Source organism: Mesocricetus auratus, unplaced genomic scaffold (genome assembly GCF_017639785.1).
Source record: "Mesocricetus auratus isolate SY011 unplaced genomic scaffold, BCM_Maur_2.0 Super-Scaffold_100041, whole genome shotgun sequence".
In the NCBI taxonomy this organism is placed as follows: Eukaryota; Metazoa; Chordata; class Mammalia; order Rodentia; family Cricetidae; genus Mesocricetus; species Mesocricetus auratus.
This window is the reverse complement of record NW_024429218.1, coordinates 5616464-5688234: the sequence shown is the minus strand read 5'-3', so window position 1 is coordinate 5688234 and position 71771 is coordinate 5616464. Positions and strand designations below refer to the sequence as shown.

Genomic DNA, 71771 nt, shown 5'->3' with positions numbered 1-71771 from the left:
CTCTCTGCACTGCCTCCTTCCGCCCATCTACCCCACCACCTTATCCAGGCACCCCACCTGCCTCCAGTCTCCCCTCTCCCAGGGAGATCCCTGCATTCCCCCCTAGAGCCCTCCTCTTTACCTAACCTCTGTGGGTCTACAGATTGTAGCTTGGTTGTCATTTACTTAACAGCTAATATCCCCTTATAAGTGAGTATACACCACATTGGTCATTCTGGGTCTGGGCTACCTCACTCAGGATGATTTTTTTTTGTTCCATCCATTTGCCAGTTTGGACAAATTTCACGATGTCATTTTTTAAAAACAGCTGAATTGTGTAAATGTGCCATATTTTCTTTATCCATTCTTCTGTGCAGGGGCATCTTGGTTGTTTCCAGTTTCTGGCTGTTATGAATAAAGCTGCTATGAACATAGCTGAGCAAGTGTCCTTGTGGTGGGATGGAGTGTCCTTTGGGTATGTGCCTAAGAATGGTATGGCTTGATCTCGAGGTAGATTGAGTCCCAGTTTTCTGAGAAACCACCATATTGATCTCCAGCCACTTCGCTGAAGGCATTTATCAGCTGTAGGAGTTCACTGGTAGAGTTTTTAGGGTCACTTATGCAAACTATACTATCATCTGCAAATAGTGAAAGTTTGACTTCTTCCTTTCCAATTTGTATCCTCTTGATTTCAAGTACAATATTGAAGAGATGTGGAGAGAGTGGACAGCCTTGTCTTGTTCCTGGCTTTAGTGGAATTGCTTTGAGTTTCTCTCCATTTAAGTTGATGTTGGCTATAGGTTTGTTGTAAATTGCCTTTATTATGTGGAGCTATGTTCCCCTGTATCCCTAATATCTCCAGGACTTTTATTATGTAGGAGTGTTTGGATTTTGTTGAAGGCCTTCTCTATATCTAGTGAGATGATCATGTGGGGTTTTTTCTTCCAGTCTGTTTATATGGTGGATTACATTGAATGATTTTCATTTATTGAACCATCCCTCCATCTCTGAGATGCGCCTATTTGATCATTGTGAATCATCTTTTTGATGTGTTCTTGGATTCGGTTTATATTTTCTTGAGTATGTTTGCATCTATGTTCTTCAGGGAAATTGTTTAATAATTCATTTTCTTTGTTGAGTCTTTATGTGGTTTTAGTATCAGGGTAACTGTGACCTCATAAAATGAAGTGAGTAATGTCCCTTCTGTTTCTATTTTGTGGAATAATTTGAGGAGTGTTGGCATTAACTCTCCTTTGAAATTCTGTTCTAATTCTGTGCCAAAACTGCTGGCCCAGGGAATTTTTGGTTTGGAAACTTTGGCTGTCTGGAACTCACTTTGTAGACCTCGGCAGCCTCAAACTCACAGAGACTCACCTGCCTCTGCCTCCCAAGTGCTGGGATTAAAGGCATGCACCACCAATGTACAGCTGATTGAGAAACTTTTAATGACTGCTTCTGTTTCATTAGACATTATAGGTCTACTTAAATTGCTTATCTGATCTTGATTTAACTTTGGTATGTGGTATCTTTTGAGAAAATGATGCATTTTTAAAATATCCTTACGATTTGATGGAATACAGGTTTTTAAAGTATGTCCTTATAATTCTATAGATTTCCTCAGTGTCTGTTGTTATGTGCTCATTTTCATTTCTGATTTTGTTAAGTTGGATATTCTCTCTCTGCCTTTTAGTTAGTTTAGATAAGGATTTGTCTATCTTGTTGATTTTCTCAAAGAACCAACTCTTTGTTTCATTAACACTTGGTTTCTATTTTACTGATTTAAGCCATCAGTTTGATTATTTCTTGCCATCTGCTCCTCTTGGGTGTGTTCACTTATTTTTGTTCTAGAGCCTTCAGATGTGCTGTTAAGTTGCTAGTATTAGATCTCCCCAGCTTACAGTTTAGAGGTTCAGTCCGTTATCATGGAGAGTAGTGCAGGCAGACATAGTATTGTAGAAGGAGCCGAGAATGCTACATCTCGATGGGCAAGAAGCAGAAGGAGTCTGTGTCCCACACTGGGCATAGCCTGAGCAAAGGAGGCCCCAAAGCCACTCCCACAGTGACACACTTCCTCCAAAAGGTCACACCTGCTCCAAGAAAGCCACACCTCCTAATAGTGCCCCTCCCTATGGAGGCCATTTTCTTTCAAGCCACCACAGGGAGTTTGTGAGCTTTCTGTTGTCGCTGTTGTTGATATCCATCCTTAATCTGTGATGGTCTGATAGGATGTAGGGGTTATTTCAATTTTCTTATATCTGTTGAGACTTGCTTTATGTATGCGTATGTGGCTGATTTTGGAAAAGGTTATATGAAATGCAGAGAAGAGAGTATATTTTGTGTTTGGGTGAAACTTTCTGTAAATATGCTAGGTCCATTTGGTTTATAAGTCTGTTAGCTCTACTATTTCTCTCTTGCTTTTTGTCTGGATGCCATGGCCATTAGCAAGAGTGGGGTACTGAAGTCTCCTACCATCAGTGTGTGAAGGTCAGTATATGATCTAAGCTATAGTAGTTTCCTTTACAAACGTGGATGCTCTTGTTTGGGAGCATAAATGTTAAGAATTAAAATGTTATCTTGGTTATCTTTTGATTCATTTAGGCTTTAAGTCTATTTTGTTAGATATTAAAATGGATATACTAGCTTGCTTCTTAGGTCCATTTGCTTGGAATATCTCTTTCCAACCCTTTACTCTGTGGTAACATCTATCTTTGATGTTGAGGTGTGTTTCTTGAATGCAGCATAAGGATGGATCCTGTTTTCACATCCATTCTGTTATTCTGTGTCTTTTTATTAGTGAGTGGAGTTCATTGATATTAAGAGATATCAATGACCAATGATTGTTGATTCCTGTTATTTTGTTGATGGTGGTGGTGGTAGTGTGTATGTGTGTTTACTTTCTTTTGATTTTGCTGATGTGAGATTATTTATTCCATGTGTTTTCATATGTGTATTAGCCTCCTTAGATTGGAGTTTTACTTTTAGCACCTTCTGTAGGACTGGATTTGTAGATAGATATTGTTTAAATTTGACTTTATTATGGAATATCTTATTTTATCCTTCTATGGTGATTGAAAGTTTTTCTTGGTGCAGTAGTCTGGGCTAGTATCTGGTGTCTCTCCTTTTTTTCACCTTTTTTTAAATTTTCACCTTTTTATTTAATTTATTTTTTACATTCCAATCCCAGTTCCCCCTCCCTCCTCTCTTCCAACTCCCTCCACTCCCATCTGTTCCATGGAGAGGTTAAGACCTACCCTACAAAGTCTACTAAGTCTGTCCCATCATCTCATTGAGGCAGGACCAAGGCACCTCTCCACCCCCACACCGCTGTGTCTAGGCTGAGCAAGGTGTCTCTCCATATAGAATGGGCTCCACTAAGTCAGTTTGTGCATTAGTGTTAGATCTTGGACCCACTGCCAGTGGCCTCATATATTGTCCCAGTCGCACCATTGTCACCTATATTAAGGGAGTCTAGTTCGCTCTTATGCACGTTCCCCATTTGTCAGACCTGAGTCAGTGATCTCTCACTAGCTCAGGTCAGCTGATTCTGTGCATTTCCCCATCATGGTCTTGACTCCTTTGTTCATATTATCGCTCCTCCCTCACTTCGATTGTACTCCAGGAGCATGGTCCATTGGTTACTTATGGATTTCTGCATCTGCTTCCGTCTATTTCTGGAAGAGGGTTCAAGCTTCTCTGGGTTATGGATTGTAGACTGGGTATCTTTTGCTTTATGTCTGGTATCCACTTATGAGTGAGTACATACTGTATTTGTCTTTCTGGTTTAGGGTTACCTCACTTAGGATTTTTTTTTCTAGTTCTGCCCATTTGCCTGAGAAGTTTAGGATGTCATTGTTTAGTACTGAATAGTACTCCATTGTGTAAATATGCTACATTTTCTTTATCCATTCTTCAGTTGAGGGGCATCTAGGTTATTTCCAGGATCTGGCTATTACAAATAATATTGTGATGAACATAGTTGAGCAAATGTCCTTGTGGTGTGAATGTGCCTCCTTCAGGTATATGCCCAACAGTGGTATTGCAGGGTCTTGAGGTAGATTGATCCCTAATTTTCTGAGAAACCAGCATACTGATTTCTACAGTGGCTGTATAGTGGCTGTACATTGGCTGTACCACCAGCAATGGAGGAGTGTTCCCCTTTCTCCACATCCTCTCCAGCATAAGTTGTCATCGGTGCTTTTTATCTTAGCCATTCTAATCAGTATAAGTTGGGATCTCGGAGTTGTTTTGATTTGCATTTCCCTGATGATTAAGGATGTTGAGCATTTCCTTAAGCGTCTTTCTGCCATTTGAGATTGTTCTGTTGAGAATTCTCTATTTAGATCTGTACCCTATTTTTTAATTGGATTAATTTGGTAGTTTGAGTTCCAGTTTCTTGAGTTCTTTTTATATTTTGGAGATCAGATGATGGGGGATATCCTTCTGTATATATATGTTTCTCCTATTGGTTGATGAATAAAACACTCTGTTGGTCAATAAGGCAGGAATATAGGCAGGACTAGGAGAAGAGGAGAATTCTGGGAAAGGTAGGCAGACAGAGTCATGGTGCTGCCAAAGGAGTAACAACATGCTAAGGCATTACTGGATAAGCCACAGGCTCGTGGCAATACGTAGATTGGTAGAAATGAATTAATAATTAAGACAGAGCTAGCCAAAAAGAATCCCTAGTCATCAGCCAACAATTTTATAATTACTATAAGTCTCTGTGTGTTCATTTGGGGCAGCTGCAGGAACAGGATTGTGGGAAAGAACCTACTGCAACAATCAGCCCTCTGTCACATGTGGTCTCCTAAGAGTCTGCAGTACATCTATACAGGCCTTTCTGGCTTCTAGAGTCTTGTTGGGGAATATTATTTTTCTTTTCTTTTTTCTTTCTTTCTTTCTGTTTTTTTTTTTTTGTTTGTTTGTTTGTTTTTTTGTTTTTTGAGACAGGGTGTCTCTATTGTTTTGGAAGCTGTCCTGGAACTCACCTTGTAGATCAGGTTGGCCTTGAACTCACAGAGATCCACCTGCCTCTGCCTCCCGAGTGCTGGGATTAAAGGCGTGTGCCACCAATGCCCGGAGGGGAATATTATTTTAAGGTGTGTTACTTTTGTTTATGTTGTTTAACTCTGTGAGGCTGTGTTACTGTGCCTGTCTAAAATACCTGATGGTCTAATAAAGAGCTGATCAGCCAATAGTGAGGCTGGAAAGAGAAATAGGTGGGACTGACAGGCAGAGAGGATAAATATGAGGAGAAATCTGGGAGAGAAAAAGGCTCAGGGAATGATAGAAGAAGGAGGAGGACTTAAGGGACCAGCCACTCAGCTACCCCCCAAGATATGGAGTAAGGAGGAAAGGAAAGGAATCAGGAACAGAGAAAGATAAAATCCCTGAGGCAAAAGGTAGATGGAGATAATTTAAGAAAAGCTGGCAAGAAAGAAGCCAAGCTAAGGCCTGGCATTCATAAGACCAAGACCCTGTGTGTATTATTGATTTGGGAGCTGGGTGGCAGCCCCCCCCCCCCAAATAGCAAAAAAGGCAAAAGAGTAAAGAGTAAAAAACACCAGCACCAGAATCTCCATTGAGAAGTCAGGTGTAGTGCGGATAGGTCTGCCACTATATTGACTTGATCTTTTTCCCTTGCAGCTTTTAATATTATTTCCTTGTTCTCTGTGTTTAGTGTTTTGATTATTATGTGGAGAGGGACTTTGTTTTCTGGTCCAATCTATTTGATGTTCTGTAAGCATCTTGTACCTTCATAGGCATGTCCTTCTTTAGGCTAGGAAACTTTTCTTCTATGATTTTGTTGAAAACGTTTTCTGGCCTTTGAGCTGAGATTCTTCTTCCTCTATCCCATATCTTAGGTTGGGTGCTTTCATAGTGTCCCAGATCTACTGGATGTTTTATGTCAGTTTTTTATATGTAACGTTTTCTATGACCAATGTATCCATTTCTTTTATCTATTTCCATTTCCAGGTCTTGAACAGTTTTATTAGTTTCCATCAACTGTTTTTTTCTTGGCTTTACCTTTAGGGGATGTAGTCATTCCTCCAATTGTTTGTTTGTGTTTTCCTGGGTTCCTTTAAGGTATTTATTCATTTCCTCTTTAAGGACCTCATTCATCTTCATATAGATGGTAGTCAGGTATTTTCTTGTGCTTCAATAATGTTGGAATGTTGGGATATTCAGGGCCTGCTGTGGTAAGGTAGCTGGACTCTAGTGAAGACATATTCATTGCCCTGGCTATTATTGATTATGTTTTTATGCTGGTGTTTAGGCATCTGGGTTTGGGATAATTATAGTTCTGGGTGCTGATTTCTGGATTTGTGTTTTTGGATGGGAGTTTTTGTTCCTTGGTTTCTGTTTCCTCTTGTGTTTCAGAGAGTGTAATGGCTGTGTGTTGCCTAGTGAGTTGGTGTGTTATCAGGGACTACCTACTGGTGTTGAAGGCTGGGATAGTGGGATGAGTTAGGGGAAGGAAGGTTGGGGGAGAAGGTCTTTGTGATCCATTGGGGATGGGGTCAGAGCACAGCAGGTTTCCTGCTACAGAGCTGGGATGAGATGGGGGCTGCATCTCAGGAGCAGAAGGAGAGGTGTGGATCTGCCTTCAGCCTTGCTGCCCTGCGAGGATCTTGGGGTAGTGGGGGTGCCTGTTGGGGTTGGGGTCTGGTCATAGCGATAAGTGGGATAAGGGAGGCTGGGAAGGGGTGGTGTGTGGGATCCACAGGAGCCGTGGACAGGGGTGAGGGAAGGCTGCAGCTGGTGTTCTGTTTCAGTGCTAGATATGAGTCTGGGGGCTTGGGTCTGGGGGAACAGAGTGAGGTCTGTGGAAAGCTTTACCTGGTTTTTGGGCAGGTGTGGCCTGTGTTGAAAAAATATTTTGAAAGAAAAAAATGTACAAGTATGACACAGGACTTTGACATTTGGGATTTTGGTATTCCCCATAAGATGAGGGGTGAGCCCATTTATTTCTTACCAATTTCCCTCCCCTTTTCTCTTCTTCCATTTCTTTCTTTCCTTCTCTGTTAGAGAGATTAGATCCAGGGTCTCATATGCGCCAAGCACTCACTGTACCCTGGCCCTATCCCAGCCCTGGACTACTTCTTTGTGCTGTGACTGCCATTGTTTTGGATGATAAATGAAAGTAGAGGGTGATATTTAGACTCTCAAACATAAGTGCTGTCTTAACGTTAACAAAGAGACAGCAAAGATATTCTCACCACTTAAAAGTGTTCTCTGAGAAAATTACCCTTGGGCAAAGGAAGGGAAAACACTAACAATGTCCAATACCACAAGGACTTGGGAAGTGAAGTCATGTGTTAATGGGTTTTGCCTATACAAACTGGGAGCAAATGCCCCGTGGTCAGGTTGGTCGTAGGCTTATCGGTTTAGAACGCCAGGTCTGCAGTGAGAGAAAGGTCCAGGTTTTCTCCAGACCTTTGCCATGGTTAGAGAAACAGGAAACTGAACTCATGTCTTTAACCAGCCCTCAAGAATCACCACACCCTATTTTTCTTGACCACACAATGACTGTTTGAACTATCCACAGGTTAGAGGGATAGCCCAGAGCTGTTCTGCAGGGGCCTGGACCTCAGCTCCTGATTAACCCCGTGATGTCCACAAGTCAAGCTTTCTGTTCCTCAGTTTCCTCATCAGGACATTTTATAGGGTAGTGCTGGCTGTGTGAGTCCATGAAAGTCAGGGACTTCTGAATAGAGAAATGCCTGCAGTTAAATTATTATTGCGTGCGAGGCATATGTGCATGAGGGCACGTACCTGTGCCTGCATAGAATGCAAAGCATGCCAGGAGTCTCCTTTCTAATTCCCTTGAGACGGGGCTCTCACCGAATGTGGGCCATCAGCCAGCAAGGCCCAGTGACCCATCCCCACCCTCTACAGCTCTGCATGCTGCAAACCCCCGGCTTTTACATGGGCGCTGGGGTTCTAAACTGGGTCCTCATTCCTGTGTAGCAAGTGCTCTTCTCCATTCTGTCATCTGCACCGCCCGCTGCTAAATTATTCAACATGTGATTTACAGCGCTTGGTACCACCCTATGGTAACTCATGCCCTGGGACTGAGATGGTCCCTGCTCACCAGGGTCTTACAGCTGGGTTTCCCCGAAAAGACAGCATACGAGAGCTGCAGTCAGGGCAGTGGTAGACCAGGTTCCTACAGGAGGGTCTAGTGCACACACAGCAATGATACACGCTCACACAGCAGACAGAGAGGTTCGCCAGAGCCCCTCGGCAGTGCCACTGAGCGCTTTGCAAAGGGAACAGGAAGTTGTCTCCGCACCCCAGGACCTTCTCTCTGTATGGGCACGTGGTCACATATCTCCTGGAGGTTATCTCGTTGTGTGTAATTTTCTACTGCTGCTCGACCTCCATTGCCAACTCTGGAGGGACAGAGAGGGCCGCCACTCATCTCTCTAGCCCTCAGCAGGTGGCCTGGTCTTGGCATTTAGAAAAGGCTGGCTGGAGAATGAAGACTCGGACCACATTTCCACCGTTTGTAACACTGGCTGCCACCAAGGCATCCCTTTCAGGTACTGCATCGATTGCATTATTCTCCAAACGTTCTAAACGCCAGTCACTTCTGACACCTCTTTAACAAGCAGTTTCCAACGGTGTGGATTCTTCCTTTTACTCGAGTTTCCTCTATTAGCAGCTCAGTTGAGGGGATGGGGTGTGCCATTTTATTATGTCTGGATCGTGGCAACAACCTGCCGACCCCACCCGCCATTGCAACCTCCTCCCTGCTCCCCTCTGCTAGTCTATCCACCCCTCCCCATTGACCCAAGCTCCAAGACTTGGCCAACTTCCCTTGCTTTTTTAATTGGGTTGTTCTGGCATCCCAGACCCTTGTAAGCTGATATTTATCTTTCTTCAGACAACAGCATCTAATCACACTACAGCGCCTAGTCTTCACTACATCCGTGTGAGGAAGGGAATTCTTACCCTGTTTTACAGGTGGGGAAACTGGGGCTCTTCCCAATGAACTTACCCAAGGTCGTACAGGTGACTTCAGAGTTCTGTGTGTGTGTGTGTAGAGAGAGAGAGAGAGAGAGAGAGAGAGAGAGAGAGAGAGAGAGAGAGAGAGAGAGAGAGAGAGAGAGAGAGAGGATTTCACTGTCCTCCGTACTCACCTTGGAACCTTGGACTCACTCATGTAACCTGGTCTGGCCTTTGACTGTCCAGCGTCAGCACCCTGCCTCAGCCTCCTGAGAGAGTGCTCGGATGATACATATGTGCCCATACCTCACCTTCTAGAGAAGCCCTGTTGATAGTTTCTTATTACCAACAGTGTAGATCCATGATGCTTTTCCATTAGTAGCCATTCAGATGGGAATGGTAGACAGGGAATACCACTTAGTGGTAGAGTGTTTGTCTAGTACGCACAGGCCTGGGGTTCTGTCCTCAGCACCCCAAAGAAAAGAAAGGGAGGAAAGGAGAGATGGAGGGAGGGGTAAGGGAGGGAGGGAGGAGGGAAGAAGGGAAGGAAGGAAGAAAAAAGAAAGAAAAGAAAAAGAAGCAAAAGACCCTCATGTTAGTGTAAACACTGTATATCTGCATCGTTTTACAAAGAGAGTGAAAGATAGGATAAGTGAACAGACTAGCACTAAACTATTTTAGGTTTTTTTTTCTGTTCTGGCTTTTAATGGTAGAAAGTATAAGATTTTTGCCTAGAAAATAGGCAGAATTAAGGTCGAGCTTGAAAAGAAATGTGGAAATTTCTTTCTTAGTGACAATCTGAGCAGTACAGAAATCTGTAGGAATTTTTATTTACTTCCATTTTAATCTATGAAAACATTAAAATGTTTATTATAATAAAGGAACCGAAATCAGTAATGTCCATATAAAAACACTGATTGGCTTCGGTGGAAGCCGATGACCTCAGGATGAAGAGAAAGCATGTCCCTGCAGGGGTGCATCCCTGGGACTATGAGAAACAGGTCCAGAGCCAGCCTGGAACCATGAACCCAACAGCACCATGCTCTCAAACCAGGAGTGATGTGGAAGATGTGATGATCATGGACCAGACCTGAGCCCATGTCGTAAGGACAGCTCATTCTTCCATTTTTGTGTCTAAATAAAGCCTTAAGCACATATATAGTTCTCTTACCGGGAGAAATCTAAGAGATCGTTCCTCTCATACATTTTATACCCAGGGCAGCCCAGAGAAGGTAAATGATTTGCCAAAGAACACAAAATGTCTGATTTACAACCACAGAACTCACCACAAGACTTTCCTGTGTGTGGCATTAATATAACTGTTCTCGTCAGGGCCGAGGGATGACAGTGTAATGGATTTTTGTCCCGCTAATATGTCAAGTCCAGCTAAACTGCTAGTATGAAATGACCTCAGACAGATTCAGGAGAGAAAAGCGATGCTTTCTTACTTCACAGGAGCACACAGCTGGCTGTCCACAGAGGACAGACTGGAGCCCTGCTCACTGCCGTCTTTCTGAGGCTGTCTGTCACTGTCCTGCTCTACCAGCTCCCGGGGGCTGCAGGACGCCGCTGTGGGCGCAGGCTCCCTCCCTAGACAGGTGTGTGTGGCCTTCCTGTGTGCCACCCCCTGTGTGCCTGCCAACTTTGTGTGGTTTTCCTCCTGTTGACATGCCACGAGCATCTTGGTGTGTGAGTACAGAGTCATCTTTATCCTTATCCTACAGCTGAGGATGCACGACTACTCAGGAGCCGAGCCTCCCCGAGGAACCCTAGGTGTCCTCACTTAAAAGCTCTGAGAACTGTGGGCAAGATGTGGGAGGGCTGGGAACCAGTACCCACGAAACGGAAGACAGCGCAGCAGGCCTCGGTTGTTGCTTCAGCGAGGTAACTTACCAGCTACTATCTGAAGTAGCCCCCGCTCCGTGTGAGCGCTGAGCACATGCGCGGTTGCGTTTACTGCTGTGGTCCTGGGGCGGTTGCGTTTACTGCTGTGGTCCTGGGGCACATTGCCTCACATCAGCACCCCCTCTGCTCCCGCACTTTCCCACCTCCCGAGGGTGCTTCCCGTGCCCCTGACCTTCGGCTCTGAGCTGAGATGTGGTACAAGCAAAATATGCATAGCGAGGACCCGGACAGATGGCTCAGGGGTTAAGAGCATTCGCCGATCTCACGGAGGGTTGGAGCTCAGCTCCCGGCACCCACCTGGCAGCTCACGGCTCCTTGACTCCAGTTGTAGGAGACCTGGCAGCTCACGGCTCCTTGACTCCAGTTGTAGGAGATCTGGCAGCTCACGGCTCCTTAACTCCAGTTGTAGGAGACCTGGCAGCTCACGGCTCCTTAACTCCAGTTGCAGGAGATCTGGCAGCTCACGGCTCCTTGACTCCAGTTGTAGGAGACCTGGCAGCTCACGGCTCCTTAACTCCAGTTGCAGGAGATCTGACACCCTCCTCGGGCTCCATGGGACTTCATGAACGTAGTACACACATATACATAGGCAAACACTCATGCACATAAAAAAAAAACTTTTAAAAGTAGATACCGAATGGCAGAGACTACTATGTAAAAAGTGCAAAGTGTCTTGCTAATAGTATTTTGCAGTGGCTGCATATGAAACATTATTTCTAACATGCAGTACATAGATACCCTAAAATGACTGGCATTCGTTTTAGTTTTACAAGACATATAGGAAAATTTGTTGTACACGTGACTTCATTCTGCTTCTCTTCAATATGGATGTGGTTTGGTGTCGTTTATTGGCTGTCAAGAGAAATGTCGCCCGTTGAACAGGATGTAGCATCGCACGAGTGAACCGTGGGCTCCAAACTTTAGATTTCGTCTTACTCAGAAGCCTGTATGCGTCTTCAGGGGACCACGGGAACCTCGAAAACACGGCAGCGACGGGAAGCCCTTCCCCATGTGTTTCTAGACCTCTGCAATTTTCTCATGATTTCTCAAGGATTCCGATTTCCTCCATCCTAGCGGGACAGAAAGTCAGAGGCCCCGGATTGAATGCATTTGGTTTCATGCTGTGTCGGGGGAGTTCTGCAGTCTGAGGTCACGGAAGATGAGATTCCCGGAGTGTTTATCGTCTGGTCTACACTGGCAATGGGAGTCTCTCTTTTAGCGTTTCCTGAGGTGGAGACTAGGTGCCTGGTGAGGAGACAGTCGCTCTCTCCAGAACAAGTCTCCCACCCCATGGCACCCACACCATCAATCCTGGGGTTCTCTCAGTGACACCCTGCAGTCAGTGGGCTATCAAATCCTAAAAGGCTGCCTCCCGACACCCCGGTCTGTTCCTTTGTCCTCTGTCGCTGCTGTTGCTGGTACTTGTGTCGCCCCAGGGATCCATTTTGAAACTAAATACGCTAAGGCTCTGCTATTACTGGAGGGGATTCTGGGTTGGTATTTGTTTAATGATTTCATTTATTTTGAGACAGGGTCTCTCTATGTAGCCCTGGCTGTCCTGTAACTCACTGTGTAGACCAGGGTGGCCTCAATCTCAGAGATCCACCTGTCTCTGCCTCCTGAGTGCTGGGATTAAACATGTCTTAAATGCCCAACTTGTTTTGTGTTGTTTTTTGAGATGGGGTCAATCTTGACAGGTAGCCCAGGCTGGCCTTCAACTAGACATCTTTCCACTCTAGCTACTGAATGCTGGGATTACAGGCATGAGCTGCTCAGCCCAGATCAGGTGATTCCTAAAGTTTGTGTATAACACATGTGGAAGGAGTACTCCATGTGAAACATTTTCAGGGCCAAGCTTTGCCATCGGGTGTCAGTTCCAGTAGTGACTTGTTTACCCACATTGACTCGGGAAGCAGAGAATGTTGGGGTGTTAGATTCAAACATCTTCTCTTTGGCAGACAAATCAAGATGGAGACATCTGCCAAAATGACAACACCAGGCACATGTAAAAGTAACCCTGGCTCTTTCTAACCCTTCTCCCATCCTTGAGCAAAGCTGAGGGTCCAAATGTGCTTTAAGAAAAGTCATGGGGCTTAGGTTGGATTTAGACATGGAAGAATGGTTCCTGTTGGCACTAAGAATTAATGGTGACAGTTGCTGAGCTCTCTGTTAGGGGACAGACTAGGGGAGGGGAAAAGACTGTTTTTTACGGTGTGTGTGCAACTTTGCCTGGGAGCTGTCCCACCCAGCCTGAAGAACTATGTGCCAGGTGAGTCCAGGTTTTTTAGGGTTCATAGAGACAGATGGTGTGACATGCTCTCTAGATCTACAGTAGAAGTGTGAGTTTGTGGTGAGGCCCAGAAGTGACGTTTACTCTCCCCTCTGTAGGCCTGGGAGTGTCGTCTCCTCTCTCCTCTGCAGGCACCTGTTAGATCTGTGTTTTGAAAGAAGACTCTGCCGCCAACAAAGGCTCTGTGCCTCCCCCCGAGACCGCTCCGTCATGTACTAGGCCCTCTCTGATAATTCCTAGGAATCACCTACATGGCACGTTGTTTATGTCTGGCTTACTTCAGGTCTGTGTTTTTAAGGCTGTTGATATTCTATCATGCATCAAAGAGAACTTCCTTTTACGTATGGAGGGTGTCATTAGGTCCCTCCAGACAGTTAAAAGGGTTGGAGGTCTAGTGCTTGTGAACAAGTAATGTAGTTTTTCCAAAGTCCTACCATTCTTAGTTTAAATACCACACATTCTAGTATTTGCTAATATAATAGATAAGAATAGCATCTTGTTTATAAATATCTTTTTACTATATTACTGTGTGTGTCTGTGTGTCTGTGCGTGCATGCTTGAGTAGGGATGTCAGAGGACAACTTGCAGGAGTGGATTCTTCCACCATTAGGTTCTAGGGGTCAAACTTAGGTCATTAGGCTTAGCAGCGAGCACCCTTATTTGCTGTGCCATCTTGTTGGTCCAAAAATACTTTTTAAATGGTGGCTGAGCTTATTGTGTTTTCTGTCTATACTATTTCATCATTTTGGGAGGTTAAATTTTGTATACTTATCCTTACATATATAGATATATATACCTATACATTAACTTTCTTAAGTATAATAACTGTAATCATTCTATCTATATATGTCATGAACCAGGCAAAGACTCTATCTCTGCGATATATCTTCAACTAAATTTCATACATTATCAGCTGAATATATTACAAATAGTTTTCTTAGCCCATCATTTGTCTTTTGATTTCATTTACATTCAGTTTTCTAATATAAACAACAGTGGGTTTTTTTTTTCATTCTCCTTGGTTTTCCAGTTTGAACTCTGTCAAATTTTGTTTCTTTTTTCTATATGGTAGATAAGTTCATAAAATGTAATTGATAGTTAATGTTTGAAGCCCCAAGCTAAGTTCCATGGCTTTAGACTGGCCAATTTTACTGTATAGAATATAGACTGATCCAACTGTACAAACTGGCTGATCTCACTGTGTAGACTGATTTCACTGTGTAGACTGTCTGATCTCATCATATAGACTGTCTGATCTCATCATATAGACTGTCTGATCTCACTGTATAGACTGTCTGATCTCACTGTATAGACTGTCTGATCTCACTGTATAAACTGTCTGATCTCACTGTGTAGACTGATCTCACTGTATAGACTGTCTGATCTCATCATATAGACTGTCTGATCTCACTGTACAAACTGTCTGATCTCACTGTATAGACTGTCTGATCTCACTGTATAAACTGTCTGATCTCACTGTATAGACTGTCTGATCTCACTGTGTAGACTGTCTGATCTCACTGTATAGACTGTCTGATCTCACTGTATAGACTGTCTGATCTCACTGTGTAGACTGTCTGATCTCACTGTATAGACTGGTCAATCTCACTGTATAGAATATAGACTGATCTAACTGTACAAACTGTCTGATCTCACTGTATAAACTGTCTGATCTCACTGTATAGACTGTCTGATCTCACTGTATAGACTGTCTGATCTCACTGTATAGACTGTCTGATCTCACTGTATAGACTGTCTGATCTCATCATATAGACTGTCTGATCTCACTGTATAGACTGTCTGATCTCACTGTATAGACTGTCTGATCTCACTGTATAGACTGTCTGATCTCACTGTATAGACTGTCTGTTCTCACTGCATAGACTGTCTGATCTCACTGTATAGACTGTCTGATCTCACTGTATAGACTGTCTGATCTCACTGTATAGACTGTCTGATCTCACTGTATAGACTGTCTGATATCACTGTATAGACTGTCTGATATCACTGTATAGACCTTCGCTGTACACGTAGAGTTTGGTACTGGGAAATTGTCTGTATGAGTGGCTTCCTTAAAGTAGCTGGGTGATGTCTTCATTTGTGGGATTGCTATAATCAAGTGATAAAAATAAAATAAATGAATGAAAACCAAATAGTTCTGGGGGTGGAAACACACTGTGGATTTTGCTTAGAGAATCTTAACTTCAATAACTTTTTAAAAGAAAACAAGACTAATGTTTGTAGGAATTTTTAGTGCATTTTAAGATAACCTTTAAAGATATTTCTTGCCACCCCCCGTGTGTGTGTGTGTGTATGTGCGATGTGTGTGTGTGAGAAAGAGAGAGTATACCCCATGTATGTGCAAATGAGACTGTACTGTGTGTGTGTGTGTGAGAGAGAGAGACTATACCCCGTGTGTGTGTGAGAGACTGTACCCCCATGTGTGTGTATGTGAGACTACACCCATGTGTGTGCAGGTGCCTATGGTGTCCAGAGAGGCCTCAGATCCCCTGGACCTGGAGCTGCAGGCTGTTTTAAGCTGCCTGACGTGAGCAATTGCCCTTAACCCGAGTCGTCTTTCCAGCCGCTTTTTACACCTTGTTATTTTGGCATGAGATAGGAGTTCCATTTTCCCCACTAATGAACTGCGCTCCTGTGGGGAGGAGTGGACTTGGACTCTGGTCTTGGAAGTGGCAGTGTGACTGAGTGGAGCGAGCCTCTTTGAACTGTTGCTTCCTTCCCGTTGCGGTGTCTGAGGGAAGCAGTCAAGACCTGGGTCTCTGCTGCAGGCTCGCAGTGACTGGTGACGGACAGCTGGCACCTACGTCTCCTCCCCATTCTAACGGATGCCTTGTTTTCAAGAGGCAGACACTGTCACTCACTCTAACGAGACCCGGAAGAGGAAGCTCTTTTTCATGTGGAAAGCTCCTGCCCAACCTGTGGGGATTAGGTTTCTGTGAGAGAGCACAGTGTAACTGAGCCCACATAGTTTGGGGAGGGGGTCCCTTCCCCCTTTCAGATTTCTCTTCCCCCTTAGCTGCTTTAGAACAGGTGTTGGGTCCTAACTACATTAGGGAGCCTGCACAGAGCGTACCTGGAGCAGAGTTCGGTCCCCAGCCTCCCTGGCCCTCATCCTCAGTCCTGGAATGTGCTATCCCCATCTTCGTAGAGCATAAGCATCTTAGCTGGCCTCTGAGAGCAGGTAGCAAAGGAGAAGGTACTCACACCTGCTAAGTGGCTACGGCAGGAGGATCGCTGAGCCCAGGAGTTCAGGCCAGCTAGTGCGACAGCAATGACCCATCTCAACGAGGAAGCAGGGCTGAGGAGACAGCTGAGCCTGCCAAGTCCTGGCTGCACAGGCATGAGGACCTGAGTGCAGTCCCCTGGACACACATTAAAAAGTGGGCACGCAGCCCACGTGTAATCCCAGCACTGGGCAGCCACAGACCAGCAAATCCCAGGACTCTGTGGTCTCCTAGCCTATCTGAATCAGCTCTGTGTCAAACAGCAAGGTGGACATGCCTGATGAATGACACCCAGTACTGACCTCTCACCTACACACATGCAAACACACGTGTCCACATGCATGCACACATGCACACACGTAAACCAGTACACATATACATGTAAACAAAACTCGGCATACTAATCCCAGCATGTGCCTCCTAGGGTTTTATGGGACTAAAAGAGCAGTATGGACAGGGTTGTTTAGGCCAATGCCTCACAATAGTAACCTGACACTTACAATATATATAAGTGCTGTATGGAGTACTTACACAGTACTGCACAAGTGTTGTTACTCAAAATGAGACTTGACTTTATTTCAGGGTCCTCCCTGCAGGTAGAGCGGGGGGGGGGGGCGGGTCCAGCCTGCCTCTTCCCGGGGCTGAGCGGGATGGTGAGTGTGTGTCTACGACTCAGACCTTCCCCCCATTAGTTACTGGGGGGGCACACACTGAGTCGGGAGTCTGTCGAAGCAGGATCTTGATTTATTCCAACACACAGGAACTTATATAGGGCTGAGGTAGGGGATGGGAATCTTGGGATAGGGTAAGGTGACATGAGGAATTAAGGGCCAATAGTATTCCACCAAGCAGGCAGGTAGCTAGGCAGGGGGCAGTCTTGCATCAGATCTGGCTGAGTCACCCCCATGTGGAGGTTACAGGTTAGAGACAGGTTTGGTTTGGTGGTAATCCTATGCAACTGATTTCCCCAGGAGGGGAAACTGGTGGCTATAGACGCTCTCCTGATGGCTATCTAACGGTACTATTTTAAGGGAGTGAAGTCACCCAAAGGGAGACAGTTCTGTCCATTGGACTCTTGTCCTCTAGCTTCTAGCATGTTCTCTCCCCGTATGGGGTGGTCCAGGGAGTTACTTACTGGAAAACCAATCTATGAGTCCCTGCTTTTGTTTCTGCTATCAGCCATCAAGTCGTATTTTGTTTACTGGGCCAGGGTCAAACCATGTGTTGTGTCTCAACAGACACATAGTGGAGTCCACTCTGCCAGCGTCCACCGTGTGGAGCCAGGATCACCAGCAGCAGCCCCTGGCAGAGGCCAGCCACACGCTGCTGAAGGAACTGCCGGGTACTGCTTGCCAGTTGCTCACAAGCCCGCCTGTCATCATCATTTCCAAGTGCTCTCTTTGGACCTGTAGTTTACCATTGCAGGCTCCTGTCCCCACAAACCAAGCAAATACACCTGCCCGAGCAGCAGCAGCTGCCTCCGGGGACATGATGGTGGCTGGGGGGCGGGGGGACCACTTGCATGGTCAGCATTGTTGCAACAAGCATGTTTTATTAACTCAATACACTGAATTAAGTTGGGTCCCCAGGGCGAGGGCAGTAAAACTGCTTCAAAACCAGAAGACAGCACACACCTCCTTGGAAGGACTCTAGGCTTACAGGGAGCACAGTGTTTCAGTGTCCTTTGGATCTGTGAAGCTGGGAGATGAGCTCCTCCTCCTCCTCCTCCTCCTCCCTTATCCTCATCCTCATCCTCTCCCTCCCTCTTCCTCCTCCTTCTCTTCCTCTTCCTCCTCTGCTTTCTCTCTTTAACCCCTTTTTTCCTGTATTATAAAATCCCATACAATTGAAATAATTAGTTTTTAGATAGACTGGTCTCAACATTGCTATGTGCCAAAGATGACTTTGAACGTTGGATCCCCTGGCCTCCATCTCCTAAGTTCCAGGGTTACAGGCACTCACCACCATGCCGGGTTATCCAGTGCTGGAACCCAGGCTTCATGCATACTGACAAGCAATATATATATATACACACCCATTGAGCTACACCCCTAGCCCTTTGTCCACTTGTCATTATTTTCCAAACTAGGCAGAAGGCTCTTTGTGGGCTAGACTGGAGGAGAATGAGCAATAACAGAGTCTCACTGGGAAGCCACCTTTTCCTAAGCTTACCTGCACATGATTTTATATTTCATTGCCCATGATCTGTTTATAAAAGAAACAAATAAAGCTAAAACAAATTATCCAAACCCCCCAACTTGCTTTAAAAATGATTTAATTAAAGGTTCCTGCGATGTGGAAACATCCCATTATTTCCCTTTATGAAAAGTTTCTAAACAAATACACTCATAATGATCTCAGAGGTAGTTTGAGCAATGTCCTCCACAGGCTCAAGTGTTTGAGCACTCGGTGTCCAGTAGGTGGCGCTGTCTGAGAAGGTTATGCAAACTTTAGGAGGTGTTGTCTTGCTAAGAAAGTATGTTGCAGGAGCCAGGCTTTGAGGTTTTATAACCTGGCCTGACGTCCATTTCCTGACTGCCAGGCCCGTCTTAAAGTCTTGCAGCCATGCCCTCCCCACCAAGATGGACTGTGTCCGCTTTGGAGTTAACAAGCCGAAACAATCTGTTGCTCTTTTTTTTTCTTTTTTCTTTTTGACAGAGCTCACTGTGTAGCCCTGTGTAAACCAGGATAGCACTGAACTCACAGAGATCCACCTGCCTCTGCCTCCTGAGTGCTAGAATTAAAGGCGTGTGCCACCACCCTGTCCCATAAGTCACTGTTTGTTGGCGTTTGCTCAGGCTGACAGATCTGGCCACAGACATGGTCAGCAGTCTGTCAGTAGCAGCAGCCAACCCTCCCTAACCTGGCTTTGCCCCCAAACCTTTCTGGTTCTGCCGATTATACAGCTCCTCCAGCTTTCTCACCAAGACACCCCTAGACGCACAGCAGAGACCACAGGCTCAGAGCAGAGCCCCACATCGGACATGTCTTCAGAGTGGCACGTCTTATTTGATAAGTCAGGCAAATGTTGCATTCCGATTCCAGGAATAACCAGTCTGCTTTAGTGTGAACCAAGTGGGATGAGACTTCAGAAGAAGCACCACACTTCCATGCAGGAATCCCAGCCTCTAGGATGTCTGCCTGGCATGGCGGCAGCCCGGCGCCATCCTGTAGTATTGGGTGCCAGCCTAGGTAGCCACCAGGGTGACATGGTGCCGCCCACTCCCCTCCTCCTGCAGTCCTGCCTTTCCCACCTGGCTACAAGGACACTGGTGACCCCCAAGGAAAAGGACTGTGGGGGGGGGTATGCTGGCAGGTATGAGTAAAATTCTCTAGTAAGATTTTAGAAGTTAAAACTTATAGCTTATTCAAACTGGGAAAGAGCAGATATGTTTCTGAAACATCTCTGCCCACAGAGCACCCCCACCCCCTGACACTGTGGGAACCTGTCCTGCTCCATTGGGTATGATCAATGGAGTGTGCCTACCCTCCGACAACCCTGAACTGCTGTCCCTTAAAGACCCACATGACTTCCGGGGTGGTTTTCATTGGCTCCTTGGTGAAACTTTCCTTTTCTTCTTGGTAGGCGAGCGCCATAGTCCGTTCAGGCTCGCAGCTCAACGCCTCACTTTGGAAGTGTATTTTCTTACAGTTCTGGAGGCTGAGGGATCCTAGATGGCTTCCATGTCTGGTTAAGAGCCAGATGGTGCCTTCACACACCCTCCCGTGCATGAGAGTCAACTCCCTACTCCCTTCCCCAGCCGGGGACTCACCTACCACCTACTGGCTCCCCGCTCACTGCTATTGTGCTGAAGAATGGGGGTGTGGGGTACTGTTCATACTAGCACAGCAGGAAGATAATTGTTTCGTTCCTGAGCTCTGATCATCCTATCCAGCTTTTAAGGTTGGTCATACAAGGATCTCTCTCCCTAGACTGTAGGTTCAGAGACAATTCTAGGTCTGCTTGTTTCTGCATCTCTGGCACCTGCTGTGTAGCCTGCATCCGAGAATGTAGCGAGGTGGTCGGGATAGATGACACAGAGACCGGTCGGTTGCTTTAAGAAAACTTTATGCTTCCCAAGTCAGCTTAGGAGGAGACTCCAAGTCTGCTTAGGAGAGAGAAGTCTCCAAGAAAAAAATGCTTCCCTTTTTAAGGACTTCTGTCATCCATCTATATACAATTCTTTCCAGACTTCTCACCCTCCTGGCTGGTGGTTTAATCTCCGGCCCCAGAATCGGGGAGACACCACAGGGGGCAGGAAGAGGCATCTAGCCATAGGGGGTGTCAAAGTCATGGTTTTTCAGTGAGCGAGCCCTTATCTGAGCCCTATCAAGCTTTAAAGCACTGAATTGTTTTCAGTAAACATTACACAGCTGCCTGCTCCCAGGCCGAAGGGGAAGTGGGTTTCTGCTCAAGGTCTGGTGTCCCCACAATTCACCCCTTTTTATTTTTAAATGAGGCACTCCTGGCTTAGGTCAAGTAGGGTCACCCTCCCTGGCCCGTCTTTGGGGGACCTTGAACCCCTGTCTTAGGTGGGAGGGGTCTTCCCCACAGGTTGCCCGTCAAAAGAGTGCCCCAACCTTAAAATCATTTGTAATAAGGCTTTATGGCTATCGGGATTGCCATGGGCTAAGGCACTTTGAACTCAGCATGAAGTCAGAATGCCTACTGCCACTGTTACCATTCCTAGGACCCCCACTGACATAGCGCCTCTCTGTCACCTGCCCATTCCCCCCCCCGATTTGGGCCTTAGCATTCTACCACCAGCCTTTCTTTGTTACAAGGGTGATTTATAGTTACAATTTGACGGTCAAAATAGTGATAAAGTTTACAATCATTTTAAGATCTACTTAGGAAAGCATTAGAGAGTGCACTTGCACAGATACATTAGGTACAATCATTGATGTTACACATGTAGCATTATAAAAAATATGAACAAGAGGCTTGTTGCACTATTTACAGAGTACCAATTTGTTCCTGTGGTGATGTAGTCTGTCGATTTAATGTCAGTAGTATCAACCGAACATGTAACCCGAGTCAAAGTCTTTTTGTCGCACCAGGACAAACCACATTTCTCCAGAAAAACACACTGTGATTCCAGAAACAGGAACTACCGAGTCTGATATTTCAAGTGACCATGTCCTGTTCAAATACTGAAAAGAGGCTTTTGCCACTCATTACAGTCCATACCAATGTCCAAATGTTTTAAATGGGTCCTTTTTTTTTCTGTTGGCTTGATGATGAAAACTCACAGGTCCAGGAGGTTGATGTAGCAGGCCTGATGAGAAACTAGAAATCTTGAACTGACTATTTTATTTCTTTCTCGGGCTGTAGATTTGATGACATCAAGGGTCAGGAGCACTGATTTAGGAGATCTCGAACTGGCTTGAGTAGGCTCCCACGGTCTCAGGTCCAGTTTTCTCTGCTCCATATATCTCACCAAATGTTGTGACAGCTACTGAAGCTTTATTCTTTTCCTGTAAGAAAACACAAACATGCCCTCGACCCCAAATTAGGGTCTTCTCTACTGTCTAGTGTATGGATGTTTCCATTTGACCTGAGTAATAGTTGTTTAACTTTCATTACGTCAGAATCTGTCTGAAGCAGATTCCTCACTGGCATTTACATTTTAAAAATTTTTAAATGAGGAGTGGATTATTTAATGAATCATGTGGGGACTGGGGACATTACTCCCCCTTTTATTTTTAAATTTTGTTTGAACTGTTGAAGTTGGACCATAACAGTAGAAGGATTTGTCTACCCTCCTTAGTCAACTATCTAGGTGAATTGGGATCACTATTTAAATTATTAGTAGATGTCCTTTAAAAGGGACATAACCATTAAGCACCTTTGAGAATCATTTAAGGATTGTAAACTATACTATGACCCAAATAGTCCCCTTTTTTTTTTAACCTGTAGCTCTCACTAGCTGACAAGGCCCTGTTTGCATCTGAACTGACAAGGCCTAATTTGCATCTACATAGACACCTTTGGGGGTGGGGGCCTGCCAAAGCAGCAGGGCAGTTCCCTGAAGAAACCTCTCTCTCTCTCTCTCTTTTTTTTTTTTTTTGACTGGCTCTGAGGGCTTAACTTGAATTTTTTGTTAAAATATTAACTGACTGACTGGATGTTTCTTTTGGCTATATCTAAATCGATTTAGGTAGTTTTTAACTGTTTGAAGGGATTTAAGTATCCCTTTAATCATATCCAAGGCAATTAGAACAGTTGCTTTTGTCAACATTCACGCATTTACATTTCACACTTCATACATACTGACGTGGCCACCTCCATACACACAGACCATGCATACATGTCTCTCCTTTTGCCTAGGTTATGATTAGTTTGTTGAACTGAAACTTCTTTAACAGAATAACTCCAGTCAATCTTTGAATTAAAACAAAAGGTTGAAAAAGTCCTGTATGTCCCTCATCATTTCTTCATTAGAGAAGTTTTGAGCTACACTCAGGGGCTACAGCCATACCCACTCCTTGTAATTCTGTAGATACAAAGTGGAAAGGCCAGGCTTTTGCCAAAAGTTTTTAGAGATGACTCACAAAATTGACCTTAAATTTGTATCAATAACCTACCTCATATAAATGTAACCAAACATTTTTATTTTATATAACTTTGTCTTTTTCTTTACTGAATACTAATACCTCATTTATTAACTTTACCAATTTTTTAAATTTACCCATCTTTAATCTATCCTCCCATTGAGGATGATCCTCCAATCCACCCTCCAACTGAGGGCAACTTTTTAGGTTCCCCTTGCTTTCCTGACCTTTGTCAGGCAAGGGCCTAGACATTTAATCTGGTACCCCTAGCTTGGTACCCCCTTTTTAATACATCCTTATAGCCTTACTTGTTGGCCAGTCTTTTAAATCTCTCAGTTTACCTTTACTTTTTTGACCTCAGTGGATCAGGTGAAAGACTGGCCTCATTTATTAACTTTACCAATTTTTTTTAATTTACCCATCTTTAATCTATCCTCCCATTGAGGATGATCCTCCAATCCACCCTCCAACTGAGGGCAACTTTTTAGGTTCCCCTTGCTTTCCTGACCTTTGTCAGGCAAGGGCCTAGACATTTAATCTGGTACCCCTAGCTTGGTACCCCCTTTTAATACATCCTTATAGCCTTACTTGTTGGCCAGTCTTTTAAATCTCTCAGTTTACCTTTACTTTTTTGACCTCAGTGGATCAGGTGAAAGACTGGCCTCATTTATTAACTTTACCAATTTTTTTAATTTACCCATCTTTAATCCATCCTCCCATTGAGGATGATCCTCCAATCCACCCTCCAACTGAGGGCAACTTCTTAGGTTCCCCTTGCTTTCCTGACCTTTGTCAGGCAAAGGCCTAGACATTTAATTTGGTACCTCTAGCTTGGTACCCCCTTTTTAATACATACTTATAGCCTTACTTGTTGGCTATCCTTTTAGATCTCTGAGTTTTCCTTTACTTTCCTGACCTCAGTGGATCAGGTGAAAGACTGGAGATTTTTTATTTTATTTCTTATGTTACCCTCCTTTTTTTTTTCTTTTGACTGGGTTTCTCTCTATCCTTTTGGAGGCTGTCCTGGAACTCGCTCTATAGACAAGGATGGCCTCCATCCTACCTACCTCTGTCTCTCGAGTGTTGGGATTAAAGGCATATGCCACCAACACCCAACTCTAAAGATCATAGCGAACATCCTTCCAATCTGGGACATTTAAGCCTCCCCCAGTAATGAACCATGGACTCACACGTTCAATCCATATTAAAAAGCCTTCCATGGTTGTAGTCCCCTGTTCTTTAAGTAACTTTTTTACATAATACTGTAATTTAAACTTCCAGGGACTATTTCTCATCATTTCTTTTCTATTTTCCCCAATCTGTCCCTGGCCAGAAAACGAACCCGCTCACTTACCTCGTTTTTATGATCTCGGTGGGATCCTCCAATTGTCGCACCTGCTGTGTAGCCTGCATCCGAGAATGTAGCGAGGTGGTCGGGATAGATGACACAGAGATGGGTCGGTTGCTTTAAGAAAACTTTATGCTTCCCAAGTCAGCTTAGGAGGAGACTCCAAGTCTGCTTAGGAGAGAGAAGTCTCCAAGAAAAAAATGCTTCCCTTTTTAAGGACTTCTGTCATCCATCTATATACAATTCTTTCCAGACTTCTCACCCTCCTGGCTGGTGGTTTAATCTCCGGCCCCAGAATCGGGGAGACACAGCAGGGGGGACAGGAAGAAGCATCTAGCCAGCCGTAGGGGGTGTCAAAGTCATCGTGTTTCAGTGAGCAAGCCCTTATCTGAGCCCTATCAAGAGCTTTATAGCACTGAATTGTTTTCAGTAAACATCTCACAGCTGCCTGCTCCCAGGCCGAAGGGGAAGTGGGTTTCTGCTCAAGGTCTGCTGTCCCCACAATCCTATCCAGCTTTTAAGGTTGGTCATACAAGGATCTCTCTCCCTAGACTGTAGGTTCAGAGACAATTCTAGGTCTGCTCGTTTCTGCATCTCTGGCCACCACAACAAACTGTAGCATGCGGTGGGCCTGTAGAAGATACCCAGATTGTAGGAATTCCAGACTGTCCATTTACTATGTATCTGAGCTAGGATGCTGTTTCCCTCAACTTTCTGAGAGAAGAAAACACCGGAGCAGAAGAGTGTTCTGCAGTGGCCCGAGAACTTGAACCACACTGTATGGACAAACACTGCCTGTCACTTTGGTCACCCCCATAGCTGACCCTCTGTGCCTGCTGCCTCCATGCCAAGAACCATGCTTCTCTCCTGTGTGACATCTCTAATGTGACTTTGCTCCTCAGGTGCTTTTGAAGAAATGAAGAAACTGATTGTCAGAGCTAGAGAGATGGTCCAGCAGCTAAGAGTGTGCACTGCTCTTGCAGAAGGCTGTAGCTCTGTAAGTGCAGCACCTGTAGCTCTGTCTCCAGGAGATCTGTTGCCTCTGGATGCAGCAGGCACCAGCACTGTGTGCACATAACTCCCCTACGCACATATGACGCTTAAATAAAAGACGTCTTTTTAAAATAAAGAAACAGTTGTTGAGGACACTGTCCAGAGTCAGGAATGGCTGACTCTTGAACCCAGACAATAATCTCTGTCTGCAGTGCGTTCTTGCCCATGCACGGCCCCGTTTCTGTTGCTCTGGGCCCTCACATTTGAAAGGGTCCCCAGTAACTTTCCATTTGCCCTACAGCATTAGCTGGATGCCAATGGGAAATCAGACAGTAGACGGGAATGATTTTTGTCTCTACTCAAGGCAGACGCTGAAGTCATTATTGCCACCGGGGAGACTCGGTGTTAATATTATGACAGAAAGTTCTAAGGCTTTAAAAAAAAAAACCCTGATTTTCAGGCTTCTACTTTTCTTCTAATTAATGGCAGTTTTTGCAGAGATGAAAAGATATAGGGAATTGCAGTACTGAGGAAGCGTTGAGTAAATGTGTGCTGTCAGGCACCGTTGGGACGTGACTGTAAGCACAAGTGTGTATGAACTGCTGAGCGGGGTGTGTAAGACCAGCACGCACACCCTCCTCCTTGCTGTGGTCCCCACACTGCTGCACAGACACAAGGTCTGAGGTTGGTGCCCTCCATCAGAGGGACACAGCCCACCTGCCCCCAGCTGCTCTGTTCATGAGTCATGCTGTTCTCTTTACCCTCTACTGCTCCAGTAGAGGTGGGGGCCATGGTAGGGAACGGTCCATCGGTCGCTGTAGCCCCTTCACAATGGTCATTAAGAATGCACAAGTCCAGAAAGGTGAGAGACGTCCTCTTTTAAAAGGATGTTAAGAAATAGGTACTTTGGTACCTCGCCGGGGCTTTGTGTCACTGTGCCGATTGCTTGAATGTTGACACTCAGCGACTCTCACTCATGATCACCCTGAAAGCACATTAGTGTCTCCACTACCTACCCTGTCCTCACAGTCTTCATGCCCGCCAATCCTAGCCAGAACGCCCCTGTCTCTGTGGGTTCATCTCTGCCCCTTTATCTCTAATACAGACACCCTCAGAAGTCTTTGCCTTTGTCCTCTCAGGAGCTGAAGATGATTCTGCCAGCCTTACGTGACAATGTTCCCTGGGGGTACAGAGAGTCTGACCCAGTCACCTTCATAAGTGTCTACTGTGAGCGCCAGTGGCCAGCAACCGGGCAGACAGGGCAACCCAACCCCACAACCTTCCCCGGATGTCCACAGTTTGGAGAGGCTTGCGACCCTCAGAGAAGACTCCCTGGACAGCTTTGATTACATCCCAAGCACCCACCATAGGGAAAAGCTCATGGAGTGGGCCACTGAGTTGGACAGGGCTAACCACTTGAGTGTTTAGGAGTCTGACAAAAAAAAGGTGTTGGCCAAATTTATCCTTAGGTGTCTGGTGTATCTTCATAGAAGCAGAGCTGCTGGTTAGACGAGCTGGGTATGATAACTCAGGGAAACTGAACTCTGAGATGTGTGAAATACATAAAATACACTTTTAATATCTGAAATACACTTTTAATATCAAGGGCAAATGTAGCTTGTGTGTTAAGTACTAAACAAATGGCCGTACTCATGAGTTCTTGGCTGTTCTTCTCATACCTCTCTCTCCCAGCTCTCCTTTCTGGTGTCTGTCTCCAAAATGAGGATTTATTCCAGGGAAATCTGCTTTCATTAAAACACACAGCAGCAACAGGAAACAGCCTTCTTTCCGCTTCCAGTATGTTATGAGTCCTTTCCTCTCTTCCATCCCCATCAGGGCTCAGGGTGATCTAAGCTTTGATTCTTTGGAAACTTGCCTGCCCTTGAATAAGGATGAACAGGTAAGAGTGAGGTTGCAGGGGGTGAGGCTTGGGGATTTAGTCCCAGAATGGGACATGTCCAGCTGGGAGAGAGCTAACGGGGGAGCAGCTGAAGCCAGAGAGAAAGCAAGTGTATAATGCAGAGTGTCCTTGTCCTAACCAATACCAGCCCTTCCAGTGTCTGAAGCTACTGGCAGTTGTAAAAAACTGATGGCTTCAGGGCTTGTTTTCCCACTTAACTATGCTTAATAATTTCTCTTTCCCCTGTCCTCCTCCCCCCGCCACTTTTTATAACTTTATAACCACAATGTGCGGTATCTGTGGTCAGATCAATGGGCAATGTAAAGCAAACACCTGGAAGATTCACCTTCCCTTTGACATCTCAGAAGTCAAACATCTCAAACTGAAACATGGTATAATATTCTCACTTAAAGTTATCGGAACCCATGGTAAGAATAAGTGGTACCCCCTCCTGCAGATATCTTCATTGCTCTTAGACAACAAAAATGGTATAACCCAATCACTGCTTGGGTTTGGGAGCCTCTTAAAAGACCCCAAGTTCGTCCTTGTAAGTAGCTCCCATGCTGTAGTGGGCTTTCCACTAACTACCTGTCCCTGTCAATAACAGATGCTTTTGTACCTAGTCTTCTACTCCGTCTCCTCTAGACAAGCGAGAGGCCAGCTTCCAACTGCTGTCTGGGGTCTATGGAGCACAGTGAGTTGCAAATCGGGCGAAGATCTGCTCCTTTGATTTCATTTTTCTCTTGTAGGCCGAGAGGACTGTCTCTAATAGGTCCATGAGGAGGCCTGCTCTGTACTCTGCCCATATTGCCAAGCCTCAGAACTTCCGGTCTCCTGAAACCCTCCCTGGGAATGGAGCTAAGATAGCCAATCCAACTCCTGGTTTCCACCCCCCTGGCACAGCCAGGAGTCCGTCAGATGCATCAAGGCCCCCTGCCGGCTTTTTACATGAGCCCAAGCACAGGGAATACCGAGTGGAGGCGGCGGCTGCCCAGGGTGTTATGGGATACTGTTGAGGAAGTCCTGTGTCAATAAAGCACTGCGGACCAACCTAAGGCCTGGAGAGAAGCTCCAGAGAGTCGCTGCCCACCTGGAGACCCAGCTCAGGACTCCTCAGCTACTGATTCTGATCTGCCTGTGGGCCACCCTGGGCGTGGCCCTGGCTGCTGGCCTTGGCTGTCTCTGTTGGCAGTATTGGCACATGTGGACAGAAAGAGTCCTTCGGGGAACCTACCACAGACGCCGCTGCCGGGAGTGATGAAACGGAGAGTTCATGCCAAGAAGACAGGTGAACGCCTGCGTCTTGGCTCACGTGGAGCCCAGCTGAACCTCTTTCTGCAGGTGACAAGAAAACTGTCCTCTGAAGAGACTCTTGGGCTGGGCCCCTCAGTGGCTCAGCAGAGTGTGTTAGTCACAGCCGAGCTCCTAGGAATTCCCGGTGAGGCCGGGGTGCACTGTACCTCCTGTCAGGAAGGAAAGGGTAGGCTATCAGCGGAGGGCTCCTCGTCAGGGCTGTTGTCTTTGTGTCTGTGATTTTGCTCCTTTTTTCCCATCTTGCAATTAGGTGTTCTGTTTGAAGAGTTAAACTCAACACAATGAATATTGTATAACCTGCTCATTAACTAGACTCCTGTGGCCGGGGAGCTTCCTCCGTTGCCTTAAGGAACCTGCAGAAATAGACATTCTCTCCTCCGTGGTGTCTGAGACTCATCTCTAACCCTTTGAAAGAATTGTGTTGGGGCTTAGCTCTTGCAAGAAAGAAGGAGCTACACCCCTCGCTGCGCCCCTCTGAACCACCCAGAAAGGAGTGCTCGTTTCAAAGCCAGAGTTCCAGAACTAGTTGGAGGTCTGACTGGGTGGGGCGGGTGCAGGTGAGGGCGGGCTGTCTGCCTGAAGCAGGGGGCCTGTGGGAGCGGCCCGGAGCGAGCACAGCTTTAGAGCGCGCGATGGAGTGCACTTGGGGGTGCGTCCATGCGCGCAAGGCTGTGAGCCCGAGTGGAACAAGATGTCTTTCCATCAGGTGCAATGGGTGTGTGTCTTCCCATCCTCTACACTTGATGAAGGACTTGGGTTTTCCAGCAGCTTCCGGCCATGCTGCCTGCCCTTTGCCAAAGGTGAAGCTAAACTCAACCTGCCAGCTTGAAGAACAGCTGTTCCCTGGTTCATCGGAGAATGTCAGGAAGAAAACGTGATGGGTGAAGACGACTTGTTCTCCTAACTCTGTGAAGTTCATTTGGTTTGGCAAGGGCTGTGCAGGTACAGCATGATACCAAACAACAGCTTCAAGATCACATACACTGGTACCCGTGTGTGAGAACAAATTGGGATTGTCTGCCCTGCCAGAGATAAACCCGTTGCAGAGTGACCATCTGCATTAATACGGAGACATAAACCACACCAGCGGGTGGATATTTACGGGGACAGAAACTTGGTGGTGTTGCCCTTGGCGCTCCTATACCATGGAGGGGAGAGGCTCAGCAGTTCTAAGAACACTCGCTCACTGTGCCCTTTCACCTGTGTAAATTGGGTCTGAGAACGGTATTGCTCCTGCTTTTTCCCTGTTTATTTTAGTTCATTGGGTATTGACTGAGAGACCCTGCCCTCCTGCATCCTGGATAAGGCAATACTTGGATCATTAGGTACATGAAAACCTAGGCAACTTGTATGTTCACAAACAAATGTGTTCCAAGAACCTTGTGGAAAGAAACAAACACTGTATTCCAGGGAGGGCCACAAATGTTCCTTCCACATGCCTAACAAAAAGAGCCTTCTTATATTTTTCTTCCCCAAAATGAAGATAAAGATCCCATTGGTGGTGTTCACTTACCTGGCCATGTAACACCAGGTGTGTACCAAGCATGGAAACCTGTGAGATCTCCCTGTACAAGAGGGAGTGTGTGTGTGTGTGTGTGTGTGTGTGTGTGTGTGTGTTGAAAATAAAATTCCGTGGCACTTTTTACCTGTTGATATAGAACACAGTGTCCCCCAATGTGGTAGATTAAGACCGCCAGGAGCACCACTAATTTTCTCTATTTATCTTTCAGAGAGTCTCAGTCTGCTGGCACGGAGTCGCTAGGGTAGTCTAGGCTCATCTCAACCTTGTGCCAATCCTCCTGCCTCACTCCCTGGGTTCTGGGACTACAGCTGTGCGCCAGTAAGTCTGACCCCACCACTTAGACCTTTCATGATTCTGGGGCCACTGGGTGGAGCAGGGACGCTCTTCTTACTGTGAATGGGCGGCACCATCTACCAGTACTCCCAGGAGCACTCGGTGGGCTGCTGATGACGGTGGAGCAGCTGGTTCCTCTCCGCGGCTTCTTACACAGTGCTGTTCCCAGAGGAAGGGCTCCCAGTCCGTGTAACCAGAAGTCCCAGCTCTCCCAAGGCGTGGCCTTGGGTGTTACACAATTTAACTCTCTCCACCTCTGCTACTGTTGAGAACCAGCCCTCATTCAGAGCTGTGGATGATGGCGTTCACCTTTGTTGGGACACAAGCAGCGGTTTTACAGCTATCTTTAATTCTTTGCACCTTCCAACTAGACTGCTCCTCTACTGTAAGGACCTGTGTGATAAGCAGGCATCGTTTTCCCCCCTGGGGAATGCCTGGGGCAGCGCCCCTGCAGAGCAGCCAAGAGGAAGAGAAATCCTGAAACAGGACCTCCTATTTTCAAAGCTTGGTCCCCAGCTTGTAACCTTTTTTGGAGTGGCAAGTGGCTCTCTCCAGGTAAGCGTTAATATTATGATTGACCCTGACTTGATCATGGGGAGTCTCCGAAGCACACTTCCACTGCCGTTACCCCTGCCCTCCCTTCCCTGCCAGGATGGCCTGGAATTCCTCCACAACCGTGAGCCAGAATAAATCTTCCTTCCCATAGGGTTTAATTGCCAGGTGTCCAGTCCCAGCAGCAGAGAGGGTAACAACACATAAACCCATGCAGACTCCTCTCCAGGTACATTAGGCTTGGTGTAGAACCTTTATGGCAGATCTCCGAGGCCCAGCATCACCCCAGAACTGTGGGTCACACAAAAGCACCTTTTTTTTTTTTCTTTTTTTGGTTTTTCAAGACAGGGTTTCTCTGTGGCTTTGGAGGCTGTCCTGGAACTAGCTCTTGTAGATCAGGCTGGCCTCGAACTCACAGAGATCCGCCTGCCTCTGCCTCCCGAGTGCTGGGATCAAAGGCGTGCGCCACCACCACCCCTTTCAATACTAGCAGAACTAATGTGTGCAGTACTTAGCTGCCTACGTATGAACAGCGCACTAAGCTGACATCAGTGACGTAACCTGTCTACTCTGTGACATGCCACGGCAGCCACTGCCTTTCAGTCTACGCCATTCTTTGGTCACACACACACACAAAGTCACTTCCTTCCCGGGACCGCTCCCTAACCATTTGATGCAGGATGCCTTCTGTGTGCTGTGAGCATGTTTTATTACCACTGGCTAATAAAGAAGCTGATTTGGCCAATAGCCAGGCAGAATAGAGCCAGGCAGGGCATTCAAGCAGAGATACAGAGAGAGAACGGCAGTCAGAGCAGAAGCCAGCAGAAGCCAGGGAAGCAAGATGTGAGGTAGCAAGCCATGAGCCTCACGGTAAATTATAGAACAATAGAACTGGATTAGTTTCAGTTGTAAGAGCTAGTTAATAATAAGCCAAACGGTTTGTAATTACTATTAAGCTCCAGAGTGATTATTTTATAAGTGGCTGCTGGGACCGGTGGATGGGAGAGAAAATGGTCCAGCAGGACTGGGCAGAACACAGAAAACTTCCAGCTACAGTTATTAACATTATTATGGGATTGGCCAGATAGCTCAGTAAGTAAAGTGCTCGCCTCTGTAAGCAGGGTACTTGAGTGTGATCCCCAGAACCCATGAAGAAACAGCAGATGTGGAGGTGAATTCTTGTCATCTCAGTGCCAGGGAAGAGGGGACTGGGATTTTCTGGCCAGCCAACCTAGCCCCAAACGGGTATGCCCCAGACCAATGAGAGACCTTGTCCCAAAGGAGGTGGATGACAGAGAATGCCACCCGAGGTTTTTCTCTGGTTCCCACATGCCCATGCACACATAGGTGCATGCACGCACGCATGCACGCACACACACACACACACACACACATGCTCTCACACACAGAGGAACGAGCACATCAAGTGATGCCTTCTGGCAGCCCACACTCAACCCTCTTTCTTGCCACTCGAGGCAGTTACGCCACACTCGTCTTCTTGGTGGCCAGTGGCCAGTGGCTAACGCTTGCCGTGGAACAGATAGTCTTGCTCAGAAGGGCAGCTGGAGTGCATTAAGCCGGGAGCCCTTTGGCTGCTGCGATTTTGAAGGTCCTCTAAACTTGGTTCAGAGAAACCCTTGAGGGAGGGTTAGGAAGTGCTAACCCTCCTCTGAAGGCTATTGCTAAAGCACAAAGCCATTAAAAGTTAAAAAAGTCAAAGGGCTCAAAATGTAACATCTTAAAATAGCTTTTTTTTTATCTTGTAAGAACAACTACAGAATTGTTCAGCCAATGTTTTCTTGGAAGAAAAGGTTTGGGGCTAACCCACACTGGAGCACCAGTTGCTGAAAACCTATTTTAAGCACATGCTTTTCTATCTACTGTGCTGATTTAATGGCCACAGCTCAGGGGCAGGGTGGACCTGAAATCTATTTTTCAATCAGAAGCTATTTCTGACATTTCTAATTAATTGTGCTTTTGTGGATACAATTTTGGTAATCGTAGCCATATACTATAAAACTTCACTGAGCCATGGCTCTGTTGAGGCTGTCTGCATTGATTTGCTGTTTTAATGTTTGTTTTCTTTTTTAAAAATTTAATTAACCAAACAAACGGGTCATCAAGCCGATAACTATTTAAAGTGCCTCGGTCTGTTTGAAAGTTGTCTGGGGAGTGCTGGCGATTTATGAATGAATTACACGTGATGTCTAGTCCCTCTTCCTGGCTTGTACTAACTGGACTTTGTGGAATGTAGATGTTTTGGTGTGACTTCGCCCCAACTTATCCCTGTCTTGCAAGTGGTGCATGCTGGGAATTTCTTTAGTAAAAGGGGACAGCATAAAACCTGAGAACTCTACTCTTCCTAGGACACTACATGCCGGGTCTCAGGGGCTGTAGTGTCCTGGTCTCAGGGGCTGTAGTGTCCTGGCAGCCAACTCTCCTTGTACCAGGAGGATCTTCATGAGTTTAATTCGTTAGTGGTTATTCTGTGCATTTGATTGAATGTGTGTGTGTGTGGTATGTATATGTGCATGTATGCATGTGTGGGGATGCGTACATGTGCATGTGCATATGTGTGCATGCATATGTGCATATAGCGTTTGCACACATGTTTATGTGGTGCAGGGGTGTGTGTGTGGTATATATATGTGTGTGTATGCATGTGCATGTATGGGGATGTGTATGTGTGCATGTACATGTGTGGATATGTCATGTGCATTCATGTCTGTGTGCATGTGCATATATGTGCATGCATGTGTGCATATATGTGCTTGCCCATATGTGTGTGTGTGTGTGCATCTGTGTGTATAATTTCATATATGTGGAGGTCAGAGAACAGCCTCCAGTACTGTTACTTACTTTGAGGAAGTCTCTCACTTGCTTGGAGCTTGCTGATTAGCCTAGGCTGACTGGCCTTTGAGTCCCAGAAATCCTCCTGCCTGGGCCTCCCCAACTTTAGGATTAAAAGTCTATGCCACTACACCTAGCTTTTTGCATAGGTGCTGGGGACTGAGCTCAGGCCCAGACTCTGGTTATTTGGTTTTCTAACTGCAAAAAGAAAATGTTAAATATTTTAAGAAACCCCTTTTCAACTGACAGTGACGATCGGAGATGCCAGGAATGTGACTTTCAAATGTCACTGTCTGTGGCATCTCTAATGGATTTCCATCTTTCTCAGAATATGTGAACATCTGGTGGGGTTCACCGGGTCCTTGGACACCTGGCTGCCAACCCTACCTGTTGCCAATTTCCACACAGTCCCACAGTGACCATGGCACCATGGGACCCCACAGCTCCATTCCTCTCTCTTGCTCTTGAATCCTTGTCTGGAATCCTTTAACTCCAAACCTTCAGGATCCTGTTGCCTCTCAATTACTCTGTGCCTCTGTCCCCCGTTAGGACAGTCCCAGGCCTGACTACTGCCTGCGTGTCTTCTCAGCACCCCATGACTAGCATGCTTCACAGGGGAGAGGGTCTGTGTTGTTCACTGCTGCATCCCAGGACAGAGTCCCTACTGCATTTCCCCTAAAACACAGCAAGTCATCAACAACTATGTGTTTGATGAGTGAATACATTCACTGTCTGTACTGTTAGAATCAAATCTTGGTATAGACTGGCTTTGAACATTATGCACCTTGGGCAGCTTTTGGATGCTTGGGAACAGCGTAGGAAGCTCTCCTCCACACAACTGAGTTAAAGACCTGTGGGCAACAGTCTGCAGGGCAAGAAAGGAGTCTGTGTCTCAGACCCAGGCTCCAGGGAGTCCTTGGCAGGTTCCTGAACTAGGTCTCACTTCCATTCTGAGCCAGGGCAGGAAGAGAGCTGAACGGCACCCTCCTGGAACACGGATGCATCTGGGAGATGTGACTTTTTGTGTGTTTTGGTTTATAGCCTGCCATGGGGTTTTCAACCTTGGTACTATTAACAGTTGGGGCCAAAAAGTTATTGAAATGGGGAAGGGGATGTGTACCAGACTTTCTTTTGGGCCACCAACCAGTTCCCAGATCATGACATAGAGACTTATTAGTTTTAAATGTTCAGCCTTAACTTAAGCTCGTTCCCGGCTACCTTTTTTTTTTTTTTAACTTAAATTAACCTGTTTCTCTTTATCTCCTTTCTACATTTTCTTTCTACATGTCCTACTTTTCTTGTTTCTTTTGTCTGTCTGTCTGCTGCCTGGCTGGCTGGCCCCTCCCTTTCTCCTTCATTCTCTCCTCTGCTCTTGTTTCTAGATTCTTCCTCCTATTTATTCCCTCTGCCCGTCAGCCCCGCCTGTCCCTCTCCTGACTAGTTATTAGTCCTTCAGCTCTTTATTAGACAGGTCACCTTAGGCAGGCAAGGGAAAACAAATGCAACACATCTTTACATAATTAGACACACATGTTTACATCGTTGAACAAACGCAGCATAAACAAATGTAACACAATCTTACACAGTTCAAGTAATATTCCAAAGCATAAACAAATGTAACACATCTTTGCCCAGTTAAAATAGACCCACAACAGGGATGCCCTGGTGGTGTAGCATGTTCAGCCGTATGTCTGGTCTAGGTACCTGATCTCAGCCCCACAGCTGCCCGTAGCTCTTTCTTCACAATTTGGAAGAACCCCAAAATGTTCCATGTTTTGCCAGATAACCCCTGTACAGTAAACAGTCTTTTTGACTGTTGTTCTCTCTCTCTCTCTCTCTCTCTCTCTCTCTCTCTCTCTCTCTCTGTGTGTGTGTGTGTGTGTGTGTGTGTGTGTGTGTGTGTGACTCACATGAGAAAGAGATGCAATTATAGGCTCTCAAATGAATCTGCCCCAGCCTCGTGCACAGAGTAGATGGAGAACTGTAAGATTCAAAACTTTAAAGTCAGGCTAGGCATGGTGTGTGTCTTTAATCCCAGCACTTGGGAGTCAGAGGTCGGTGAATCCCTGAGTTAGAGGACAGCCTGAGCTACAGAGATAGTTACAGGCCAGTCAGAAATAATTTTTTAATTTTTTTTTTTTTTTTGTTTTTTCGAGACAGGGTTTCTCTGTATTGTTTTGGAGCCTGTCCTGGAACTAGCTCTGTAGACCAGGCTGGCCTCGAACTTACAGAGATCCACCTGCCTCTGCCTCCCAAGTGCTGGGATTAAAGGCATGCGCCACCAACACCGGCTCAGAAATAAAAATATTAAGATTTGACTTGGTAGACTTTCAAAAATGTTCTCCCCCAACCTCCAGCCTTGTTCTGTAGTGAAGGATGGCCTTGAACCCACTTCTGAACCTGCTGCCTCCACCTTGCAGAGTGCTGGGATTATAGGCATGGGCCACTGTGCCTGGTCTGTGCTGTTCCAGGATCAAACCCAGGCTTTGGTGCACGCTGGGTTACATTCCCAGTCCCCGGCGCCTTACTTTTGAAAACCCAGCAGGTAAGACAGCAAAAACTGCTGTCTTTTTCTTCTCCTTCCGGCCTTTCCTTCTCCTTCCGGTGAGGCCCTGAAATTGAGGGCCTCAGGAAGCACAGGCAGACTAGCTGGTCCCCCGTTTCTGGGTGAGAACAAGGCCACTGAGACAGGGTGTGGGCCAGTCTCCTAATTTCTTCCGTTGTCCCTCATTCTAAGACCCGAGTGTGTCTCTCCACCTACTCGGCGGCTCATCTGCTTGGAGAGTCTGTCTGTGCTCTGGAGAGAGGCTGGAATGGAACAGGGATTCACCCACAGCTGTTGCTGTTAGACCCAGCAGGGTGCTGGGATCTGGGGAAACAGATGCTTGTAGCAGGCCAGGCTATGAGCTGAAGAGAGTTGAGAAACAAAGGAGATGGGGTCAGTGTGTCCACGTGGAGGTGATGATGCTGTCACCTCACTACCCAGCTGAGGGACACTACCGCAAGAAGTCTGTCTGTCCTTCAGCCGCTTACTCCGCCACCCCCCGCCTTCCTCTCTCTGGACTGCACATCTTCCTTCCTTCAAATGGCACCTTGGGAGCATCTTCCTCTCGGGTGATAACAGATTTTTTTGTTTGTTTGTCTGCTTGCAAAGTGTTTTGTTTCTTTATAGAGGAAAGAGGCTGCCTGGAAATGTATTCTATGGGATATTAAGGAATGCATTTCTTTGATTTATAGACAGACAAGGCAAGGTTGCTCGAGAGGCCGGGAACCAATGGGGATATCTGTGTTGACTAGTGATTAATTATTATATCTAGAGTGAGGTTTTCCCCATCACCTGATAGCTGGAGAGAGAGAGACTGGAGCGGGCTAGGTTGGCGCGAGGGTCTCAGATGCTGTGGCTGCATTTCAGGTTACAAAATCCGTCACAGACAGCGTCTTCTCATTTAGAAACATAATTGGTTGTTCTCCCAGACCAAAAGAGAAAAATACTGACATTTCACATGCAAGGCAAAGATTAGAATCGCTGCCCAGGCCTGTGTATGGAGGTACAGTAGGTTGTGGTGTCCCCGAGCCAAGGACACCTGGCTACCGGTACTGAGGAGGCCAGTGACTGCAGATCCTGATGCAAATGTGCAGCCTCCTGAGCCGGGCTGTTTAACCTCTCCAGGGGAAATGTCACCTTCAAAGCCCCAAATGTAGCCAAGCTCTAGTACTATTATATTATTATCTGTAGGGCACGTGTAAGCACAAGCCCTCTGATTAAGCCCAGTCTCTACTCGGCCAGCCTGTCTGGGGATGAACACCAACTCTACATCAAACAGGTAAACAAAGGAACCAGCATGTGCTCCTCTCCCCAACCCTTGCTGTTGGAGGCATTTTCAGAGCTCATTCTCTGCCACACCGGGTAAAGATGGCAGGAGTTCTGTGGGGTCTGATTTCTATCTCCAGTAGCCCAGGGGTGGCCTGGCCCCCGTCCTGTGGTGGAAGTGGCTTGCGGGAGCTGAAAGAACGGAGTTAGAGTGTGAGAGAAGGTAGTTCTGGGGGTGAAGAATGGTGAGGGATAGGAAGAGAGGCCGTGTGCTGTTAGGAAGGGAGGGTCCTCGGAGCAGAAGTGTCTTCTGGCCCACTCCTGGGTCCTTGCCATCCATCCGAACCATAGACGCAAAATAGACTGCCCTGTCGAGAAGGGGAAAAGCCAGACAGCCGATTAGCAGCCCAGGGAGGTTGAGGACAAAGACTGAAGCCCAGATTGCTCGACCTCAATCGCAGGGACTGACTTTCAGAAGAGAAAGCTCCTCATTGGGGAATGGAGTAGATAAAAGTAAAACATTATACTGTGGTGGAATTCTAGGAGCAGCAACAAGCTGTAGTAAACTTTCCCTCAGTATGGTATGGGGCCCTCCGTGTAGACCGTGAACACACCTCCCCGCAAAGGCCTGTGGGTTGTTTGGCGCTCAGGATGGCTTTAGAAGAGACAGGAAGTGGAAGAGGCGGGCCTCGAGGGAGGTCTCGGGCTTGGAGGGTGCACTTTGGAGGACACGGTAGAACCCTGCCCCTCCTGCTGCTGCTTTGCTTTCTGAGCTGCTTGAGGTAGGCAGCTTGCTCCACCACAGGCAGCCACTACGCAGCAGAGCCACGGAGCCAGCCAAATGTAGGCTATGAACCTTTCTTCCTTTGAAGTTGTTTTATTATAGATGTTTGGTACGGTAACAGAAGGCTGGCTGAAGCAGAGGAGATGGGCCCAATATTATTAAGCGACAAGGAGGAATGTCTGTAGACTCTTGTGGCTTCCCTCACAACACTCTAAATCTCCCCAGTATTTCATTGATATCAGGGTCTCAGCACAACTAAATCTGATGTTTCGGGAATGGCATCCAGCCCCGTATTATTTAAAGACAACTTCCCAGGAAGTCCGTGTTCAGCCAGGCCTGAGCACCAATGCCTCAGTTACAGCAAACACAGACCTCACGAGGAGGTTTGGGAATACTCGTTCTCTCCTAGAAGCCAGGATGGTGCGTGTCCCAAACAGGAAACTGTGCTAACTTCTACTATGTTCTCGACATTGAGCCAGATAGGAATTTGACAGAATTAGCTTCTGCTAGGGAAGACAGTGGGTGACATAGCTCTCTGTGATGGAAACAAGTCAATCGCTCCTCTGCCTTTTGGCTAAGCCCACAGTCGGAACAAGCCATATAATTAGGACATTAGGGACGTCTGCAGAGAGCTGCCCTCTAGAGCTTTGAGAGACATGTTATCGGGTACATGCTCCTTCCTCATGGTTCCAACAAGAGGAGACACACACAATCTACAGTCTTCCTGAGTGTAGAGCAGAAGCCACGTCTGTGAAAACAGCGTGGACACAGTATCCAACCGCCTCCTACATGCGTGTCTCTATGCCCATAGATTAGTGTAGCTCTCAGACCTCATTAGAGAAGTTTCTTTGTGCAGTGAGGAGTAGTTAACAAAAACTGGTCAAGGCTCACTGCGCATCGGTGCTCAGTCACAAACGGGACAACTCTGTCACATCCCTCCCCGAAAGCTCAGGGAGCACCACAGGTCAGGGAGCACCGCAGGAGTAGGGAGGCAGAAAGACTGTCAGAGCAGGTGACTGGAGAGGTTGAGAGTGACAGTGACTTCAGTTATGACAGGACCTCTGCACTCACAGACTAGCTCCAGTTGTGGTTACCTGCACAAGAACAACCCAGTTAACTATAGCACACAGGGGTGGGGTGGGGGAACTTGTGAACCTTTTTGGTTAAGACTTATTGACAACCGATGGCTTCTAGGGGATGGAAGGTCTGTTTATTTTAAGGCTATGGTCCCTGGTAGGTCAGCCATGACTACCATGACAGCTCATGAGTCTATGGATGGCACAAATTAGACTAAGTGGGGAGGGTACCAGGAGTTTTCTTTTAGGCCACAACCCGGCTCCCAAATCACGACACAGAAACTTACTAGTTTTGAGTACTCCGCCCCACTTAGGCTCCTTTCTGTCCGGCTCTTTGAACTTTAATCAACGCGTTTCTCTTTATCTCCCTTTGACTCGGGGCTTCTTACCTTTCTCATTTCTGTAGATCTCACTTCCACTGCTTCTCTGTGTCTGTCTGTCTGTCTGGCTTCTTGCCCTGAGAATGTCCTTCATTCTCTTCTTCTCCTTCTTCCTCTTCCTTCAAGTCTAGATTTCTCTTGCTGTTTGTTCTCCCTGCCCACCAGCCCCGCCCATACTTTCTCCTGTCCAGCTATTGGCCTTTCAGCTCTTTATTAGACCAATCAGGTGCCTTAGGCAGGCAAGGTGAAACAAATGTAACACAGCTTTACACAGTTAAAGTAATATTGTAGCATAAACAAATGGAACACATCTTTGCCCAGTTAAAATAATATTCTACCAACAGAGGAGCAGAAAGTGGAGAGAGTGGGTGGGAGGGGGCATATCTAGGAAGATTTAGGGAGGGCATTGGGAGTGGACATGATCGAAATATAAATATGTATGTACAAATTTCTCAAAGAATTAGTGTAAACATTTTAAAAGGAAAGGAAACAACAGTTGTCAATAAGAATTGGACCCATGGAGGCTGCTCCGTCCATGGGAAGAACTTCCTGAAGGTGGAGACCTTTTTCCCAGCCTTCTCTGAGTTGGTTGGCAGTACCACGGAGAGGCTGGGCATCAAGAAATAAGGAAATAAAAGGGTGTGCTTAAGCAGAAGAAATCCATTGTGTTCTCCACTGAAAGGCTCCACACAGCTCAGTGGAGGAAAATGGGGACATGAGCACTCCTAGGTGTGGTTAAGGAGGTGTGTGAGGGAGAGAGCAGCCAGCGGCATCTGAAAGTGTTCAGGCTAAACATGGCCAGCAGAATAGTCCAGGCCGTGAGAGGAGATGAGGGGGGAGGGGAGGGGTGGGGCCTGAGAGGAAGAGAAGAGAGAGGGAAGAGGGGAGAAGGTAGGCAGACAAGAGAAGAACCAAGAGAGCACTTGGCCAGGTTATATAGGAATCAAAAGCTGGGGGGGGGGGGCGAGGAGCAAAGCTCAGGGGCCACAGCGGTTTGGGGAGGGGTCAGGGTGGGACATGCTGAGACTCTGTAACCGGTCCTGAGAGAATATGATATGACATCTTGAGACAGCCCGGTGGCCAGCGTCCGCTCTGATACGTTAATAGACTCCTCAGCTACTTGTCCTGAGTTCCTTTGGGATCTAACATTCTGGAGTCTTTGGGCCATGTAGGTAACAAGGCACACTTACCACAAGACATGACTCTTTGAGGCTAAGGGCAATAAAACCCAGATCCTGCTGGGCGTTGTTGGTGCACGCCTTTAATCTCAGCACTCGGGAGGCAGAGGCACATGAATCTCTGTGAGTTCGAGGCCAGCCTGGTCTACAAAGCGAGTTCCAGGACAGCCTCCAAAGCAATACAGAGAAACCCTGTCTCGAAAAACCAACCAACCAAACAAACAACAACAAAAAAAGCAGAAACAAAAACAAAAACCCAGATCCTGCCTTCCAGGAGTGAGCTGGTGACAAGGCGGTTCCTGGGGACAGGAAGTCAGCGTGTAAGGCAGGTCCAAGGGGACCCTTCCTCAGAGGCAGCTGCTAGCCCCCAGAGCATGTCCCCCTGAAGTCCAGGCTGGACACTGTTCTCTGTAAGCTGCAGTTAGCTCCAAGTCAGCAATGTGTCGCTCAAGGAGCTGCTGGAGTGACACGCAGGCCAAGCGGCCTGACGGCGCTGCTTTCAGAAGAGAGGAGCTCTCTGCACACAGCCTAGGTCGTCTGTGGCCAAGGAAGTGTCACATCTGGCGGCCTTTCCTTCCTCCTGCTCCAGGTCAGGTCAGTGACCAGCTTTGTGTAAGTAGAAAGTGTCTTTTCCCAGAGCCAAGCGACCCCATTCACTTGAGAGAAAACTAGAAGGGGACCCTGGTGTGGACTTAGATCTGAAATAGCTCAATGGAGGAGACTGGGCATGCCATCAGGACATACGCTGTAGACACTGAAGCCATCAGGACATACGCTGTAGACACGGAAGTCAGCTGCCACATATGGGCACCACTTCCAAGAGCCGGTGAAATGACATCTGTTCGGATGCAGAGACACAGGCATCCCCACCTCTACTCTGTAACCAACAGGAGGGGCCCACATAAAACCTGTGTGCCCAGAGGGCCTTGCAGTTCCCCTGAGTTGTCCTTGTTTCCAAGCTAATCTCTCTCTCTCTCCCCCCTCTCTCCCCTCTCTCTCTCTTTCTCTCTCTCTGTCTCTCTGTCTCTCTCTTTCTCTCTCTCTGTCTCTCTCTCTCTGTCTCTCTGTCTCTCTCTGTCTCTCTCTGTGTCTCTCTCTGTCTCTCTCTCACACACACACAGATATGACTAAATTTAACCCTTTATGATGCTATGGGTGAAATCAACAGGTTTGGGCAAGCATTTTTCCTATCCCTTTAAATCCAGTTTTCCTTTCTGTAAAATAGAGATGCCACAATCTACTTGGCAGGTTTACTGTGAAAAACCGGGTCTTAGGGCTCGTCTTTGATAGCATACAGTCAGTACTTGACCACGTCGTTGTGAAACTTCAGAAAGCATAGGCTGTGTCTTCTCTGTCCAGATAATAATGCCTGTCGGATACACAGTAGGTGCTTAAGCATGACTGTCAGACACAGGAGAAAGGTCAGTGTGCACCCGAGAGGGTGTGGCCTGGCTCTCCACCGCTCCGTTAGTTTCCACCAGACTGTAATTTCCCCAGGTCAGGGCTCTTGTCCGTCTTGCTGGTCAGATTCTAGACAGTGCCTTGAGCAGAGTTCAGATGGAGAAACCCATGAAAAATCCCTGTTTCTCTGTTACTTTTCTGTGTGACTGTGGTTTACAAGGTATCAGTTCCAACAGGCAAGAGTTATTTGTCTTCAGAGACCTCAGGAGCAAGGGAGAGCTGGGTCAGGGACTACTCAAGTCTTCTCCTCGGAGAATTCAGGGGACCCTTTTCTGCAGCCCACTTCCTTGGGCCTCAGAGAGAGGGCCTTTGCTGCCAAATGGAGCAGAGTGAATGAGGTTTTATGACGTGGACAGGGCTGCCTCACAGCCTTAACTGGGGCCCTGGGGCGGAGCGGGCCGGAGAGTAGGTCTGGGAGAGCGGGGAGCCCGCCCTCTCCCTGAGCTCTGCACCACTCAAAGAGGCCCAGACAGCTTGGGCACCGGGCCAGGCCGCTGGGTTCCAGTGGGAAAGCTGACCTTGGCCAGCAACAGCCGGGAAGAGGCACAAATGACTCATTGTCCCACATCCTCCAAGGTGAAATCCCGGCAGGCAGTGTGTGTGGCCTGGGGGCTGGATGTGCCTGCAACCTTGGCTCCTTCCTCAGCCAAAATAAAAACTCCAGCCAGCCAAACATGCACATCCTGAGGACACAGCAGTCACATTCTCCCACTGCCCCTCCCGCGTCCCTGCACTTCCAGTTTTAAAATTAAACGTCCTTATAACCCCATTTCCAGTTTAAGCAGGATTTCTTTGTGAAGCCTTAAGGCAGTCTTTGTGTGTGTGTGTGTGTGTGTGTGTGTGTGTGTGTGTGTGTGTGTGTGTGTGTTAGAAACAAGGCACAGCTCAGTGAAGTCCTGACACCCTCTGTGCACAACGGAAGTGTGATGAGCTTTCAGACATTGTGAAAATCTCCCTTCAATGCTGACTTTTACTGAGAAGTTTGGAATCCCAAGTGCCAATTTTTAAGATGTTATTTGCCTAGATTTCCACTAGAGGGCAGTCTTGGAAAATATTTATAAATATATATTTGATTGCTCTGTCTAGGAAATGGTGCTGTTTTGTTTTTGTTCTAAAGAAAAGAGCCCATCTAAACTTCCACGAGCACAGCTAAAGAAAGAGAGTAAGCAAAATGCTGTCACTGCCTGGAACACACACACACACACACACACACACACACACACACACAGAAGCAAAATGCTGTCACTGCCTGGAACACACACACACACACACACACACACACCACACACACACACACACACACCACAGACACACACACACACACCACAGAGAGAAGTAAAATGTTGTCACTGCCTGGAACACACACACACACACACACACACCACACACACACACACACACACCACAGACACACACACACACACACGACAGAGAGAAGTAAAATGTTGTCACTGCCGGGTACACACACACACACACACACACACACACACACACACACACACACACACACACACCACAGAGAGAAGTAAAATGTTGTCACTGCCGGGTACACACACACACACACTGAGCACACACACCACACACACACACACACACACACACACACACACACTGAGCACACACACCACACACACCTCGCCCAGCACCAACTCTGTGTAGCCCTGGTGTGGGGTCCTCTGGCCTGGGTTCAGCCTCCGCTGAGGCTGGGCCTCAGCCTTTGTCTCCCAAGAAAGCAGTGGCCGGAAATCCTTAGAAAAGAACCAGGAAGGATCACAGGGGAAGCCAGAGTCCAAACAACCTGAAATAGAGTTGCCAGGCAGGCAGCCATGGATATTTCATTCTGTGTGTAAACAAGACACACCAAGTCTGCAAAGTCCTGTGCTGTAGGTGGGCACCCACCCCAGCCCTATTCTCTCTCTCTCTCTCTCTCTTTCTCTCTCTCTCTCTCTCTCTCTCTCTCTCTCTCTCTCTCTCTCTCTCTCTCTCTCTCTCTCTCTCTCTCTCTCTCTCTCTCTCTCTCTCCCCCCCCATCCCAGAAGAGGACGTCTCCATCAAACTCTGGCTAGGGGAGAAGGAAGACAAGATTTCTTACCACACTTCTTCATCAATGAACTGGATGGCAACGAATGATAATTAAAACTGCCCTTCTGACACCAAAATCTGTTCTGGAGCATGTTTGGTGCACAGCCTTCGAGTCACAGCCGGGGCTGTGTCATCCTGTGTGGCCCATTTCCTCCTGGAGACACCCCTGAGGGTGTGTGGGGGAGGGTCCTCACCGAGTTCAACTGCTTGGAGCAGCCAACACAAGCCAGGCCAGGCAGAGTGACCTGGGTGGGCCTTGCAGCCATGGACGTCGGCCATTTATCCCATTCTGAGCGTCTGCCTCGTGCCAGGGTGGCTGGGTGTGGCTAGGATGCTGCTCCTTGCTTGACCTCAAAAGCAGACCGTAGCAATGCCAAGACACGTCCCTCGATGGCTCCTCTGGGACCCAGGTTAGAGAGGGAAAGTCTAGAACACAGCAGGGCTTCTTGGCTGGCGTGGGCGACTCCCTGGTATGTTTGCTGGGGCTGGGCCAGCTGGGTGTGGCCCTTCCCGAGAGACTTGCCACCTGCTAGAAGGTCAAGGTCGCCTCAAGGCCCAGGACCACAGCCTGTTCACGGCCTTACCTTCTCAGAGACGCCGCCCTGCCAGCCTTTGCTTCCTCTATGGACTTTTACCTGTAGGCAGGGGCAACTCCAGAAAACTGGCTTTGGAAGCTTTTTCTCACGAAGCAGGCCTGAAGGTTGCATTTGAAGGTGGGCTGGGGGTTGGAGCAGAAAGGGGGCCAGCACAGGGGCTCTCAAGGCACTGGTGGCAGAGACCGTTGAAGGTGGGCCAGCAAGCGGAGAGCCCCGGGGCCATGCTCTCCTCCGCACGCAGAGCTCAGAGGATGCTTCTGCAGCATTCTCCTCCTCCTCACTGTTGAGTCTGCTCCGTGCTGGTGGGGGCCACTCCCATCAGAAAGGATGGCCCGCATGTGAGGTGGGAGCCGCCTTCACCTGGGCGACATCTATGTTCTAAACGTCTGGTGTGTGTGAGCAGCAACTACAAGGTTTGTTTCTAATTAGCAACAGCATGCGTCTGTACTAGGAGATGTGCACTAGGAATGGAGCCCTCCCTTTGCTATACTGCTTCCAGAAACTGAACAGTGCAGCAGGATAGCCCTAGATGCCGCGAGTGCTGGGACCAGCATCCCGCCGTTTCCTGCATGCTGGTCTTTTCTCCCCCAATCTAAGTGCTACAGTGGTCTATTCAGCCCAGACGGGGCGCCAGAGCGGCCATTCTGTGCAAGTCTAGCACAGTAACTTTTCTGTGTTACGTACAGAAGAACGGTGTTTATTGGGTTACAGCAATTCAAAGGCTGAAGCCACTCCAGCGCAGAGTCACCAAAGCTATGTTCCTCATGAACCCTACATCCCTGGAGCACTTAGCGCAGAAGGTCCCAGGGCACACCAGGCCCAGGCTGCCATCGCATGGCGCTGTCAGGGTCTCTCAGCTCCGGGAGAAGGTAGGGAGATCTGGACACGTGCAACCAGGTCAACTCATGCTCGGCTCTTTCCAGAACAGTGCAGGGCAGGGGAGTTCCTCTCGCTAAGTGTGTAGAGGAAGTGCAATGTGTGAGCATGTGAAGATACTTTTTTTTTTTTTTTTTTTTTTTTGGTTTTTATGAGACAGTGTTTCTCTGTGTAGTTTTGGAGGCTGTCCTGGAACTCGCTCTGTAGACCAGGCTGGCCTCAAACTCACAGCGATCCGCTTGCCTCTGCCTCCTGAGTGCTGGGATTAAAGGCGTGCGCCACCGCCACCACCACCCGGCGTGAAGATACTCTTTGGCGGGTTTCCCAGGACCCGTCTGTGTTCAGCAAGGGAAGAGGTGTCTTCCCAGACGGGAAGTCCCTCTAGGCTGGTGGGTCAGAGAATTCTGAGAAGGGTGGAAGGAAATTCTTTCTACAGGGTTAGTATTTTCCAGAGGCCCATGTGTTGAAGGGGCCTGATTGAAGGAGTTAGGCTTAAGATGTCCCCTTGAAGGACATTGTGTGAACTTGCCACCACCTGTCTCTCCTTCCTTGCCCGATACCCGAGGTGGGCAGTACCCTCCCCCACATGCTCCTGCGATGAGGCACCGCGCAGCTACAGCCCCGAAAGTAGTGGGGCCGCCTGACCGTGGACTGGAACCTCTAAAACTGTCAGCTAAAGTAAACTGTTCTTCTTAATAAGCCGATTTGTCCCCAGTGTTTTTAATATTATTGGAGAGCTGCCCGCAATGACTGACTCCTCACCTCAGAGAGGATTGTCTCCAATGGCTCTCTCTCTCAGAGAAGGTGAAGGCTACTCTGCCGGCACTGCCCAGTAGCCGCAAGCCTTTCTTAGGGACTGGCTCCACCCAGCCCTGCCCTGCCAAGCTGAGGCTTCCGCAGGCTGTGGAGGGGTGAGCTCAGATAGGGAGCCAGTGTAGTCTGAGAACCACAGTGGCCCTGGTTCAGGTCTCTTCCCTCGGCGTGCCCCAGCTTCCACATGCCATTTGAGCCCGGGATCCTCTGCTCTTCACGGTTCGCTGCCTGCATGCTGGCTGTGGCTACTGAGGAGTCCTGGCCCCGTGGGAGCAGACATACGGGGCAGTCACTAAGCCAGGCGCCAGGCCCGCCATGTCCCCAGAAACAGGTGTCATGTTGGTCTGAACAAGAGGGAAGAAGGCTGATGCAGTTCTGAAGATCAACTGGAAATAGCTTTCCTTTATCACGAAGATGTGGGAGTCTTGAGGCACCAAGTGACTGGACTCATCTCAGAACGGGGATAAAAATGCTCCCCTAGACATTTCCTGTGGTGACTCTGGCTACAAGACCGGATTTTCTCAATTGTTCCATTGCTTCAAATGGCTTGTTAACGCTATATATAAGAAAGAGAAGCGAGCTGATTAATGGAGTGTTGATGAAATGGGTAAGGAGGGAGTGCCACCAAGGCCCTTGCAGACACCAAAACACAGGCTCTGCCTAACCTCAGAGCCTGGCCTGCTCCTGGGACAACCATATACGACTTCTACTGTGTTTCCACACAGTTGAGAACAACCTAGTGCCAAGTGTGGTGTGGACCCTTGCCTGCTGGGCGGAGATAGAAATTCGTTTCCCATCTGTCAAGTGGCCTGACACAGAGCTGGTAATGATTTTCTGTCAGGCAAGGCTTAGCTGGAATTGAACCCGTGACCCAGAGCTAAAGGGCAGCTGTCCAGGCCTTGTTATGCCCAACTCAGATCACACACATCAGTTTTGGTCAGATCCTAATTTAGCATTGCGCCAAGTGGCTCGTGTCCCGGGGACAGGAAACGGAAGGCAGAGGAAGGCAGGCCAGTCCGACTCACCTGGGGCCAGAAGCTATACGTCCTTCCAAGATGGACGTTTGCGTGTTCATAGACCAGCCAAGGCCATGTGGAACGTGGGTCTGGAGGGAATCTGCGCGGTCTCATCAGTTCCGGGTTGATTGCATCATTTCTGGTGCTAACGGAGTGTGTGTATGTGTGTGTTAACGTGGAGGAGACCGGAAAACTACCTTGGTGTCATTCAGCAGGAGTTACCCACCTCGGTTTTTTTTTAGAAGGGTTCTCTCATTGGCCTGGGGTTTGCAATTAGGGGTGGGGTAGTTTGTCATTGAGTCCCAGGGATCCTCCTGCCTTGGCTTTTCCAGTGCTAGGGTTCTACTGAACCTGCTTTTTATGTTGGCCCTGCGGCTCAGACTCAGGTCCTCACGCCGTGTGGCAAGCTCATTACCAACTGAGTAATCTCCTCAACATGGATGGGTTTTATTTTAAAAGGGCGTGGGGGAGGGGGCTTTGGGAGCTTTGCAACTGAATCACATGGCACCTTCCAAAGATACTGCTTCATAATCTAAAACTCCAAAACAATCAGGCATTCTGCTGTTTATCAGGGTTCCAAAGACACGAGAGTAAGAGCCCCGCTGAGACTCATCATTTAGGGGTACACACTGACGGGTGACCCCACAGGAAAGGACAGACGAGTTGTGTACACTCATGTCTGGAAGCACAAGGGCTGGCCACAGCCAGGACACAGTGAAATCTGTGTTTGGAACTTGGTATTCGGCCTCATGGGCCTCTACCTTTCATCTGTAAAATGGGAACCATTACAGCAGGGTCAAAACTGTTGAAAAGGAAAACGGCACAACTCATTTGTCATATATGTATGTTTACCAATGCCGAGCACACCACAGATGACTGACAGGTGTCAGCAGTGGTTCATAGGCTGTTGGGTGTTCCTGCAGGAGAAACAAACGGCTTAGGAAAGGCTATTTTAAGGTTGTGACAGACGGCACATCTGGAGATGAGGGGCGGTTTTGTAGAAAGTGGGGTGTGAAGGCTGCAGCGGTGGGGGGGGGAGAGGCAGGTGGTTGCCATGCCAACAGGAAGCCGGCCTGGGGGGATGGGTGTGGGAAGGAAAGGTTACCGAGTCTTCATTTGGGTATGTCGAGTTAGAGATGCCTGGGGACATCCGTGCAGGGATGCCCATACGCACCTGGAAATAGGAGACCAGAGCTCCGGATTTGGCTGTTCCTGCTTACGACAGGACACCTGACTGACACTGGCTTACAAGTTCCCAAACATGGGGTGAAGAGAGAAGTCTATGGCACAGACCCCTGGACAGGGCGACCTGAGAGAACTGTGGAGGGTAAAGACAAATCAGTGTTGGGTGAAGATGATGTCTTCAGCTGACACCCAAGGGGCAGCCTCAGGGAGGGCAGCGGCCACAGGGATAGCCCGGCGGCAGCTCCAAGGGTGTTTGACGGGAGCTGTGGGTGCAGCTCGTCTGTCACCAGACTCGGGGCGTTTGGGATAGGTAGGACAAGACAAGGCCCAGTTAGCACAGGAGAGCCTGGAGCACGGTGACTATGTCCTCGTCTTTCTGCGCTCTGGGGATGCAGCCGCTGAAGATTTGGCATCCACTGTCTTCATCAGCCAGCGGAGACCCATGCTCTGGCCACCTGTTGACTTCATGGAAGGACACAGATGGTTGTTAGCTTTGAGCATTAGACAGCCCTCCACAAATCCTGTCCCATGTACGCTTCCACTAAGAGGGCAGGAGTTACCCCTGCTGCTCTCTGAAATCTTTAAGCATTTTGCCAATTCTATAGGCTGAAAAATAATAGCTCCTGATTTTTCAACTTTTTATCATTTATTTAGTGTATGCTGTGTGCGAGTGAATGCGGGACGCACGCGGAAGTCAGAGACAACCTGTGGGAGTCAGTGCTTTCTCCTTCTGTCATATGGGCCACAGGGATCCAACTTAGGTCATCAGACTGGCCTTTACATGCTGAGCCACTGAGCTGGTTCGGTATTTTTTTTCTTAAAGATATATTTATTATGCATACAGTGTTCTGTCTGCATGTCAAAAGACAGAATCCAATCTCATTATGGATGGTTTAAGTCATCTTGTGGTTGCTGGGAATCAAACTCAGGACCTCTGAAAGAACAGCCAGAGCTCCGACCCCGGGTCCATCTCCCCAGCCCTAAGTTTATCATCTATTTTTATTGTTTTTACTATGGACCACCCATTTATAGTCTCTCTCTCCCTCCACCCCATGCATTTGAAGAAACTTGAATACCTTCCTCTTGTGCTTTCTGGGGTACATTTTGTCCTCACATGCCTCCCTCACTCCATTGCCAGGAGTGGGGACCATGTGAACAAGAGAAAACGGGCAATCTGAAGCTTCTGTTGGGTCACCTTGCAGGCAAGGGCAGGTAGGAGTTTGGAGAATCTACCAGGGGGCTGGAGAGATGGCTCAGGCTAACGGCTATGCTCACAACCAAAACTATGAGAGAATCTACCTGGTTATTAGGGGGGCCCCGGGGTGCATCCTATCAGTGGGGGGTGACTAGTGTGGGAGGACGGGGACCAGTGTGTGGAGACGGGGAGGGCGGTCACTGGGAAACCCACGAGACACAGTGGGGCGGGGCGGGGCGGGGCCACAGACGGCCGCCATTTAAGCTTGCACATCCCCAGACATCCATCGTGTTCAGAATTCCCTAGACAACAAGCAGTGGAGCCAAGTTCCTTCTGTGTGTGAGGAGAGCACACAGCAGGGTCCTGGCAACTTCAGTCAGGCTTGGTCATTTGGTGCCATCAGTGCCCATGGCTTGATGACATCTATGCCGGTTCAAACTAGTCCTCGTGGTGGTGACCTGCACCAAGTAAACACTGTTCCTTAAAAAAGGGGGCCAGCAATAGGTCCTCTGGGGTACGTAAGGGTTTTTACTTATTTGAGAAAACTGTTCTACATTATAAGAGTCGCGAACAAACAGAGACTTGGGAGACCTTTTGTTTACTGTCTACATACAAACTGAGGATAACGGTGACATTAATGCTTATCTAGTTTTCTAGCATATCAGATTTCAGTAAAGAAATCTTTTATTTTTAATCATGTACAAAGCACTCATCAAATCTGATCAGCATGATCTATGTAGCTTGAATCATGAAGGGTGTTTCCCCCAACTCTTGGCTGGGATTCTGAGAACAACAGATACGTGTGCCATGTTGGAGAAGACAGAAATGTCAACTGATGGTTGGAAGAGCATGGGCTTCTGCCAAGACTAGCACTCGCTGGGAACCCAGGAAAGCCTCCTGGAAGAGGCAACATTCCCATTAGGCTTTCTAGGCAGGATGAAACCCAAGAACACAGACTTGGCATTCTCCAACATAATGTGCTCATTTAAAGAGCCCTGGGCTCGGGAAGCAACACCTTCCCATCAATCCAAACGACAAGGGAGGGGAAGCCCATGTCCATAGCACCTCAGTGCTTGTGTTTTGGGCCTTAACCCTGATGCATAGACAATGTATTAAGATGGGGTTTTATGGCACAGTGGTATAGATGGAGGTGGGGTGGATGGAGGTGGGGTGGATGGAGGTGGTATGGAGACGGGTATCGTTTACCCACATTTCCTGGTGCACTAAGCCAAAATGAATCCAAGAAATCCTTGGAAAGCAGTGTGGGTGGATCAGAAATCAGGTGAAAATGAGCCACAAATTTTCGATTCCTCAAGTAGTCTTTGTTTCATCATAGAATTATTTTTTATTTTCATTTATTATAAATAACCCACTTCATTACTTAGCCATTTCTTTGAAAAAAATTTGGTATTTAGCATAAACACTGAGTGTCAACCAGAGGTGTGTCAGTTAAAAACAGAATAGGGAAGAATTAAAAAAATCTTGAAACCTGGAACGTATATAAAGACTGTATTACCATTCTTTAAAATTTTAGCTGCTTAAAAAAACAAATCCTAGGTGGAAAATGAGTAAACATAAATATAATCTAATGTATTTCTTTTATAAATACATTCGGACAAACAAATGTATAAAACAAGATTGACAGTGCATAAACATAGGAAAATATTTTATGCTGCTAATTAAATCCTAATGTGCATGAATTAAAATAAATTTTGATTCTATTTTTTGCTCCCCATGGAAAAATATGCTATCCCATTTGTGTAAAAAGAGAAACAGCCACAGACATGTTACTAAAGCCACCAAAACTCATGATATAAATCAGATTATTGCAAAACAAAACACAATTTTAAAGTGAAAGATGCACTGTTCTCATAGCATTTTCAGTTGAATTCTATCCCACAGCCACAGCTACTGCAGGGTTAGAGAGGTAGAGAGGTTGAAGGGGGGGCCAGTGTTCACATGACACGGGAGGTTTCCACTACAGCTCTGGCAGACAGACAGACAACTTCCATCTCCTCCAAAGCCCAAGAAGAGTGTAGAACAAGGCTTGAAAACCTGCTGCGGCATGGGAGCGCCACACTTCCCAGCGGAGCCCTCGCCACCGCCTCCCAGCAGGGTCCCCACGGCCTGTTCAGTGGACCTTTGCAAGGCCTGGCACTAGCCGTAGAGCTCTGGTGAGAGTTACGAGTGCCGGAGACACCCACTCGAGCCGTCAGGTGCTAACCACGCCAACGGTGCTGGAAAGCAGCGCCACCAACAAGCCCAGTGATTCTGAAGGAATGACTGCTTCCTTGTGGCTACAGCTACCACTGCCAACAAGAAAGGCAGCTGCTGAGGGGATAGCCCGGCCTTGGTGAGACCCACGATTGCCTGTTAGGTCAATAAAGTATCAAGTGTTGAGGAAGTACAAGGAACCGTCTCAATGGACTAAACCCTCCCACCACTTAGCACCGCTTTATTTTCTACGGGGTCAGCTGAAGTTCTGGCCACCGAAGGCAGTGCCAGACCCTCCTTCAAAAGCCGGTGCTCAGTTCCAGGACCAGTTCTGCCTGACAGCCTGCTTACTGGGTGGCTGCGCCGTCTGGGCTGGCCCCTCTCCCCATGACTAGGCAGTGTGGACAGGTACTATTGCTCATGTCCATGACCTTACGTTTTCTTTGACTCCTAAGGGCAATGTGATTTGTTTTCTTAAGAGATGTAAACATTTGTCAAGTGAGTGATGGGTGTCCTCATTCATAAATTGTCTCAAATGGCTCAAGTGTGTTTAGCTAGAGCGTGTAACAGGCTACATCTTGCCAGCAGGAGCGTTTGGAACTGTGTAACAGGAACGGCGTTTGGTCCTAGCTGCGGAATGTGAACACAACCCACTGTTAGCTGTTGCTACTCTCCAACTGACGGGGATGCTTCTGTGTGCTGCACTGGGCCGCTTGTGGGTGTGCAGAGAAACGTGAAACAAAGGAATTATGGAAGAAAGAGGGAGAGCAGACTGAGGCAGGAACAAGAAACTCCTAGCTACACCCTGTGTCTACCTCAGTCCTCACGTCAGGCCCTTCCTTTGAAGTGACTCATAATGGATTTAAGCTGTTCCCCTACACTCTTATGATGGGACTCAAGGGTTTCTGGAGTGTGCGGGGACTAATTGAAGGGATGCCAAGGGAAGAGGCACCTTGTGCTTCTCAGCTCTCGTGGGTCTCTGACCCCTGCTGAGTTGATAAGGAAGAGCATGTCACAGCCACAGAAATGAAGAAGCACACGGCACAAATCAAAGAGTGCCAAGGAGACTTGCAAATCTTTCCCTGTCACCGGGGATGGTTTCTGGATGGTGTGACCTCATTTCAAACGTTACAGTAACTGTTACAGAGTTGTTGTGCACAAAAGGCAGTACAAAGGAAACCTGTTAACTTTTTGTCCCTTACTAAAACTTTTTCTGCATTAAGGAGAAAAAATTAAGTTCAAAATACTGTTCACCCTTGGCAGTCACCAGCAGAGTGTGTTTTGGATACAATGATCTTGTCAAAAACATTTTAAGGCACTTAAACAGGTATATCATATTTTTCTGTAAAAAAATAAAATAGACATGAAAGCAACATTCACAAGGACAAGTGTTCAGAATGGCCTGCACGTACAGCCCTGTACATATATACACCGCTTCAGGAACACGCCTCCTCGGTCATACTGTTGGCCTCGTCAACTTCACGCCCTGCAAGACATGGAAACGCTTCAGAGTTGGAGAGTCTCCACAAACAAGGCAAATATCAGCTCAGATAACGTATGCTATGGAAGAGGCTGCTGATACTAGTTTAATCTGGAATGTTCCCTGTAGGCCCAGGCATTCAAGGAGGTGGGGCCTAGTGGGAGACATTCAGGTCCATGGGGGTGTGCCCTCAGAGGGGGACATAGGGCCTTGGTCCCCCACTCCCTCTTCCTAGCAATGAAAGGCAGGGCTCTATTCTAGGCACCCACCCCCCCAATAACTTGTTGCCTCTCACAGGTGCCAAAAGCAATAGAACAACTGATCATGGACTAAAACTTCCAAAACACATTGCTAAAATAAGCTTCTTTCTTCCTAAGTCTTGGGTATTTGTTATAGCAACAGAAAGCGGATTGGCACACTCACACAGACATTCTGTAATAACCAATCCTACCCCTAAAAACAGACCTAGCTCGGGCTCACTGGCCAGCTATCAGCTCCCCAGTCTAGCTCAGCTATTCCCATACGTCTGTTGGCACTGGGTGGATGTTTTGTCTCATTGGTGTCATTTGAGAACAAAGGTAGCCATTGTACCCTGAAGAAAGAGGTTCTTAGTACTTATTTTAGTAGGTACTAGGTAAATATTCCAGGTGTTTGGATTACTCTCAGTGCTAACTGGGAAATGAACGGCATGGTCCAATAGTATAGCTGAGAGAGTGTGCCAATCCGCTTTCTGATGCTATAACAAATGCCCAAGACGTAGGGAGCAGGACGCGTTTTTAGCTCCTTGGGAAGTCCTGACATTGCTGTCACTGAGTTAGTGATGGCACTGGACGGGCTAACCTCCTGATGTGGGACCGTGGGGGCTTCCCGTGAGTCTTGTGAGAGTGATATTATACCTCTATCACTGTGTTACAGACATACATGGCCAAATAGAGCTTTCCAGTCCTAAACATAGCACCAAGTTACTCACAGGGCTTTGGGCGAACTGTTGAATTCTCTCATCGCGTTTCCTAGCCTGTAAAATGGCGGCCGTAAGTGCTGCCAAGAGTATGGCTGTGGCTAGGCTGTGAACTCAGGCGGGATGCCTCAGCACCCATTGTCTGACCAAGGCAGAGATTGGGACCTGCCTGGCACACACATCCTGTGGCCATCCTGCCATTCAGGGTGCGAGGGACACCCAGTGTGCCATCAGGGTGCCAGGGACACCGCACAGTGGGCCGTGCCACTGGGTGTCTCTTGTCACACATCTCTGTTGGCAGTCACTGCTAACATTACTTCCGGCAGGGCCAAGCCACCAGAAAGAGAGCATTCCGGTGAAATACCAAATTCTGTGCATCATCTAAATTTCTTTGTGTCACTGACCTAATTTTTTCGGTTAATACTTTTGTAGATTAAATCCAAAGAACCTACCTGATATGTAATGATGCTACATAGAAGTATGGTGAAATTAATATTGTGTGGGCTCTTTTAATAGTTAGCTTTTACATTTTAATTCCCAAATACAACTTTGCCATCCCGGGAAAATGCATTGCTAAGTCCAGTTTTGGCCGTATTCAGAAAAGCACAGAGAAAAGCCACCCAGGTTCATGGTGAAATGCACAAGAAGGAATGGTTTATATTTTAAACATCCCATCAGCCAGAATATTTGAAAACTGCATTGCAAGTATTATTCTCTTTTATAGGACATTCAATACTCATTCTTCCTGATCAAATTGAATGGATCAATGAATACTATAGTTATCCATTTATTTGTATATGTGTGTGCGTTTGTGTGTGTGTACACATATGTGTCCTCGTGTGATGGTGTCTTCTTCAGTTGCTCACTATCTTACTTTTGAGACAAGGTCTCTCATTTGTGTGCATGGCTAGAGTGGATCTTTCTGTCCCTGTCTCCCAGAGCTTTCTCTACAGACGCTGGGGCTCTGGCTCGGGTCCTAATGCTTGAACAGGAAGTAATATGCGCACTCAGCCATCTCCCCCAGCCCACTATTACACACATTTGAACAGTGACGGACCAGGAAAAAGTTTGAGTTGAAAAAGCATTTCAGTCTGATCTGGATCCTCACCTTCTGCCTCGACACCATCCACGACTTTATTGTTGGCACTAACACACTTCCCAGGAGGATCTGAGCCGGGTGGTAGATGAGCAGGGGCACAGATATTAGCGAGAGATGCTCGTGGCCTGCAAACACTATCTTCAGCATTGGAATTCCTGTTCAACAGAAGACAGAAAACGTAGCAGCAAGTCAGGCAGGCGTCACATTAAAGGCATACTCCATGAAAATCACAACTTGGACGGGTTATGATTACATTTCCCTACACGCATTCACAGACCTGAAACGGGAAGTTCTCAAATAGAGCTGACAGGTCTATCTACGACATAAAGATCTAAGCTCTACTTGGGACCAGGACCTCTCATTCAAAACTGGCATTCAAAACTTCAGGAGGCGGAAAACTAAGGAACCGAGGAGTTGCTCTGAGAAGGCTGGAAAGGGCTAAGGAGAGGTTAATGGCGGATCTCCTCTTGCTCGGTGGTAGGAGTATATTGCTTGTTAGGGATCCCCGAAGACACAGGAAGATAATGTGCGGTAGAGGCAGCTGCCATGGGAAGATATTTAGCTGACGGAAGGCCTGAGATTCAACCCAGGACCTCACAACTACTAAGCAGGTGCTCCACCCACAAACCCAGAACGTTATTCTCATGGCCAAGGATCCCAATGTGTTTTGCAGTCACGAAACAATTTGGTATGTAACAGGCAAACTGCAAAGCTAGTGCTCCAGGGAAGGCCTGAAGGACCCAGACAGATGAGTACTGCACTGTGAAGCTGCCATTCCAATCTGAAAGAGTGCCTGTTCTAGACAGCCACGACTTTTGGCTTCTTTAGCTAGCAAAACGCAGACACTGGCAGCTCACGCATTGGCACCATCGCTTTCCTGCGGCCGTGCTCTTCGGAGCTGCTGTGACATGTCAGCTCTCACAACCAGCGCTTTAAGAGCGCAGCTTTCCTCCTGTTCTTCTGCAGTGGTCTCAAAAAGGACCCAGTGCCTGAGCATGCCCAACGATGGGGCATGAACTAGTAACACAACAGGGAAGCTCGCCTTTTCAATGATTTTTAACCTTCTAATAAAATTCAAACCTTTATGCAAAAACGTATTTCCTGACGGCTCTCTCTTTCATATCTGCACACAGTACTGCTATAAACTGAAGATACTTAACCCTTCCCAAACAGGAACCTCTCTCAGGGCTTCCAAAGTACACATTGAGATACTTTCTGTCTTCTATTTCCATGTTCACTATAAAACTCAGGACAAAGAACAAGACAAAACAAAAAACAAAAACAAAAGAAAACAAAATATAATAGCTCTTTTTTTTTTAAAGTGAAAGCTTAAAAATCCATGTGTTGTAAAATGTTATGTACAGCCTTGGAAAGTTAAGAAGGACATGCAGAAGCCGTCACTCCCCTTTGTAGACCAACTCTCTTCCATGGTCCACACGGATGGTATGCAGACTGGAAGACGAGGAACTCTGATGAGCTCTGCTGCCCCTGAGGGACTTCTAAGGAGGCACCGAGGGATGAGATCCAGGAGGGAGGGTTCCGGAGGTAGAGTATGAGGGAGCCTGAAGGGAACAAACTATAGAAGTGTGGAGATCTTTTGTCTTTAAAAGTGAGATTAGAGCGGGCTAAAATTTCAGGAGTATTGTTGCTCATCCCAGGTGCCTTGCTGTGGCCGCAAATCCAGGCTCTGTGCTTTTCTCCAGAAGGCTGGTGTGTTCAGAAGGGAAGCCAGGTAATAGGTGCTGCTGCAGTTACCAAGCCTACAGAACCAACGGCAAGACATCCAAGCTAGGGAACACGACACCAGAGGCCCGCGGCTGTGATGAGGAGGCAGGCAAGGTAGAACCGAAGGCCTGCTGCAGTCCAAGGTTACTCCAGGTGGCATCACTCAGGGTGCCAAGGACACTGCAACCCAAGGGACACCGGAGAGGGCCTGACGAGCGCCTGCTCTGCACAGCCCGCCTTCTGCAACGGTCCTCTGGCCTGCAGCTCTTCCAGGGCAGGAGACCTCGAACTCCCTTGATCTCCACACCACAGTGGTGCTGGGATTCCACATGGATGAAAAGCAAAGCTGCTGGTAGGGCCACCCCAGTAAGGCCAAGGCTTGACCTTCTAGAAGCTTCTAGTGTGCTGGTGGTCTTGCGGGTCTTTGAACTGGAGGCCGATGCTCTTGAGCTGCAGCTTCCCTCAGATCCTTCCTGTCATCTTCAAACACGGCTTCTGTTCACAGGGACGGCACACTTCAGTGCTCTGGCTGCCTGTGCCCTCGATGGTCTTGCCAGCTTGGAAGGGGCAGGGAGGTTCTCCACTCCCACTGCCCTGCCTCAGCCAGAGACTCACTGTGCCCCTAGGATCTCATCGGCTACAAGCACGAGCCCCGCTGCCCACTTCCTTCTCCAAGTATCTAGGCTCTGAGAGCCCTAATTCCCGTGGCCCCAGCTCTGGCCACTTCCTACCATAACAGCTCCTGGTTTCCTCACCGACCCTGGTGGCCTGCTTCTTACTGTGCCGTATGACAGCCATTCGCCTTGCCTGAATGAGAAGGAATCTGAGACGCCTTGCAGCTGTGCAGACATTTGTCACGTTAACTGGGACTCTCTTGCCACCACTTCATGTCCTACAATACTTTCTTGGTGGTTATTAATCACACTTCCCACTGCTAACTTTAAAAACGGAGTCTTAATGCTCAGTGGTGAGACCCAAGTAAGTCCCTCGGTATGTCCTGAAGAGTCACAGCCAGTGCTCAGTGATGGCAGGGGCATTCCAGCAATTAAAGTCACCCTAATTGTTTCGATCTCAAGCCCTATCTTACTTCCTATCTTTCAAATACCTGCTTTCCATTTCTATTTTAGAGTTCTTCTCAACCTGTTTGTTGCTGTTGTTAGGTTTTGAGACAGGGTTTCTCTGTGCAGCTCTGGCTGTCCTAGAACTCACTCTGTAGACCAGGCTGGTCTCGAACTCACAGAGATTCACCTGCCTCTGCCTCCTGAGCGCTGGGATTAAAGGTGTGCACCACCAACGCCCTGCTCAACCAGTTTATTTCAATGTCGTTTTGTTTCAGCACTCGCAAGCCCTAGCTGGGTGCGATCACAGTGGACTCTCCCGTTCTCAGGCTCTGGGTGGAAAGAAAAGGTAGGAGAAGCAGACAGACAGCGTATTCCCCAGTCTGGGTACCTCTGCCAGGTGTCCGGTGATATCTGGGCAACAGCTAGAAAGCACGGCAAGGCTACAGCGTTCTCCTGACGCCACCACACCAGTATACTTGACTTCTGGCACCTGGCAATGCGTCTGTCCTGTTGAACCAGGAAACCGCTACAGTATTTATCCAGCAGCCTGCAGACAGAGAGAGTCTTTCCCTCCTCTCTCACAGGTCAACAGCTCACTGGAACACTCATTCATTCATTTCACTAGCAGGCATGTGTGCTGCCTACGTTCCAGAAAGCTGGCTGTGCCAGAGCCCAGTGCTGCGGCCAGATAGGGCCCGGATGGTAAAGGCCTGGCCTCCTGGCACATGGAGGGGCCTTAAGGAAAGGGAGCCCAGGGGGAGGAGTTCAGGTCACTTGGGGGCCTGGAAGGGTCACTGGGCCCCCAGCCTCCTCCTCTCTGTATTGTTTCCTGGTGGAGGAGCAGCCTGATGTCCTGCCAGGGGCCTACGGAGACAGGGCTAAGTGACCACGGACAGATCTCGGACACCATGGGCCCAATGATTTCCTAGTCTAGCAGCCGATGCACTCAGGCACCATGGCAGAATGTCAGACAAGGAACCTTTGCTCCCTCCCCTCTAGATCTCCCCACTGCTCTCCTCTAGATCTCCCCACTGCTCTCTCCTCTAGATCTCCCCACTGCTCTCTCCTCTCCTCTAGATCTCCCCACTGCTCTCCTCTAGATCTCCCCACTGCTCTCCTCTAGATCTCCCCACTGCTCTCCTCTAGATCTCCCCACTGCTCTCTCCTCTAGATCTCCCCACTGCTCTCTCCTCTAGATCTCCCCACTGCTCTCCCCTCTAGATCTCCCCACTGCTCTCTCCTCTAGATCTCCCCACTGCTCTCTCCTCTAGATCTCCCCACTGCTCTCTCCTCTAGATCTCCCCACTGCTCTCTCCTCTAGATCTCCCCACTGCTCTCTCCTCTAGATCTCCCCACTGCTCTCTCCTCTCCTCTAGATCTCCCCACTGCTCTCTCCTCTAGATCTCCCCACTGCTCTCCTCTAGATCTCCCCACTGCTCTCTCCTCTCCTCTAGATCTCCCCACTGCTCTCCTCTAGATCTCCCCACTGCTCTCCCCTCTAGATCTCCCCACTGCTCTCTCCTCTCCTCTAGATCTCCCCACTGCTCTCTCCTCTAGATCTCCCCACTGCTCTCTCCTCTCCTCTAGATCTCCCCACTGCTCTCCTCTAGATCTCCCCACTGCTCTCTCCTCTAGATCTCCCCACTGTGTAAGAGAAGCCTTTTTCTTTGAGAGAAGCTTTCCTGCCAGCCTGGTTCTAGAGCCACATCAGTCCCAAATAAACACACAGGAGGCTATATTAGTTATGAAGCTGTTGGCCTTGCTTGTTTCTTACTGGCTAGCTCTGACTTAAGTAATTACCCCATAATTGTTAATCTAAGTATTTCTCTTACCGGAGAATAGTTCCGGGCTCCTACCCCATGGCGTTACATGTTGACTCTCTTGTGTTTCTCCTTCCCAGAATCCTCCTGGACTCCTAGTCCCACCCATCTAGATTCCTATTGGCTCAACAGTACTTTATTAACATAAGACTTCCCCAACATCTCCTCTTTTCTGTTTAAACAAAAAGAAAGGTCTTAACTTTGACATAGTCAAATCATTTATAACAGAACAGTTATCAAGTAAGAATACAGTTACAATATTTTGTCTATCAACATTCAGCAAGATTTAAAGAAAATATCATCCATCCCATCCTTGTGAGTCTAAAGTTCTATATGTAGGTTATCTTTTATCATAACTAAGGAAAACTATAATTATAACTATCTATCTTCAACTCCATCAAAGACCACAGAAGGATAATATATAAACACTAGGATTGACAGAGACATCTTACTGCCTGGACAGTCACCCGAAGTTCCTCTGTAACGTTGGGGCATCCATCTTCAGCCCATAGGCCAGTGTGTCCAGAAGATTTCTCAGCAAAGCAAGAAATTTCAAACTGTCCATCTGCATTGGCAGTCTGTCAGTCATTTCTCTGTCCTGTAGAAAGTCTGGTAGACACTTCCATGAAGCAGGAACCCTGTAAGACTGAGTTTAGCAGTCACTTTTCTGTGGGTCCTGCATGTCCAGTTTATACAGCAACAGTCAGTCTAGGCAAGAGCAGTTTCTTGCCCAAATGGCTAATCTTGCCGTGTTGAAAGCAAACTCCAAAATGAGTTTCTTCGATGCCCATCTTCCTCTCAGACGTAATTGGTGCTGCCAGGAGCAGACATTTCTCATTGTCAAGAAAAACCCTAAACCATTTTAAATGCCATTTTCTGAAGGTCTTTGAAAGGTTTGAAGACTGTATATCTATCTCAAATACATCTCTATATATCCAGAAAACCTAACTTACCTAACAATAAGATCTGACTCTTATAAGTAACTATCTGTAGCCTGTATTTAATTATGCATTACTTTTAAAAAGATCAGTATAAACACAATACTTAATCAAGAGGAGAAATATACACATCACAAAATTGACCTTGAATTTGTCTCAATAAATGAAAAACAATACCCATACCATAATTCCCTTTTTTACCATTAAAAAAGATTGGCTGTGATCATTAGCCAATTATAAACAATCCCATTTAAATGAAAACAAAGATTTATAAACAAGATGGGAATTAGGACGTTGCTCATTCCAAACTGCTTCATGCTGGAAGGGGCGCTGTTTATACCATGGGGATCATGACAAAACTCAGAAACCTGTATAAGTCCGTATTTTCGGGGTCTGTAAAGCTGCATCATATTAGCTGTCTCAATTGTTGGAACACCTGGCCCACTGCTTCCGGGGGGTCTTGGTTCATCAAACCACAGAAGCCTGGGAGGAATCCTCAGCTTTTCATTTTCTGTGGAAACATAAACTAAAACTCCTTTTCCAAGTAACATATCCTTATACTTAAATTTTGAAGGCAAGGCATTTTCAAAAGATAGAAGTTGAATTAATTCAGCAGCATTCATAATCAAGTGTACTTTAGCGGCTGTTCCTTCCTTAGCAATGAAAAAACTGAAAAACATAATAGCATACAGTATCCAGACTCTCTGTGTATTTTCCATCGTTACGTGTCTTATTTATTTATCTATTATTACTTTATTTCTTTCACTTTCATTTATTTTTCTCTGAGACAGGGTTTCTCTTTGGAAATCTGCCTGCCTCTGCCTCTGAAGCAATTCCTACCGGCGTGCGCCACCACAGCCGGATTTTGTATTTATTTACCACTTTGCCGTTTCATTTTCTCTCTCAATCTCACGTATATTTTTAAACACACTGTAAACCTTTAGAGGTTTTGTTCATCCAAGTCTGACTTTACTGTAAATCTTTATGTTTTTCTGGCCACGTGTCTTATCTGTTAAAACCGCGGCTGTTTTAAACTGCAGTTTTTCTCCAAGATGGCGGGCGTAAGCGTGATTCCAGCTTACTGCCTCAGTCCATGCTGACATCCAGCAAATGCTGCCATTACCAGCTGTACGTACACACCTTTCAATCGTTAGCAGAGTCTCTTAAAACAACCTTGCTGTTTTTTTTTTTTTATGTCGAGTCAGGAAGACTCCAGTAAGCGAGCCGCGTGAATCTCGGCTTGTGGCTAGCAAAACAGAGCACACCTGAGAAAAATGCTGCTACCAAAATCTGTGCTTCTCTCTGTTCTTCTGTTTCTAAAATTCCTTTAAAGCTTTTGTTGTTTTGCGTGGAAATTTAATCCCACTTCTGACACCATTCTGTAAGAGAAGCTTTTTCTTTGAGAGAAGCTTTCCTGCCAGCCTGGTTCTAGAGCCGCATCAGTCCCAAATAAACACACAGGAGGCTATATTAGTTATGAAGCTGTTGGCCTTGCTTGTTTCTTACTGGCTAGCTCTGACTTAAGTAATTACCCCATAATTGTTAATCTAAGTATTTCTCTTACCAGAGAATAGTTCCAGGCTTCCTACCCCATGGCGTTACATGTTGACTCTCTTGTGTTTCTCCTTCCCAGAATCCTCCTGGACTCCTAGTCCCACCCATCTAGATTCCTATTGGCTCAACAGTACTTTATTAACATAAGACTTCCCCAACACCACTGCTCTCCTCTACAGCTCCCCACTGCTCTCTCTCCTCTAGATCTCCCCACTGCTCTCTCCTCTAGATCTCCCCAGTGTTCTCTCCTCTCCTCTAGATCTCCCCACTGCTCTCTCCTCTCCTCTAGATCTCCCCACTGCTCTCCTCTAGATCTCCCCACTGCTCTCTCCTCCCCTCTAGGTCTCCCCACTCCTTTGCTTTTGGATCCCTACACTCCAGCCTCAGGGGTCTTCTCGATCCACCTTGGCCGCCAAGCCTTTGCTCAGCTTCCTTGGTGTAGACGTCCATCATGTCTTGGTGCCCACTTTAGCCTTTAGCCTTCTGTCCTTATGCTGCCTGCTCTGAGAGTGCAGCCTACAGTCTGAGACCGAGCTGCAGAGCCTCCTCCTCTGTCTGACCCATGCTGGCCCTGAACTTTTCTATGCTTCTGCTTCCTTCATCAGGCCTCAGGGCCAGCAGCTACTCACTATTCCTTCCTGAGGGTAGAGTAGGTGCTCACAAAAGAATCCATGAACGAATGGTTTTTAGTTTCTTCCAAATCTGTAATAAAGCTACTATACAGACTACCACCTCATTTTTACTACGTTTGTTAATTAGGAAAAAAAACCAATAACTAGCAATAACTTAAAACCCCAAACAGACTGACTTGAGTTTTCCTTTTAAAGTGAAATTTAAATATGAGATTCTTTTCATCTTGCTATCACTGTGGTAATATAAACGAAGCAAATTAATTTTAATGCTCCCAGGTACTGATTCTGTGTCACCATGGTTGACAGGATTCAACCAGACTTTATGGGATGGCATTTGACTTTATGGAAGCGAACACTATGTGCACATTTACAATTTTACAGGGATTTTAAGCTGTCATGCTGAAAAATGTTTATAAAACATTAATCAAAAATGCCTCTTTAATACAATGCATTGTCTGAAAGATGTTGGAAGGTGCATGTTGTAAATGGATTCCTCTTCTAACTAACGTAATTTCCAGGGGCAGCACCCTCCCACTGCTCTCCACGCACCCTGTGAGGATAGACAAAGAGCACTCTCTCTGCACATTACTATCTGATCCAAACACTTGGGAAATCACTAATGTACGGCGTGCCATATTTCCATGTCACACATGACACATTCGTCTAAAATTATCCAACAGAGTTTGACACTGCAGCATATTCCATAAGCAGGGCTTTCAACTGACATCTGCCACGCAGGAGCTTCAAGTACGTGCTTTCTTCTTCTAGCGAGCAAGCATGGGCTTTCTTTTATCCTATACTCAGGAAGGAAAGGATAAAACGGCATGGACAGGAACAAGTTCTCCTCTAACCTAAATATGTTTATTTTATGTTCTTTGGATTAGAAAATTCCCTTTGTATCATGCTCAAGTCATAGCATTTGTGTTTTGTGTCAGATGAACATTTTTCTTTCTTTCTTTTTTTCCAGACAGGGTTTCTCTGTGGCTTTGGAGGCTGTCCTGGAACTAGTTCTTGTAGACCAGGCTGGTCTCAAACTCACAGAGATCCGCCTGCCTCTGCCTCCTGATGGGATTAAAGGCGTGCGCCACCAACACCCGGGTAGATGAACATTCCTTGACTTATCTTTGAGAAATGGGCATTTTTTTCTTGAGACTGAACAAGGATTTTTCTTTAACTGCCATGTAAGACCGCCCACGGCACACATGAAAAGATCCTTTACAACACTGTTCAGAGTTTATCTGTTCAGCATTTTCACCATCATCCAGTCCTTTTCCCTCCCTTGGAATGGTTTTGCTGTTAGCGCTGTTCACCTGCTGAGGCTAAAGGTGAGAAAAGCTTCCTTCACACTGGTTGCTGGCAGCTCTTTCCTGACTGCATCAGCGCCTACCATGTCACCTGAGTCCCATGCAGTCCCTACTGTCATGAGCGTACCCACACTGCACAATTCAAAGCTTGGGACAATTATGAAAAAGTCACAGACTTCTATAGGGTCTTGCCTCTTTCCCCCATTTTTCACGCTCCTCACCTCAACTTAGCTCCTCGTCAAGTTCAGTTGAGATCAATCAGGCCCTGTCTTCATGAGTCCTCTCATCAATCCTCCAAACTGCACCAGATTAATCTTCCCAAAACTCACATTAATTAAAGCCAATACCCTGGTCCCGAGCTGCCGTGAGTTCCGAGGGCCCATTCATCAAATCATCTACCTGCTCAACTTAGGAAAAGATAATTACAGCCACCATCATTTGGAAAGTGCCACTGCATGCTAAGTGCTCACACTGCATGACCTCAGTCAGTCCTCACAACAGCCCCAGGTGGCCACCTTCCCATTGATGAGTTCATGCATTTAAGTAACTTGTCTGACCCCCACATCTGTAGCCATTGCAGAATTGGGCCTGCTGGATCTTTTTTAACAGAGTCCATGGAGCTCTGTGAATGCCACTAACATAAACTTCATGAGTCATTTACTGTCACTGGCTCAAGCCCAGAACTTCAAGCTCAATCTGGATGTTGACGTCCACTTTCTGTATCAAGGCTCATGGGTTCACCAAGACGTAGAGTTTATCATCCTCACCTTACAGGTGGTCTTCCTGCTTCTCCATCCTGCTTTCTAGTTATAGCACATACTGTAGTACCAACTTATGTCAATTGTGTTTTTTCTCTAATTTTTCTACGAGTTTAAGTATGGGGCAGGGACATAACTCCAAAATGATTATTTCAGAAAATGTGTTAATATTTCCTATATAGAAAGAGACAGATTTAGAACAAATGTGAGTTGCTCCCTAGACTTTAAAGTTCATGCATGCCCACTCTGCTCTGGGGAGTACATTCATCTCATATGGCAGGAGGGACACCAACCAGACCTGCAGAAACATGCATTCTGAGATGAGTGGTCAAGTGTCGGGCAAGGGCTTCAATACTCTGTGGCTCTGGACACATGGGTTTTCCCACTTAGCCAGGAGAGGGCTCACACCCCACTGAACCACTTCAACGGTCACCCCTGAACCCACACGACTTGTTCTCCGTTTAAGTGCTTTCTCAGAGTACCGCTAAGTTCTGGAAGGAAGTGCAGGCAAATCTGGAATCCAGTTGCTTCTCTTTTCAGTTGTGATGGTTTCCCATGTTTATTTAGTTTGCTCTCAGAAACACCAGTAAGTGTAGCATCCAAATGTGCTAATTCTTGTTATTTTAAGTTTCTCCCTTTCTTCCTCATAGGTCTCCCAGGAAAGCTACTGCTTGCCCTTAAAATTCATCAGGCTGGGTCCGCCCCCCTACTTCCCCATCATGAACACTAGCAGAGCAGTCACTGTATGAGGAACATGGCTGCTCTTTTCAAACATCACTAGAGGATGTCCCCTCACTGATGCGCACACCCACGGACCCCACACTTAGAGACAGAAGAGTTACAGAAAACGAAGCTAGGAGCATTGGTTTGTCTGGCTGACTAACAAAGGACAATGATACATAGTTTCTAGAGCACAAAACAATGCCATGGCAAGACCTTATCCATAATCTTGGAATTGGTTAAAACAGGCTTCGGCTGATCCTAACGAAAGCTAATTTTCAGTAACAACATCTGCTATTTCATGTAGGGGCTTAACTCTTCATTACTTATTATTTGTGTAAGCCGGGCGTTGGTGGCACACGCCTTTAATCCCAGCACTCGGGAGGCAGAGGCAGGTGGATCTCTGTGAGTTCGAGGCCAGGCTGGACCGACAGCCTCCAAAACAGAGAAACCCTGTCTCGTAAAACCAAAAAAAAAAAAAAAAAAAAAAAAAAACAAACAAACAAAAAACCCTTATTATTTGTGTATGTGCAAATGTGTGTGTATGTGGGAAAGTATTGTGTGCAGGCTTGTCTGGATGCTAGGGGGCATGGTGTTGATCCTCAGGAGCTGTCTGCCTGGTCTTTTGACACAGGGTCTTCCCCTGGGGTCTGGGTGTGCCTATCAGGCCGGGCTGGCCGCCCCTTGAGCTCCAGACACCTTACTACTCACTTCCTAGTGCTGTGATTACAAGCATGTGCCACCACATCCAACCTTTAAAATCTTCTGGGGATTGAACTCTAGTCCTCATGCTCATGCAAAAACTACTTTACATACTCAGGCTCAATTTATTATTTATTATATCACTGGCCTATGCTGACATACAGTGTGGCACTAAGAAGCTTGAGTCACTTCTGGGTTAGAATTCTGTTTCTATAACTACTGTCTGTTTGATCTTGCTTGGGCAAGCTATTTAAACTCAGTTTCACATTAGAAATATGAAACTAATTCCACCCCCCCCCTTATAAAGAGGCAGGGGGACCATATACAACAGTTCACATTTACCTATAATGATCCAGACTCTCTGTGTTCTGGATACAGTGACATATGGACAAAAGTCCTGCCTTACAAAGCCAGCCAGAATGTCTCCCCATTTAGCAGGTGGCCAGTGCAGGGAACACCATGATGAAGCCAGGCAAGCAGAAGTACCCCCTCCCCCAACAAGCCATTGCACAGAGCAGAGAGAAAACGCAGCACAAACAGGTGACTGGGAAAAAGTGGATTCCATGAATAGCAGGTGAAGAGAATTTGGTTATTTTATGGTATTTCCCTTTTAGACGTTATAAAACAAAAGCTCCACTTCCGGGTGGCTGTGCATGGTTTGACTGGGCTGTCCATGAGAGGACAGGTGTGTCTGGTCTAGGTGTGTTTAATCTGTATGGGTCTCAGAATTCTATTCTGGCCCTCATTCTGGGCTTTTTCCAGACAGTTCTAGAAACTTCCAAAGGATGGCCATTCAAATGTTTTTTGCAAAGGTCCTTAGGAAAGGGGACAAGACGACAGAGACCACATGAGCACTCCTTATCTAAATGATGGTTTTCTGCTCCGATGCACCAAACATTCTAATATGCAGTCTGGGAAGATCCTTGACTAGCTTTCTTGCTCTGTCTGGCATTCTCCCTCTAACTGCTGTCATGACGTCACTGGCGTAAGTCACCATAGAATCCGAGCCCTCTGCTATGACTTTATGGAACCAGAAGAAGACATTTTTACTCTTCCTATACAATAAGGCATCACACAGGAGATGCAGTGAGGCTTTGCTCAGTGTCCCGGGACTCTGGGCTCATGGAAGCCACAAAGATTTACCATCTCCAACTGCTGGACACTGAGGGGTTAGTGGCTCTGGGCAGGCTGGCAAACCTGGGTTCGGCAGGAAAACAGGACATCTTGCATCAGTCCCTGCCAAACTGAGGCCTGAGTTGCGTCCGTAACTGTCTCTGTTGGTGGCATCTCTCAGGTGTGGGACAAGGCGCTGTCAGCTGAGTACACTGTACACAGTGTGCCTGGACTCTGCTGTCCTTGAGGGCCACCTGCTTTCTCGCTGGGCCTGAGTGTTGCTCTCCTGCTTACATCTCCTCTTTGCAGTGTAGCCTGGAGCGATTTGTTCCTCTACATGGGGCTTACATGGAATTTCCTGTAGATTTGCCCTCCCTTCATATCTCAAAAGTAGAATTAAAAACAAAAGCTCCCCTTATCTGAAATGAATAGGTTGGAAGAGAAAGTGAGCAAACAGAGAGCTGTAGAATACAAGGCTGAGGCCGTTAGGACAGGAAGCAGTCTTGCTAGCAATCGAGGCTTTAGAGAGAAGAGTAACATTTGTGCCCAGCTCTTTCGTGATGAGGTGCACAGACCAGGCTTCAGAAGTCACGTGTGGATCCTGTCTGTCGGGCAGGCAGGACGGTGAGGAAGTGCAGTGCTCTGAGGTCACACATCCATCCCTCGTGCTAATGGGGTGAACCACTACTACCATCCTCACAGTTCAGAGGAAGGAAGTGAGGCAGCGGCCCTGGGCTGCGCACAGACTGCAGGCAGGGTTTAAAGACAGAAATACTGGCTCCACAGCCTGTGCTAGCCACCAGCTTAAAATGGGAATTTGCTAGGTGATTTAGGTGTCCCAGAATAGGGATCTGTGACAATACTAACACAGAACAACAGAGGTGAAAGCCTCTGGAAAAGAATGTTTACACAGAAAGGCCTGGCAGCATAGGGTGCCCCTTTGAACAAGGGTTCTTAAGGCTGGCAGACTTTCACTTACTTTGAACCCAAGTTGTTTGATGGCCACTTCCAGCCCATTAGGAAAATCAAAGGTAGCCTTCCTGCCTTCAGTTACCTGGCTGCAATTCTATCACTTTGCTGGAAGTTTTATGTAAACACAAGAAAAGCCCCAAATGAGTACCTGGCGTTATTTCTGTTTTGAAGCAGGTATGCTTTGATTGGGAAAGACTTTTAATGAATGGAGTAGGCCAGCTCAGCAGATGCAGACAAGGAAACATTTAACTAAAGAGGCCCAGCCTCACCTATCTGACAGTGCCCCCACGAGTGATTGACAGGTAGGGAATTCGGGGCTGAATTGAAGAGCCTAGCCACAGGCCTCCCTTCAAACACTGGCTGCAACTTCCAGGAGACTTGTGGGGATGAGGTGTGTAAGACTGAAGGAGACGAAGTTCTTCCTTTTCTAGGCTGAAGAAAAAAATCTTGCCAATGTTCACACAATAAAATGTGAGACATTGAACATAGAGCAAGTGTTTCACATGGTAGAAACAACAAAAGGTTGTACGACTGCATTTGACATGGTCACCACACAGAAAAAGTTCCACCTGATCAATACTGGAGTCCTTGATTTAGTCAACAGAACTTTTTAATTTTTACTTACTTTTATTTTAAGTACAAGTGCTCTGCATGCACACCTGCAGGCCAGAAGAGGGCATTACAGATGGTTATAAGACACCAGGTGGGTGCTGGGAATTGAACTCAAGACCTCTCGAAGAGCATCCGGTGCTCTTAACTGCTGAGGCACCTCTCCAGCCCTCAAGAGAACCTTTAAGAGAACCTCAGTGTTTATTTTCTATGTATGAGTGTTTTTCCGGCATATGCATCTGTGGGCCACACGCATGCAGTGCCTGAGGAGGCCAGAAGAGGGAGTTGGAGCCCTGGGACTATAGCTGCAGAGGATGGTGAGTGGTGTGGATGCTGGGAATTGGACCTGGGTCCTCTGGAGCAGCGGCCAGTGCTCTTAATCGCTGAACCATCTTGGCAGCCCCTAAACAACTCTGAAGATGTGCTTTAACTCTACTGGGAAAAAAGCACCGAGCTATTTCACATGTGACAGGAAGAGAAGCTGAGGCCGGTACATGAACGCCCACCGTCACCTTCTCCAGCAGGTTAGTTTTCTCTTGATGCTGCGTTGACAGACACTGGGAACTTCAGCAAGGCGTTCACGTATCAGTTAGATGGTAGAGACTGGGTTCTCACTCACCGCCTGGATATGCACTGTTTTATCGGCATGGCTTTCTGTCATCCTCTAACAAGAATTTACTTCTCTGTGGTGCTGAATGAAAATCTCCAGAGCGACAAGGCCTCTGACAGACAGGAGCAATAGTCTTGATGAGAATTGAAAGCAGTTATTTGTGTCTAGATTCACTTCTCTTCAAAGGGGCTGCCTCCCCAGGCGCGGGAAACGGGCTAGCAGTGAAGAGCACTTGCTGCTGTGGAGGCTTGAATGAACGGTCCCCACAGGCTCAGAGATGGAGTGCTTAGTCATCAGGGAGTGGCACTATTTGAGAAGGATTGGGAGGTGTGGCCTTTTGGGAGGAGGTGTGTCATTGGGGGTCGGCTGTATCAGAAGCCTAAGCCAGCCCCAATCTCTCTCTCGGTATCGCTCCCAGCTCCTCCAGCACCGTGTCTGCCTGCACTCCTCATGTTGGAGTTCAGTGTCCAGCACCCACGTCAAGGGGCTCACAATGGCCTATGACTGCAGCTCCAGGGGACCAAATGCCCTTGTCTCATGCCCATGGTCAGTCTCAGTCAGTCTCTCTCTCTCCTCTCTCCTCTCTCCCTCTCCCTCTCCCTCTCTCTCTCTCTCTCTCTCATATGCCAGGGAAGACATTAGAAAGACTGAAGACAGACTGAGACATCCAGCCTCATGGACTGAGGAACTACTGGATTCTTGGACTTTCTGTTCATAGGCAGCCATTGTGGATTAGTTGACCTGCAGCCTGCAAGTCACTCTAGTAAGTTCCATATACATACATACATTTTACACACACACACACACACACACACACACACACACACACACACACACACACACACACACACATTACTGTTTGTCTGGACCTAAGTCCCTCCCTGGTCTCCCCAGTTCTCCGTGGTGCACCTTCCTACCTACCCAACAGATTGGCCAAGAGAACCATTCAAACTTGAAGGTTCAACTTTGTCATCTGTCCATCTAGAACTCTCCAGGGACTTCCTCTCTCATTTGGATAAAAAGGCAAGTCCTCGAAGTGGCCAGTGGGGCCAAGTCTGGCTGTCACGGGAGGGTCTTGGCATAGCACCTTTAACCTCATTTGCTCTAATTCTTTCCCAGCCCAGGTATGCTCGCTGATGAACGGCCTAGACCTTTCTCCTACACGCCCCGGCCATGCCTTGGTCCTTAGCCGTCACTATTGCAAGCTATTGTTATTATTATTCTCCTGGACGTCCACGCTGGACTTGGAGCCGGAAGCCATCCCACCCGTCCGGTGCTGTTAGTGCTGCCCGTGGCTTCATCACTCCTGCT

At 47.2% G+C, this 71771-nt stretch overlaps 2 protein-coding genes across 3 annotated transcripts in view; one reads left to right on the top strand and one right to left on the bottom strand.

Annotated features, from left to right (window-relative positions):
* Positions 1-15557: 15557 nt before the first annotated feature.
* Positions 15558-29694, top strand: Reeld1 (reeler domain containing 1). The gene is given in 5 exon segments (XM_040734824.1): positions 15558-16075; positions 17533-17779; positions 26047-26129; positions 28121-28380; positions 28382-29694. Coding segments are annotated over 5 exon segments (771 nt in total). The 5' UTR covers positions 15558-15972; the 3' UTR covers positions 28460-29694.
* Positions 29695-51512: 21818 nt separating this feature from the next.
* The window catches only part of Slc10a7 (solute carrier family 10 member 7), a 224157-nt gene continuing 203898 nt past the window's right edge, over positions 51513-71771 (bottom strand). For both annotated transcript variants that reach the window (XM_013118862.3, XM_005077735.4), the window contains 2 exons: positions 55952-56097; positions 51513-53891 (listed from right to left, as the gene is read on the bottom strand). In XM_013118862.3, coding sequence (XP_012974316.1) covers positions 53862-53891; positions 55952-56097 — 176 coding nt within the window. In that variant the 3' untranslated portion in view covers positions 51513-53861. The remainder of the gene's footprint in view (positions 53892-55951; positions 56098-71771) is intronic.